The sequence below is a fragment of the Sceloporus occidentalis genome, unplaced genomic scaffold (assembly GCF_023333645.1).
Source record: "Sceloporus occidentalis isolate IW3139 unplaced genomic scaffold, rSceOcc1.0.p SCAF_54, whole genome shotgun sequence".
NCBI lineage: Eukaryota > Metazoa > Chordata > Lepidosauria > Squamata > Phrynosomatidae > Sceloporus > Sceloporus occidentalis.
The window spans coordinates 5,656,656-5,728,744 of NW_028317034.1; the positions used below are offsets into that span (position 1 = coordinate 5,656,656).

Consider the following 72,089-nt stretch of genomic DNA (forward strand, 5'->3'; position numbering starts at 1 on the left):
GGTCGCTCGTACAGACTTTTAGGCTCCTGGTGCACTTGTTGCACCTTAAGGGGTTAAAGGGCCGTGCGAGTGGGCCTATTGGTCGCTTGCACGGCCCTTTAACCTATGGATTTCCGCTCCCGTTATCTAACACAGCATCGAAGGGGTTAAAGGGAGCAGAAATCCATAGGTTCGCTGTCAGGGGTTACAAAGGCCGTGCGAGTGAGCACAGCCTATTGGCCCTGTAGGCGACCAATAGGCTCATTCGCACTGCCCTGTAACCAGTGACGGCGAACCTGCAGATTTCCACTTCCGTGACCTGCCGCGATGTTAGAAGGAGAAGGAGGGGAGATTGGTAGACGAAGACGATCACGAAGATCTTTGTGGTGTGTGTCTTCGTCTTCGCCTACGTTTTACCGCCAATGTCTTCTCTTCGGCGTGTCTTCGAAACGAACACGAAAACACACTCTTCTTGTTCGTTTTCGTGTTCGCCCGAAGACGAATGCACAAGTCTAGTAAATATCCCCAAATGTACCAAGAGACATTATGATTTGTTTTCATTTGTCTAGCCTTAAGACCCAGATACTGCAAATTGAGGGGAAAATCCCTAAAGGACTCTGAGTATAAAGACATTAAGGTTTTCCCTGACCTTTCAATCCACACACGCAAAGCTCGCAAGGCCTTTTTTGAATATACAACAATCCTCAAGAAAAGGGGAATTAAATATTCATGGGGCTTCCCCACCAAAATCAATCTTACATATGAGGGAAAAAGAGAAGGGTTTCAGACCCCTCAGAATCTTTGCTCCCGGTTGCAGCAGAAAAATATTGCTTTAGGCTAGGTTTCCACTTGGGTATTTTTTTCCAAAAACGCCCATAATAACGCCAATTCAGCCACACGGAGTTTCATTAGTGAAAAAAACGCTGCGGCCAGATGTTGGCTGTTCTTCAATAGGAAATCGCATGATGCCATATCCACTTGGCGTTTTTCTGTTTGGAGTTTTTTCAGTCCTCTTTGGCGTTTTACTGTTTTTATGGGCTCTGTGGCAGTTTTTCAAAATCGCAACATGTTGACACTGGTGTTTTTTGCAAGGAAATCTTGGCGTTTTTCTCCAATAGAACTCTATGGGAGAGAAAAACGCCATGAAAACGCCTTTTTTTTCCAGTTACAAAAAAGGTGCAGGACCCAGGAAGAGGAAGAGCTGTGGTAAAACTTTTATCTGCTTGTACAGTGTGTGCTGTCTCTGTGTAATTTATTAGCAGCATGGCACCCATAATTGTCTTTGATGTGTCCAAGCTTATTCAACTAGTGAGTATCCCTTGCTGTGTATATATGTTTTATATTTATTTGTAGGGGGGGGCATCCAAATCAAAGTGGCACCTTCATTATTGTCTTTCTAGGGTATAATTTGGTTAACATTAGCACATTTGTTGTCACACCCAGGAGATTTGGCCAAGCAAAGCCCCAGAGGAGAGTACAATTCTGTACACTTGTTTTGTCTGTGTTTTATGTTACGTGCCTCAAATTATTAAACCCCCCTGCGATACTTATCAAAATATGTTGCACATAATGTAACCCAAAAGCCAAATCACTGATTTCAAACCACAATTGATATAGACTGTTACCCTACATCTGAATAATGGGGTTTGTTTTCCTTTGCGTAGCATCAGCAAATGTCGATTTATCTTTAAGAATGTGTCACAACCTAACGTTGTTGTCAAGGTGTTTTTCCGTTCACATTATTATTTGACTGTGGTTTTACTCATCAATTCCCTGCCTTCAAAATGATAGGTAGAAGCACGTCCTTTATTATGGGACCAGTCTCTGGAGGCAAATAAGGACCGCATGGCGAAGGAGGAGGCCTGGACGGAGATCTTCAGGTCCCTGTTTCTCAATTGGGATAGCAAGAATGCCCGGGAGCAGTGGACAATAGGTAATTTACGCTGTGTTTTCTCATGGTTTTTTTGTTAGATTTATATAAACCTGTGCAGAGGAAATGTTGCCCGGTTGACCATAGCAACCAATCAATTTACCTATTTCTTCTTTCCCAGGCCTCTTTATAAATTAAATAAGTGATCTTCTTGGTTGCTATGGGCAACTGTTCAATATGTCCTACACAGAGGTATTCATAAATCTCCCCCAAAGTGTTTTACATATAGTTTAGTCCCCATAGGGGAGTATTAAATGCAATCAGGAATCTTCTTACTGAATATAGGCATGATTTAGAAAACTGTGTGAGAGAAAAGGTGGAGGGATTTTCCCACAGAAACCAATCACAGCTCAGCTAACGAGCTCAAGTAAAGTGAAAGCTGAGCTGCCATTGGTTGATGTGGGAAAATCCCTCAACATTTCCTCTCACACAGTTTTATAAATCAGGGCCAAATATGTGTTTGGGGAAACAACTCATGTATTGTTTTAATATTTTACGTTTATATGTTACGAAACACTGGAGGTCACTGCGAGACAGGTTCAGCAAGGAACATTTGAAAAAGGGGGCAAGTGGGAGCACTGCTACTTCTAGCAAGAAGTATAAATACTTTGACCAGTTACTGTTTCCAGCACCAGGAAGACAACTGAGAAAGTATGTTTCTCCAACACTTTAATTTGGAATCCATGCTAACCAGATCTTTTTAATGGAAACGTTTGATGAATAAAAATGTTTCAGACAGCAAAAACTAATATGTTGACGCTAATTGTTGTTTTTCCTTTCATTTGTAGAACAGAGAGTAACCTTGACTTACCGTCAGATGAAGAGGGGTTGGAACCCACACAGCACACCCCAGAAGAACAAGCTACACAGACAACCACTGATGATGCATTGTTCAGTGGGGATGAAGAACCAGGTTTTGTTTATGGTCAGGTAGCTTCGGCTCCCCAACTATCTAGCAACATGGTGGAAGGTCCCAGGGCCAAGTGGCCTACAAGCCATGAGGTCAACTCCCACTCAGGGTAGAGGCATGTCGGCCTCAGCCAGGAGGCCATACTCAAGGCCATCAATCCGCCGCAGGTTGAGAATGGAGCAGGAAATAAACCAAGAAATTATTTCGCTGGTTCACAGGCAATCATATGACATTTATGCTGGTGTGCGTAGATTGTTTTGAGCCACCATTCCAGACACCTCCAGTACACACATTAATAGGGCATATCGTTGAACGCTGTACTCCATCAAATGCACCCACCAGTAGGGCTCCTGTTCCCCAAATGTTTGAGACCAGAACTCAAACAGAGTGGCAGCTGTTTGAGACCAGTCTTTATCAAACTAGTAGGCCCCCTACTTCTTATGGTCCTCAGCCCACACAATATGGGAGCAGAGATCTGTCTACGTTTTATGGCGCATATTCACATATGCATAACCAACCCCAGCATTATCATCCAAACCCTCCCATTGCTTCTCACCAGCCTCACACTGAAGTGTACTCAGATTTTACTGCTTCCCTCTGTTCCCCCCCACATTGATTTCTTATGTGTATGTTGTCTTAATGTTATTTATGTAAAGTTATGTTGTGTGTGAATATAACACACTTAATGTTCTGTTTGTGGTTTATGTTAGTTTTACTAATGACCACAACAATGGCTTTTGGTATTGTTGCTTAACAATTTATTGTGGAATATTGTTCATTATGGGCATTCGTTTCTTTGTGCAAACATTGAAAAACATACAACTGTCCAGTATTTATTCAACTGTCTACGCGAATCGGGTAGAGCTCTACACGCTGCCCAGACAAAGCACCGGGGACTCAGATGCACCGGTAAGTTGGGGGGGGGGAATAACACAGGAGGATCCAGGTCCCCTGCATCGCTGCAGGGGATCTGGATCTTAGTCTCATAGTCAGACCTATTTGAGGTCTGATTATAAGACGAGGGGTATTTTTCAGAGCATTTGCTCTGGAAAAAACCTTGTCTTATAATCGTGCAAATACAGTAAAAGCTGGATATACAGTCTCAAAGTCCGGTACCAAAGTGAATAAGTGCCTTGCTGAGCCAATACGCCAATGCAGAGGATGGACCCAGTATCTGTGTGTCGTACAAGAAATAGGCTGGAAACAAACAGTTTCACACAAAACAAAGTTCATATTGAATTTTACACCATTTGGAACAAACATGCCATTACAAACATACGCAACGCATCAACTGGATCCTGCGTGCCAAAAGCAAATTTGCACCATCTTTTGGGGCCAATCTTCCTAGAGGAGCAGACATTCGGAATAAAGCATGCCTTACAAACCACAGAAAAGAGAAAAAAGGGTCCGCCGGGGCGTGTTTAAGTAGAACTCTACCAAGGAAATGACATCAGGAGAGGGCAGATACTTGCCATTTATCCTAATCCCTTTTAGCTGGGTGAAAATTCTAACTTGTAAAGGCTAGAAAAACCGCCTATGCTTAAAAAAGCAATTTCCACAGCTAAAACGCCAGAAAAAACGCCAGAAAAAAAACGCCAAAACGCAGGAAAATGCAGTGGCAGTTTTTCCGGCGTTTTTCATCAAGAAAATAACACAGGAAAAAACCCATGTGGAAACCTAGCCTAAGAAGTAAAGGAATTGTATAAGGTTTTCTTTTTTTATCCTCATGGGGTCATGACATTACTATTTATACACTATTTATTTGGGTACACAAAAGAAGTTGACCTTGGATAGGTCGACTCAATGTATTTTAAATGTTTGCATAAAGGGGTATAAAGGGTAATTAATTACTTAGTTGTCTGAAGATTGAAGGGGAGGGAAATAGATTCTAATAAGGAACACGGAAACTAAAACAGGGCAATTTTGATTGCATCAAAGACCTAAAACACATAAGGATGGTTAAAATAAAGGGAAAAATTAATGGAAATTATGGAAATTGGATAAGAATGTGAATTAATAGAGTCACGGTATATTAGCATTGAGATATTGTGTATATGGGCTAGGAGGAGATGGTAAATTGAGTGAATTTAAATAATCACTAGAGAATTTTTTTTTTTCTCTTTTTCCTGGATCTCTTATGGGGTCATGATGTTAATATTTAAATATTATTTATATTAAACCAACCTTGGAATGGTCAACTCACTGTATTATAATTGTTTGTTTAAATTTGTGTCACAAAGGATAACTAATTTTGGTTGATTAATAAGAAGCTATAAATCGCCCTCCTTACCCGAAGGAGAAGGGAATAGTCTGAAATGAGAAATACAGAGATTAAATCAGGATAATTTGGATGGCATAACAATGCCCAGAATTTTAAGGGTAGATAACACAAAAGAATAACATTTTAGAGTTTTATGAAATATAATTATGGAATTATGGAAATAATTATGGAAACTGGCACAGTTTACTAATACTGAGTTATGGTCTATATGGGTTAGGAGAAGGTAAATTAAGTGGATTTAAATAATATATATATTTTACTAGGGGGTTATGAGAATAATATTTAAATATTATGTATCTGGGTATATATATATATATATATTAAGCCAACCTTGGAATGTTTTGGTTTTTTTCCTGCTCTCTTTTATAATGTTATAATGGACTCACATGGGGTTATGACGTTAATATTTAACATTGTCCTTTCTTTCTGTGTGAGGATTGAAAAAGTAGGGAGCAGATTGAAAGGAAGAAATAGGGATTAAGATAGGGCAAACCAGATGGCATCACAGTGCTTGATATACATGAGGTTGGTTAAAATAAAAGCTTAGAGTTTAACTGAATACAATTAGGAAACTTGATAAGAATGAGAGCTAACAGAGGTAGTGTTCATTAATACCGAGATATTGTGTATATGGATAAAGAGAAGGAAAACTAAGCGGATATAAATAATTAATAATCACAAGAGGATAACATTTTTATTATATATATATATATATATATATATATATATATATATATACTTATATATTCATTTCATTATTTGTATTTATTTATTTGTTTCTCCCTTTCCGCACCGTGATACGATTGACTGAAATAATTGAGATAAATAGTAAAGGCGCTCCCGGGATACTAGCACAGAGCCTGCAATAGTGGGGACTCAAAAGAGGTTGAAAGTTTATTGCTGAACTCTATCAACCTTCCTGGAGATGGGAAGATTTCTCCCCACCCAGGAGTTTAGGGATAGGTATTTATTTTTTCTTTTTCGGCGTTTCTGCGGGAGGATATATTCGTTTATTAAAGTATTTTTAAGATAGCTACGATAAACGCTCGGTTGGTTTATAACTTTTTAAAAGAGGAAAAAATTTAAATCTGTGCCATTCAAGAGACTCACTGGAAACCTGGAGATGATCAACAGATGATCTCCAGAGATTTCCTGAAGATTTTTAGCTCCAGTTTGGTAGAAAAAAAAAAGGGGGGCCCAACAGAATTTCTAAGAGCCAACATTATACCGATCCCAAAACAAAATAATGATCCCTCCATGGTTGCAAACTATTTAGCTATTTAGCAGTTAGATTGCAATAGATTATTAAAGATATTGTAGATGCTGACCAAATCGGCTTTGTTTCCGATCGAAGTACGGTAAATAATTTAAGAAGGATAATTGATGTATTAGACTTGGCAAGGAGAGTTTATTTTTCAAGGAGAGAAAAATGTTAATTACTTTGACATTAGACGCTGAAAAAGCTTTCGACTGAGTAAACTGGCAATTTATGTTTGCAACACTGGAGGCGTTTGGTTTTAACAGGTTTTATTTAAATGCTATATAGTAATCCGACGGCGAGAACAGTTGGGCTAAACATACGCACAGATGAATTTAAATTAAATAATGGAACCAGACAAGGATGCCCTTTACCATTATTATATATAATTACTATAGATTAATTCATATTCAGACCTTCAAAATTGTTCCATTCTAGATGCGCTATGGAGCAGGAGTCAGAAGTCAGGGACTTCGCAAAATTGGCCTTTCGATCCCCATTAGTTAAAGAGGATGATCTCCTCCTCAGGAACCATATTGGAAATCCAGATATTCAAGCATTGATGGTTCCAGAAGTGGATCCTGCACTGCTTTCTAATACTGGGAGCAATGTATCTGCGGATACCATGGATCAGACACTTCACAATATTCAGTTTAAGATTACTAATGCTGTTGGACCCTTGTTACCTATGTTGGATAAGGCAGAGGGAGAGAGGGTTCTTCTCATCGACCCACTGCATCAACTCAAAGATGGTACTTTTTAAAGCTTCCAGCAGAGAAGTGCTGATAATAGGTCAATCATTTAATTATATATCTAACATTCCAAAACCCGATGGCTTCACGCTGTAAGGATGTCTGATTTAGCTCCCAAATCTCATGAGTTTCCTCACCTAGAGGACTCTTTTTGTTCCGTCCTTTATACAAGAGGTGAAAGGCATATAATAAGGCTAGGAGATCTTTCTCTGAGCTTAACAAGGCTTTACCAGGACACAGGAAACCCTTTAGGGCAAAGGGCTGTTCTAACAGGGCTTCTGGATCGTCCTGAGACGTTTATCATCAAGCCCACTTTCGTCATCAAAAAAGTTCATCTGGGAAAAGGAGAGCGGTCAATACAGTACTTAGATCCCTCACTTTCCCTAGACTTAGCTCAAAGGAAATGTCAGGACTCGGGTGAGCAGGTCAGGTAGGAGCCCAGTCGCAGGGGATACCAGAGGCTCAGTTTGTACCCCACAATGCATTATAACTAGAAGGATGATACAAACAGGTGAATTGAAACACACCACAGGCTGAATAGTACGATATGGTCTGTATTGGAGAAGCTGGACGACAGGCAAGTACAGGCTGTAAGTCTTTTGACAGGGAACCGACACACGGCAAGGCACTGGAGACACGGCAAGGAGCCCTCTGGCAGGGCACGCAGCTTGGAAGCCCTGCTGGCAGGACTCGGGTAATCAGGTCGGGTAGGAACCCATGTGCAGGGGATACTCAGGGTTCGGTCTGTAACCCACGATGCATGATTATACAAACAAAGACACCACAAGCAGAAATCTAGGTAATGCAATGTATTGTATGTATATGACAGGACAAGCAAATAAAGGTAAAACAGCCTGTATGCAAGAAGCCAGACGTATGGCAGGATAAATAAATACCTGTAATAAGTCTTTTGGCAGGGAGCCCACTGGGAAAGGCACGAAATGCAGGGAGCCCACTTGGAAGGGCACGAAAGGCAGAGATCCCACTTGGAAGGGCACGAAAGACAGAGAGCCCACTTGGAAGGGCACGAAAGGCACACAGCCCACTTGGAAGGGCACAGCCTTTGCTGGAGATTTGTCAGCTGCACATTCATGATGCAAATCTCCCGTTCCACCACATCCCAAAGGTGCTCTATTGGATTGAGATCTGGTGACTGTGGAGGCCATTGGAGTACAGTGAACTCATTGTCATGTTCAAGAAACCAGTTTGAGATGATGTGAGCTTTGTGACATGGTGCATTATCCTGCTGGAAGTAGCCATCAGAAGATGGGTACACTGTGGTCATAAAGGGATGGGCATGGTCAGCAGCAATACTCAAGTAGGCTGTCGCATTTAAAGGATGCTCAAAAGGTACTTAGGGGCCCAAAGTGTGCCAAGAAAATGGCCCCCACACCATTACACCACCACCAGCCTGAACTGTTGATACAAGGCAGAATGGACCCATGCTTTCATGTTGTTTACGCAAAAGTCTGACCCTGTCATCTGAATGTCGCAGCTGGAATCGAGACTCATCAGACCAAAGTTCTTCCAGTCTTCTATTGTCCAATTTTGGTGAGCCTGTGCAAAATGTAGCCTCAGTTTCCTGTTCTTAGCTGACAGGAGTGGCACCTGGTGTGGTCTTCTGCTGCTGAAGCCCATCTGCTTCAAGGTTTGACGTGTTGTCCATTCAGAGGTGGTATTCTGCATACCTTGGTTGTAAAAAGTGGTTATTTGAGTTACTGTTGCCTTCCTGTCATCTCGAACCACTCTGCCCATTCTCCTCTGACATTAAAAACACATTTTCGTCCACACAACTGCTGCTCATTGGATTTGCAACCATACACACTACAAATCTCAGCCACTGATCAATTTAAGCCACTGACATATGCCACACAACGCTGTTAACCAAACTGGTCATACCACTCTACATTCAAATACAAAGTCACATAGATCACACTCTACCACATGGTCCACTGTCAACCTCAACCACCATTTTCAGCCACATAAATCATGTTAAGTCACAAACACCACTCCCAGTCACATTGATCACATTTAAGTAAGGTATTGTCGTGTATAAAAAGGGGCATTAATTTGCGAGATAAAAATATAATTTTGCCTCTGTATAAATCAATGGTAAGGCCATACCTCGAACATGCTGTGCAATTTTGGGCACCTATTCTAAAGAAGGATATCATAGCACTAGAAAGGGTGCAGAGGCGGGCTACAAAATTAATAAAAGGAATGGAGCACTATAGTTATGAAGAAAGGTTAACTAATTTAAATCTGTTTAGTTTAGAAAAATGTCGCCTCAGAGGGGATATGATAACATTATATAAATATATTCGGGGCCAATACAAACCATTGTGTGGAAATCTGTTCATAAACAGGACTATGCATAGGACACGTGGTCACGCGTTTAGACTGGAAGAAAGGAGATTTAGACTAAAGCAGAGGAAAGGGTTTTTTACAGTAAGGACAATAAGGATGTGGAATTCTCTGCCTGCAGAGGTAGTTTTATCTGAGTCTGTACAGAGGTTTAAACAGCAACCGGGTGGATACTTGGGAAAACATAATATTCAGGGATATAATCTTTTATTATGGGGAAACAGCTTATTGATCCAAGGAGAAATCTGACTGCCATTTTGGGGTCAATAAGGAATTTTTTTCCCTGGTTAGTGCAAAATTGGAAAGAGCCAAAATGGCTTTTTTTGCCTTCTTTTGGATCAACAGCAACAAATTAACAGATATAGGAAAGGCTGAACTTGATGGACGGATGTCTTTTTTCAGCCTATATAACTATGTAAGTGCACACATCAGAGTACCACATGCACCACATTCCTTGATCACGCTCTCATCCTAATCTTTACTGATGAGTATTATCATTGTGCTCGTCTCTCATCTGTGGCCATCACTGGAACTATAATTACAAGACTTTTGCAACAATTACACCAATTTTAGTTCATGGCCACAGAAAAAACAAATTGACAAAAGCACATTTAATCTTTTATTCACAAAAACGGCAGTAAAGTGAGTTGAAAAGGTGCTCCAACAACAATATCAACTTGACTCATCAGAAGAAGCAAGTTAACCCCAACATATTTAAAATTGGCTTAGAGGAACATATTTACAAATGCAAAATGTGCCCTTCAAAGAAATATAGCCATCCTAATATATCTTACTCGCCATCGTTGTGACTATATAGTCCATGCTCTGCATGCCAAAGTAATTTTTTACTCAAAGCATGTTGTAGATTCATGTCATAATGCTTACATATATGAATTAAATAATATGACATAAATGAAATATGTTTTTTTGCTGTTATCCTCCTTTTATTAGCATCACATGATGCAGTTTCACACTAGAGCCATAAAGCATATGAGTACAAATGTCCCCTGCCTGGCTACATCTCACAGAGATGCACGCCAATCGAGGTTTAAAAAAAAAAGTAATAATTTGCATTTTCTTTTGCCGCGAAAAGAAAAAAAATAATTTTGGCAGCGTGAACTCTGTTCTGTATACGTCTAATATTAAGAGATAAGGCCCACGGCGTCTCTTTCATATACCTCATTTCTATAGCTAAGTGCCCGACGCTTTACTCACAACATGTACTAAAAAAAAAACCGGTGACTCTTATTCTACGCGACGGTGTTCCCGGGCAATGGTAAATGACATCACCAGTGGGCGGGCATGTAAGGTCTATCGTCTTCACACTGTGATTACCAGTTTAACGAGAAACGAAACAAGTCTGACCAAGACGGTGACAGGGAAGCAAAGCGAGGGTGTCGGCGAAATATCTTATCTGTTTTAGGTGGGTTTTCATTCATAATTCGAGGGACCGGTTTTTTTTCTGTCTCGTAGCGAAATTACTGTGTTCGTTTGTACAGTTAATTTATCTTTAGGACTGATCAGTCACACCGTTTTACCCTAGCAAAGTTACCTTTTGTATACTTGTATGTGATTTATGAATAAAATGACGTTTATGAATGAAAATCAATACTTGTGTTAAATATCAGGAACGTTTCATATCTTCTTTTGAATGGTTGCTATGGTTACCACTTTGAAAGTTACACCCAAAGTATTTTCAATACATAATCTCCAATATTTTAAATATTTGTTGTTCATACTGTCTTCTCAAACTGCTACATTCAAAAGTAAAATAATTTTATAATATTGTGTTTGAAATTAATAATTGAGTAACTAATGTTTTGATCTGTATTCCTTCCTCAGGGAACTGTTGGACTGTGTGCGCATTTGATTTTTGGAGGTATCCTTGAAATATTGAGAGCTGGTTTTAGCATAAGCTTATTTTTTGTCCATGCTCTTCTTGTTAGATCAGCAGCATGCTGATTTGTGACATCTGTACTCAGGAAGTCTCCTCAGAGGATGACATGAAGAGCCATATGGCGCTAACCCATATGGACCAGGAATTCAGCTGCCCTCTTTGCACAGTCGCAAGGCTCACTTATGATGAACTCAGCTTCCATATTCACGCTGCCCACAATGACATGCTAGAAGCTTGGATTGATCTTGAAAACCAGTGTGAAGTTGTCAGTCATGTTGCTGATGCCATGGACAGTCCATCGGCCATGGACAGTCCATCGGCCATGGACAGTCCATCGGCCATGGACAGTCCATCGGCCATGGACAGTCCATCGGCCATGGACAGTCCATCGGCCATGGACAGTCCATCAAGGATCCATACAACTGATCCTGTAGGTGATAAAAGGTTGCCTAACTACACCAAATCAAGAGGAAACAGCCTTCAAGACAGCTCAGGAGCAGGACATGTCCAATCAGAGACACTTTTCTGTGAAGCTCCCTGTACTAACTCATCAAAGCCCTCTACTTCAGTTGCTAATGCTAAAACAGTGTGTTCATCACCGGTCGTATGCATAGCTGGTTCTGATTCAGAGACAGAAATGAGTGAGGTAAACAGCGTTGAAGGTGATTTAGTTGCTTCAGCTGCTCTTGCCAAATGTGACATGGATGTTCCACCAGCGTGTCCATTCTGCTTTGAAGTGAAAACTACAGTTGATGAGCTTGAATTCCACGTAAGGACAGAACATGCTGATCTCCTAGATACACCTACTAAAGGTGTGTTACCTGGATTGGCTAAAAATCTTCTGTTGATGAGTTAAAAATGTGTTGTTGTTTGGTTTTTTTGGTGGGTTTTTTTTTACATAAGTACTTTGTTATTTTGAACATAGCATATTGTAATTTCACTTTATATGTGCATTCCTATTATTGAATTGTTAGAATTGCAATACTAGTTGTTTACTGTTGGCAATATTAAACTTGCCATATAATAAGCTAAAAAAACAGGATTCAAAAACTAAATATTTCAAAGATGCCAAGTGAATATTTAAATTTTAAAAAATGTACTATAATTTAACAATCCTAAAATTCTTACAAGACTCTCAAATGAAGACTGCATATTAAAGTGCATTTGATAGCTGGAGTGCCCCTTCACTAGGCGACCTGCTCTAACATGTTTCAATGCACATCTTTGTTGTGTTATGTTTCTGTATCTTATAGATGATTGCCAACGATATGAATGTCCAATGTGTTCCCTGGTTTGCGCTAGCTCTGTTATCCTTGAAGAACATGTAAACCTTCATTTGGAAGAGGATGGCATTCATGAAGGTAGAATTGATGTTTATCATAATATTATTTCACGTATTTCACGTTTGCCAATTCACTTACAACAAATAACTAGGGTACATTCAGATACCAAAATTTCATCTTATAGTCATGGTTATAATTTTGAGTAAAAATAAATAAATAAATAGAAACATGCTGTTTAACTTGTTTTAATATTGATAGTTGACAGAATATGTTGCTTAAAGATGCTGTTCCACATAGAGGAGCCTCTTAAAATATCCCTATATAGGTGCTGCATCGTGTAGAGAGAAGTAAGACAAACCTGTTTATTTTACTTTTCCTCTTAATGATCCGTGTCACTTAAAAACTGCATTTAACAGTTTGTTGAAATACAGAAGTTGCCTAGTTGAACAGTCCTGCCATTCCTCAAATCCCCCCCCCCATGAATTAGATCATAGCAAGCTGATCTTATAGCAAGCTGAAAACAGTTACCCAGAAGGAGCTATGGAACCAACTTCACCTTTGACATGTATGCATTAAAACACACACACAGCAGCACACCTTATCCCAAATGCATTACATAAACACATATTTTAAGAAAGTAATAAAAATATATTTGTGCACACCTGATCACAAGCACAGCAATAACATGAACATACAGACATTAAATGCACATTTTATGTCAAATAAAAAAAAAAAAAATGCCCACATCCTAAACACAAGCACAGCACCACACTCCATCGCAAGCACATTACATACACATTTTATGTAAGTAAAAGCATGTAGTTACACACCTGATCACAAGCACATTGCATACACATTAGATGTTTGTAAAAAATGTTGATTTCAGGCACAGCAGCACACCTGTTCACAAGCAAAACAGTGCATCAGACATAACGCCCTCAGTCTGATGTGGGAGTCGTGTCTGGTAATGAAAGAGTCAGAGTCTGCTAAACTAATTCAACACTGTGTGTGTATTTGTGCATATAATATATATATCTTTTTTTTTTTTTTTTTTTCAGGGGCTGCAGCAAAAGTATCTAGTGATTTACAATTGGCAAGGCAACTCCAGGATGAGGAAGACCAACATCGAAGAGCTAAAGAGATGGAAGAATTCAAGAAGCTGCAGGTTATTGCACAACTAAGCTTTCTCTATTTGGATATTTCTACACAGCACTTTAAAATTAAATAATAAGGATGTTTACATTTCCTTACAAAAGTATCCTGTCCATCCTTAAATTTTCTATTAGGATTGAGTAATATGTAGAACAAAGTTTCCACGTGTATGTGGCATAATGATTATATACAGCATAGGTGTATAGGGAAAGGGGGGAACAATATTCAAAAATGGGAGAGATGTTGAAAAGGAGGAGAGATGGTTACAAAGGAGGGAGATATGAGAAATTAGGAGAAGGGATAGAGATGGTGAGAAAATATGCGATAATGAGAAAAGGGGAGAGACAGGGAGAAAATTGAGAGATAAAGAGAGGAGAGTTTAGATTAAAAGAAAAGAGAGACAACTTGAAATAGCAGAGATGAGCTACAGAAAAACAGAAGAGATAATGAAAAAGGAGGTTAAAGAAAATGGGGAGAGATACAAGAGGAGGGGTAGGGAGAAAAAGAGAGATAATGAGAAATAGGACAGAATCAAAGAGAAAGGGGAGAGATAAAAGGGTGTAATGTGTTTATGGGTAGCCATTAGTAAAACTAGTGTATATGTGTAATCTGACAGTCTGTCCATTACTGTCACTGTTTAGGGTCTAAAGGGTTTACAATAAATTAAGAGTGCTCCTGAGCTACACTGAGACGGCCTGACTGAGAGTAGACCTCTGAGATGAGACCAGTGTGGGTGCAATCTGGGTTCTGGCCATATCCGATGTGTGCAGTCTGAGTGTCAGGCCTGGCCTCTGGGCTGTGCTACCCTTAATCAATGCCTGTGGTTTAGGGTTTCCATGCATTATTTATTTAATCAATACCAGTGGTGGGTTTGCTTGTGATTTTCATTTGATCTATACCTGCAATGGTAGGTTTGTATGTGGTCTTTATTTGATCTATACCTCAACTGTATGGCGTGGTGTAGCACAGTGAAAGAAAGGACAAAGGGTGCTGTCAATGTGGTGGTCTGTGTGGTCATATGTATGATGAGCTCGCATGACTCTGCCTCCAAGGGCATCGCACAAAGGGGGCAGGATGCAATGGGCGGTACCAAGGGGACCGCAAAATGAGGTTCTGCCTAAGGTGTCAAAACTCCTTGCACCAGCCCTGGGTATATGGACTACTGAAGTTTTTTTTCTTGTAAAATGTTGAGAATAATACAATTTGACTTCTAAAGGTTGGAGGTATTTATATTATGGTGTGCCCTGGGTGTGTTACCTCTTTACTACCACTAGGTGGAGAAGAGACACCAGCATCCTGCTTCATGCAACATTATCAGCTTCTGGAATATCCAACAGAGAACTACTCTCTCCTCTGATAACAGGAAATCACACTAGCACATCAGGGCAAAGTCTGTTGCCTGCACATTAACACAGTTATCAACAGCAGCATGGATTTGGCCAGCATCATTATTCTGTCATTATTAAAAATGTAGCACTATGTATCACACAGCCAACTATTTTTTACGGACCGTAACGTTGACCTTAAAATGTACTGTACAAGCTGAAAGACAAGGCAGTCAGCCAACACCCAATGTGAGAACTCTGTGGTTATCAACAATGTCAACAAAATACATTAAGCTATTTATGATGAAGCACACTTATCCTTTGACCCAAGTGGAGATCTTCTCCATGTTTAGCTATGAAATTTCGGGCTGCACCACATTTCCAGTCACTTAACCCTTTTATTTTTGTCACTACCATAAAGCTATTTGACTGACTTCCCGTATCCTCGGACAACGCTTTATTTCCTCTCTCCATTTTTGTTCCTTCAAATTAGTAACAATATAATAACACAAATATTGCTTGTTGGATTTTTGCACAACTCTAGTTTTTACATCATGCTTATCATATAGCCTTGTGGTAGGCAATAGACTGGCTCGGTCCAGACACTCTTACTAATGAAACTCTATAGAGGACACTGTTTCAAGGTAAGCAAGACTTCATAAGCATTGCCATAATTGTTTGTTTTTGAGTTGGGAAAGTCATCTAAAATACCACATGAAGACCTCTAATGGCAACCTTCAGGTCTGCAGGTATAGGAAGTATTTGAAAATCAACCGTTTTGTTCACTGTTAAACTACACTATTCAGCACAGTATTTAAGTATTAAAAAAAAGTATTTTTCAATGTGACTTTCCTTGTACTTCTTTTCATTTTTCATTCTCAACTTGGAAATGATCACATTCAGTCTTTCATGTGTGTGGAATGCATTGGCAAAAATAGTCAAGAAAAAAAAAGTGGTCAAGAGTGCAGTAGTGATACATTTACACCCAGTTGTGCACTTCTAGCATTTGATGCTTTTTGCACAAGAAAGAATAGCAATTATAGAATACCAAAGGGAGGTAAAGGCTCATGCTTGGAGCTCAGGATGCAGTCAGGTTTTCCAATGCATTTATTATTAATAAATAATTGTTGTTCCCTATCCCAGACACACTGAGAATGATCCGATTATTGTTTGAAATTAAAATCCATGAGACAATTTGGTGCGTTCGCTTGAATTTTTTTTTTTTTTTTTATTTATGAGAAGATGTGCATGCCCTCATCAGCCTTGGTCACAGTAACCTCCATTACTGCTTTGTGCATAGAGAATGCCAGGATATGTAATCTCAAGGCTGCAGAAAACATCATAGTTTTCAAAGTTGATCTGTGTGTTCCTAGATATTTTTTAGTGGCTTATTTTTTTTTTTTTCTTTTATTGCGACATCTGAAAACAAATACAATCTATTGGAATATTCTTCACAGAGAAAACAATTGTAGGTCGTTGCTACCTGCTATTCATAACACTATTGAAAGTATTCACTAAACTGTGAATATGCAGATGCGAACGTTCTTACTCGTATCACTCGTAATGCATTTTAAAGGGCCAACCACAGTGAGCTTCTGCAAGAAAGGCTGAGGGGATCCTGCATAATGCATAGTTTAAATCGGTGAAGCTAATTTTTAGGAATCTCCTACATAGCATTATGCGAGGCCTATTCAGTCCTTCTTGCAAGAGAAGCTCACTGACCATTCATGATACACACTTAGGGAGTTTTCAGGAGCTCCTTTCTCTGCATTACCCTTCTTAAACTATCTTGCTTTTTTACTCTTCATACTTTTTTAAAATTATTATTTATTAACAGTATCCCTTATTCCTCCAGAGACAATTTGGCATGGACAACTCTGGAGGATATAGAGAGCAATCGCTGCAAAATCTAGAAAAAGCTGTTGCAAGAGGAAGAATGCAACCCATGGATTTTCACCTACACAAAACGCAGATGATGGAAACTTTAGCTACGGGCATAGATGATGGTAGAACAAAGACTTCAGGTTGGTGTTTTCTTTATGTTAAGTGTTCTTATTTTATTTATTTTTTTTGTTAGATAAATAACAAAAAAATCACAATGTTTTTAGGAGTCATATGCTGTAAACCATGAACACTAACACATGGTCCCCAGAATCACAGATTTTGAGGTTGAAAGAGCCTTATTCTTTACATACCTTATATGTTATGTTTCCAAATGAAATGTGTGTGCTCATTACCAGTACTTTATTCCATACACCGAAAATTTAATTTCTGTTCTGTTCTCTTTTTTTTTTTTTTTTTTATTTATTCAGGGGTTTTAGAAGTGCTACACAGGTATTATCACAGCTCAGCACCTGAAGTGAACAGGGTCTGGCTTTGTTCACATTTGGACCATTTCAGCAACTCTCTAGGAGACAAGGGATGGGGTTGCGGCTTTCGGAATTTCCAAATGCTCCTTTCTTCTCTGATGACAACTGACTCTTACAAAACCCATTTACAAGGTATGAAAATATGTAACTGGTGCAATCTCTAATTACAGGGAGAAATAAAAGTATATTTAATTAGCACTCAAAAATAGTCAGATATAGTATAAGTGTTTGTTGCTGATGTTTTAAATTTTTTAGACCTAATTATGCTGTCTTCGTAAAGCAAACTTTTCACCAGGTTATAGGTCAATACCTTGTATCCCAAGGATTCAACTTATGATTGAAGACTCCTGGAAGGAAGGCTTTGATCCTCATGGTGCCTCACATTTTAATGGCAAATTGCATGGCACCAAAGCTTGGATTGGTGCATGTGAAATTTACTGCGTGCTGACATCACTTCGACTAAAGTAAGAAATCAAGAACTACTTAGCTGACTCTGAGCCAGTAAGAATCCCTATGAGTTCCAGAGTGTTTGTGATTGATAAACACTTTGTTTTTTGTCCTGCAAATGTCCTGTAAACTGATAAGCCATTACCTTCATAAGTTATAAATTAATATAAACACTGGATTGATTGCCAGTAAACAATTTAATGTTTAACATAATGTCCCCGTTCAGTGTTAATGTAGGTTGTTACAATTCCCCACTGCTTTGGTTTTGTTTGTATGCCTTAAGAACAATTTAACATTTACAATAATGTCTCACATTATATTATTTATATTAAAACTAATGAATAAAAGCATCAGCAAATACAATGGCTGGATAATATAAAAAGAAAAAAATGAAGCAGGTACCCCCTGATTAGTAACCTAGAAAACATGAAATCTGAACAAAACTCTCTCGATACTCTGATTCTGTCCGGATAACTAAACTGTTTATCAAAAACTGGGCGGCCTCTGAGTTACCAAACATTTATAAGCCAGCTGAAACGGTTTGGGTTTATATAGGTAAAAACTATACTTGTACATTCTGATTTTACATTTTAACAAATTTGCCTAACTGGTTAATTCATACAAATCTCTAGAAATGAGGTGGGACCCTCAATGAAACAAGTGAAGAGGAGAGCTCTGAATATTTGTATACAATTAATTTAGTGAATTCATAATTAAAATAATGAGTTGTGTGGTTTTTAGTTTCTTAAGGAGAAGTTGCAGCCCCCAGTCTCCTTTGCAGCACTGGTTGGCTACTTGCTCCTATTCAAGTAAATCGCAATATCCTACCTGGCTGAGGGCTGAGGTAAGGGGCAAATGCAAGGCGACACAATGAAAATATAAAAGGACCTTTCATTTTAACATAGTTTTCCTAAGCAGCTTACGTTTATGGCCCCTTTACAGTCATGCCTGTGTAAATATTATTTTCTTATGGATAAAACTCAGGTAGCTAGGTAGCTTTATACCATTTCCAACCTACTGTTTAGTCTTAATGTGCCAAACCTGTGATCCAGGAAGAGATACATGGTTGTCCTTGCTGGTTCCTTCATGTATGGAGTATAGAGTATGTATCTACTACCGCTTTTGTGACTCCCAATAAGACAGTCCCACATTTCTTGTGCCAACATGAAAAGTATAGTCTGACCTCTACCAGTGCTATAATTTGCATTTTAAGGTAATTTCAGCTTATTTTCTTGAACCAATGTTACTTTCATTAAACATGGTGGCTTGTCACTATTTTGGAAGGGCACCAGGTTTTAGCAAGCACACTTTGTGCCTGTTTCTTTTGTTAAATACAGGGTCTTGGGGGGGAAAGAACATTTAAAAATAGTTAATAACACAAATAGTTTTCTGCACAAAATCATTTTCTAAAGATTGTAGGTAGGGGTCTTCTAATGAGGATGACAAGCACAATAGATACAATTTATTATTATTGTTGTGCTCATTTACAGTGGGAAATGTGATATGACTTTTTTTTTTTTTAGCCCTAAGTGTTTTATGCAGTGGTAGGCAGAAAATCCACATCTACCAAATAACACTTTTTCTTGCAAAACCTGCACGAGATTAGTTATGTCCCTCGCCTTATTATAGTCATCAGTTCCATATACATTGTTTTGCTTTTTTCTCTAATATCCCATAGGTGTCGAATTATTGACTTCCATAAGCCAAGTAGTCCATCCGGAACACATCCTCTTTTGTTCGACTGGGTTCTGAACTACTATTCTTCTAATGCCCCAAATAGTGATCGAGTGGTTTGTACCTCAAAGCCTGCCATTTATCTTCAGCATCAAGGTATGACACACTTTTTTTTGTTCCTGTGTTTCAACCAAGTGCTTATTTAATGATTTCTATTTTTATTTTGTTCCATGTCTTGGGTAAAATGCACCTCAAAAGCCAGACAGACTGATATGAAAGTAGATCTGTCATTTTTTCCAAACCTTACATTTACCTGTTTAGTTCAGTTGTAGTTCTGTATGATGTTATTTATGCAGATTTGAGGGTGCTAAGAAGGAAGTGTTTGGAATATATTATATGGGTGGGAAGATGTTTAAAATGATGTCTGTTAATACTACCAGTTACTTGTTAGAATCTTCAAAAAATGTGCAAAAGTTAAATACATAATTTAACAGAAATCAATAACTAAACTTTATGAGTTTATAACTTAAACTTTAAGAGAAACTGTGTTTTTAACTTTGCATCGCTTTTTTTCCCAGGTCATAGTCGTACCATAGTTGGAATAGAAGAGAGAAAAAATAAGAGCTATTGCCTGTTACTATTTGATCCTGGTTGTCCTCATGAAAATATGTGCAAGCTTTTGAAGCACAATATGGATAGTGCAGCTCTTAAAACACTTCGGAAATTTCCAGGGAGCTTGAAACATAAGCAATACCAGATAGTGGCCGTCGAAGGAGTTCTGTCTACAGAAGAAAAAGCTGTAAGTGTTATGATCACAAAATCAATAAACCAAGCATTCGCTACTAACGGAACATCACATTTGTGTAACGGTCGGGATCCTTTTGTAGATGTTGGTAAATATTGTTTTATTATCTGAAGCTGACTTGTGTACGTATAGAAAAATTTGTTTTTCAAAAGCAAACATTTCCCATTGCACAGATCATATATATTTTTTTTAAACTAACAGTTGGTCAGGAGTGATCTGATCATCATCAGCCAACTTACTAAACTCACAGCATTTGACCTGGAAGCACCCTGGACTTTCAGGTCAGTGCTGTTTTTTGTTTTATTTTTTTAACGCTTTCAATGCTGATGTTCCATTGGAGCACAGCATTGACCGATATTGAGTCCCCACAAGCTTGTGGGGGACAAATGTTAACCCATGCAATGCCATGAATGTGTCATACACAATTGTGGAATTGAAGGGGTTTACGCTGCACTGTCGCTCTCAGGGAGTGATCAGGCAGCAGGGGGGTGTTGGGGCTGGTCTCCACCCTCATGTGGAGACCAAAGAACCCTCTACCCCTGTCCCTAAAGCTGCCTCTGGCAGCTGAGACGCAATTGCTGGTCTATAGACCAGCCATTGCAGGGGGGAGTCTCTGATGACTGCTGTAGGCTTCCATGCCTACAGGAGTCATCAAAGGGCTTGTGGGGGATCGTTTTTGCTGTTGCTGGCCTGTCTGGGCTTCCAGGCAGACCACCAGCAGCAGAGCCCGTACAAAACGGGAATTAACCCCTAAAATGCCGCGATCGCGGCATTGAAGGGGTTAATGGTGCACTTTCGCTCTCATGGAGCGATCAGGCAGCAGGGGGGTGTTGTGTCAGGTCCACAATCAACACTCAACCACCTTTCCTGAAGCTGCCTGTGGCGGTTTTCAGCCTACAGAATTACTCCGTAGGAGTGATCACAGGCTCGGGGGCGGGCTCTGAGTGGCTGTGCTGTCTGCCCAGACTCCTGGGCAGACAGCAGCAGCAGCGCCCCTGCGATCACAGGCTGACAAACACCTGGCGCCTGGGATTTGTCGAGCCCTGTAATAGTACATCCTATGGTTTTTGCATCGGCAGGGTGTCTGTGCTCTCCCATATCAGCAGGAGCTAACATCACTAGCTTCCTGCTCACTGATCCGACATAATGGCACTCGACCTGTGTGTCTGTTACACTGGAAAAAAAACGGGGATTGTCTTGACACCGCCGGAAACAATATTAAATGTAAAAAAGTTCCTCCTGAAACTTCCAATGAGGTACTGTGATAAGCAATGCAGGGAGAAACAGTGTAAAAATGTAAAACATTTAAAAAAAAGAAATGAAAAGAATGAAAATTTAAAAAATAATTAAGATTCCAGTTATGTCATCATGACATCATAAAGGGTACCCATTCCAGTTCGTAGTGAAATCGCTGAGGTCTGTAAAGACCTCAAAGGCTTGCATTTGGAATACAGGGTGGAGAGATGCTGTATTTACTCATTGCCGTTTGATGCTGTTGTATATTTAGGCTTATTTTTCAGGGTTTGAGAAAAATGCAGATATGCCAAACATTCTGTAAATGACAATGTTAACCTGTATTTATTTTTTCTATGTTAAGGTTTGTCTCCAGATGACGAAAACTTTCAAAGCAGAGAGAATTCCATAAAAGAAAAGTGTAACAACCTTATGTCGTGAAATTTTCTATAGCGCATCATCAAAATATTTTTAACAGCTTGACTGCTATTTTTATATTATGTATAAATAAAGATATTTTTAATATAAATTTTGGTGTCACTTGTTTACTTTAACACTGTACTTCAAATGGTCCTCTCAAGTTAATTATTATTATTTAGAAGGGTCAAAATATTCTATATCCTATGTCAGGGGGGTTCAACAGATGGCTGCTTTACATTGAGGTCTGGAGCAGTAACCACACTTCCAACCAGAGCCACACCTAAGTGAGTGAACCTCACCCGGGTGCTCTGAGTAACTGGGATGCATGGGGGGGAGTGCAGCACAAGGGTGCAGTTTGTACCAGGTGAGTCTCCCTAACTTCTTCCCTGACTGCTGCTACGTTCCTGCGATCTTCTTATTCTCCCGTCTTCTCTCTTTATCTGATTCATTAGTACCAGGGGACAGCCGTTCCTCCAAGAAGAAGACAGGAGAGCAACAAGATGTGGAGCTGCAGGGAAAGAGACGGGAACGGAGAAGTGTTCAGCCGGCACAAACTTCACCCCTCACGTTGCGCTCTCCACTCAATTCACTGCTGCTATTCAGAGCACCTCGGTGCAGTGCACTGTATCCAATCCAACTGCCTAGGTGTGGCTCTGGTTGGAAGTGCGATTGGTGAGAAGGTAGGAAGACATTGAGAGTGTGTGAGTAAGAGTGAATCAGTGAAAAAGCAATTCTGTATCACCATCCATGTCTGGATCACTATATAATAAGAGTCATGCTGTATATTTTCTCTCAATGAAAAATTAATGCAGCCCACACAGACACACACATGCATTTCTGATGAAGGGGCCCGCTGCAGAAAAAATGTGGACACCCCTGTCCTATTTAATCTAAACTGGTTACTATATGTTTTGACTGGATCCTAGATCAAAATCATTATCAAAGTATGAAGAATATTAAAGATAATTATTACTGAAAAATGAAAAGTATGTTGTTGCAACCAATAATGGAATAAATATATATATATATATATATATATATATATATAATGTAATATATAATGACTGATACACGTGACACACAGTTTAAGGTCCATTGACGTACTGAAACATTCGAATATAAAACCTACCTTTTGAGTTATGGGTCATTGCTGGGATTTGTTTCCTGAAATCTAAGTATGTAAACCAGTTGCTGGGGAAAAAACAGTGCTTATGTAACACATCATAATACAGACATTATTATACCTGTGTGTAGCTTAAACAAGCTGAAATGGTTTTACAAATCAAAGGAGCCATGGCTCATAAAACGTTTGCTGCTCAAAGGTAACCCTTAAACACTGGCTTTAAAAAAAAAAAAAAAAAGTATAAATTAAATCTAGGTTACCTGTGGACTACATACACTACGCTAATCAACATTGCTGGCACATATGAAATCTCCTCCGGCAAGTTAAAAAGTGTAAATCTAAGGTTAAACAGGTTATTGAATCACTAGCCATGCATTTTTTGCCTCCATACTACCACACTACAACAGATTGTACATCAGATGTGGCAGTTATGTAGCTATAACATTTCCTCTGTTTTGTCACCATTTTGTTTTGTTTATCATTTTAAACCTTAAAATTATTCACGGAACTTGTAGTTTGGTCACCTTTGGAGGAAAAAGTCAAGAGTTGATCGAGATTTGTTCTCTGTCACTAAATACATTATTATTTGCTTGTTCTTATCTCAACATTTTTTTTATTATTTTCATGTAATGTATACTTGGAGCCACTGAACCTTGTTTAGACAATTATATTAAAGGGAAACAAGCTTTATTAAAAGAGCAACCAATTATGGCCTTGGAGTCTAGCTGTCCAGTAAAATGTGTTATTTTATTTATTCCTGGTGATAATACATTTGTTTTTGGTAAATATTATTGAATCCAGACATTCACATAATTATTTTAAATGCTGTTCAAAGTGCAGAGTCCAAAATCTCCAAAATTTAGGCTGTTGCCTAATTTGTTTATTTTTCCTCAAAAATGGCTCTCGGCTTGCTTGATATGTACACAAATTATGCTACCGTACTTGGCTTCAGAAAGAGGAGGTTGTGTATTTATATATATATATATATATATATATATATATATATATATATATATATATATATATATACATGATTGTGACATCTCCATTTATCGGCACTTACGCATGATATAGCCCGACACATTAAATGGGGCAACAAACACATGAATTGTTTTCATGTGTAAACAGTGCGAATGTAAATGTTTATGTTTTGATGGTAGACCAGACCTGGGGGGGAGAAGGAGAGAGTAATTGTATTTAATAGAAATGACACTTAAATTAGCATCTATTAATTGCCAAGGATTACATTCTCCCTTTAAAAGGGGCTTTTTATATGATATGTTAACTCGAGAGCAAGTGGATATATGTTTAGTGCAAGAAACCCATTGGAAGAAGGGTGCTTCTCACTGTTGGAAATACAAGAGATTTCCCATTATTGCCCAAGCTAGCTTAAGTGGGACGAAAAAAAGAGGTGTTGCAATTTTGATAAATCAAAAAATTAAATTTGAACAGCTATATTTGGAATGTGATCAGGAGGCAAGATATATTATTCTTCTCTGCAAACTGAATGATGTGTTATATACACTTGTCAATTTATATGCACCCAATGTATTTACAGTAACATTTTTGGAAACATTTTTTGATAGAGTTCAAAATATTTCAAAAGGTTTTTTATTATTAGGTGGAGATATGAACTGTATTTCGGACGTTAAATTAGATAAAAGTTTTTCTTATGGCTCACATCCAAACTTAAAATTGAAATCTTTGGCTAGATCTCTCTTTGTTTTGCTCGCAACAAACTATATGATATTTGGAGGATACAAAATCCATCTGTGAAGGAGTATACTTATTATTCTGCTGTACACCACTCTTACTCTAGAATTGACATGTTTTTGTCAGATATTAAATCTATCGAATTTTGTAAATCGTCTAGCATAGGAAATCTGTCTTGGTCTGATCATGCACCTATTTTTATAATAATTAAAAATAATGAGGAATTCAATACAAGATCCAATTGGAGGTTAAATGAATCTCTTCTGTTCTCTCTCGATTTTAAAGAACAGCTTCGAAAGTTAGCCATAGACTTTATGGAGACGAACGATAACGGAATGGTTTCAGATGCAACTCTGTGGTGTGCCTTTAAAAGTACTATGAGGGGTCATCTTATAAAACGCGGTGCATATATTAAGAAACTGAAAGGGGCTACTCTTACTGACCTCTATATCAAATTAGCACAAATAGAGGCTGCCAATAAATTAAATCCCTCAATTCAAATTTATGATGATATTAAAGAAATTCAATTTAAGATTAAAGAAAGACTAACGGAGAAGATAAATAGAAATTTAACATCTTTGAAGCAAGAATGGTATTACAGTAGCAACAGAGCTAGTAAATATTTAACGAATAAAATGAAAAACAAAAATGTTAAAAATAGAATAAATAAGATTGTGTTAAATGGTAAAACATATTTAACTCCAAAATTAATTAGTGAGGCTTTTAGAGAGTACTATAGTACATTATATAACCTACCAGCAGTTGCGAAAGATAAAGTGCAAATGAATTGTTTTCTTAATACGCTAAATTAACCGAAAATCTCTGAGATAAAACTACAAGAACTAAATCTTCCGATTAAATTATCTGAGTTAAACACTACCATAAAAAATTTACCTCTGCATAAAGCTCCAGGCCCGGATGGATTTTCGTCTCCCTATTTTCAAAGTTTGGAACCGATTGTTTCTCCCTTATTATTAAGATTATTTAATGGAATATTTTTAGGGAATAATTTTCCATCTGAGATGTTACAGACCATAATAACTCCTATTCCGAAAAGTGGGAAAGATATAACTAAAGTTACAAACTATCGTCCGATATCACTAAAAAATCTAGATATCAAAATATTTTCTAAAATTTTAGCTGACAGACTTAGTTCCGCTATGGGTGAGTTAGTCCATTCAGATCAAACAGGATTTCTATTGGGTAGAAGCGGTGAAGACAATACACGCAGAATATTAAATTTAATTTATGAGTTACATTTAAGTAAAACGCCAGCTATCTTTCTTGCGCTCGACGCCGAAAAGGCATTTGACCGCGTGAGTTGGTCTTTTTTAGAACAAACCTTAATTGCTTTTGGGTTGACTGGACAATTTCTAACTTTCACTATGGCGTTATATAAGAATTTGCAAGCGAAAATTTTAGGGCCTAACTTAAATTCTACTAGCTTTCTTATCAACAATGGAACAAGACAAGGGTGCCCTTTAGCTCCCTTATTATATGTTCTTTCAATTGAGCCTCTTGCGACATCAATACGCCGGTCGAACAAAATTATTGGAATAAGTACTGGTCCGTATGAGCATAAGATTTCTTTATATGCTGACGATATCTTACTTACTTTAGCTTTCCCTGAAAATTCACTTCCGGAGGTTCTGGAATGTATTAATAAATATATTTTATATTCTAACTATAAATTAAATTTAGACCAATCACAAATTATCGATTTTAACATGGAACACTCTTGGTTTGAGCATATTAAGAATAAGTCTGCAATACATTGGAACCAAAAACACATTGACTATTTGGGAATTAAAATATATCAGAGTCTTACAACTATTATAACTAATAATTATTCGATCCTCTTAGATTCTTTTAAAAGTCAATTTACCCAATGGAAGAACTTGGAAATTTCTTGGATGGGCAGACTCAATACATTAAAGTCATATATTTTGCCAAAATTGATTTATTGATCTATTTAGAACTATACCTCTATCAGTTCCATTGAAAATTTTAAATCAATTTAAAAAAACATTCTCATCATATGTATGGATGGGCAAAAAATCTAGAATTTCACGTTCCATTCTTACTAGAAATCTCTCGAGATGTGGGCTTAATTTTCCTAGTTTGTGTACTTTACAACAAATTTGTTTATTTAACCATTTTCTAGCTTGGGACATAAAACGGAAATCGGAACTACCTTGGTATAACTATGAGAGGTGGAAATGTCAAAATTTAGACCCATTCCTTTTATATTGGTTTAATAAAAAAGATATAAATAGATTAAATATTCTTAACCCAATTGTTTCTAATGTATTAATATGATTATTTTTAAGAAAAAATTTGGTAATACGGAACTTTGTTCGCTATCCTCTCCATTGATAGCTGTACAACATATGATAAAGGACATTGATCTAAAATTCTGGCTTCTTCAGGGTATTGACACAATATCAGATATTTGTACTATTTCTGATTTGGTTCCATTTAATGAAATTCAAACTAAGTATAATCTTCCAAGTAAAGAACTATTTTCTTACCTAAGAATCAGAAATTTTATCAAAAGTAATTCACTAACTTTTCCGACCAACTTAGGTTTATAAATAGTCATCATAAAAAAAATCTAATTAGGCGATTAAGGAACATATTGGATCAAGAGAACATGTTAGATAAACCAAATACTATTTTGAAATGGGAAAGAGATTTGGGAGTTTCCTACTCTTTTGATATATGGTGTGAATCCTGGAATAAATTAAGGAAAGCGATACATTGTATAAATCTTCATGAACAGTATTATAAACTCCTTCACAGATGGTATTACGTTCCAACTTCATTGCATAAAATGTATAGTACTACCTCTAACAAGTGTTGGAGATGTAAATCAGAATTGGGGTCAATGATACACATTTGGTGGGAGTGTGATAAACTTTTAAACGTAAGATCTGATTTTTATTTGATATCGACATGGTATTGAATTCGCAAACCTTTCTTTTCCATATCGACCTGCCCTGGGAAAACAAATCGAAATTGTATTTGGCTATTAATATTTTGGCAGCAGCCAAAATATGTAAAGCTCGGTCTTGGAAAATGGAACAAGCTCCACTTTGGTCTCAAGTTATAGCTCAAATAAATTATCAGTATACAATGGAGAAGTATTTTTATCGAACGAATGATGCAATTTGGTCTCCATGGCAAAGATGGATTTCTGGAAATGGTTAAACATATCAAAATTATTATACAATCCTGGCAATTATTAAGTTAAATTATTATTTTAATACATAAACATTATCAATATCTCTCTCTTCTCTCCTCCCTAGACGATCTAGGATTAATTTGGTCTTGATACCGTCCTGTACTTGAATGCTATAAATTTAATTTGTCAATACTATTTTGTATATTATAAGAATGAAAGGTTTTATGTAAATGTTTTTTTTGTTACATAATAAAAACTAATAAATAAAAAAAGAAAGAGGAGGTCGTTGTCACGGAGCTGGTTAGTCCGATCGACTACCTCCGCTGACTTGTGCTCCCTTAGCCTGGGACAACACACTTTCCCCGATTCCCCAGTCACTAGCCGAGACTCAGTGTAGGGTATAACCAAAATGAAGGCTGATTTATTTTAGACACACAGGGCTGGATATATCCAGCAAAACACACATTAACATAAAACAAGATATTGGGATACAAACCGGCCCCTTAATTTGCCTCCCAGAGACAACAGGGGCAGTTAGAGGATTAACAATATAATGGGGGGGGCTGATTTATACAACATAATAATGCACCATGGGGTGGAGGGGTCTGATATAAAATTAAAACAATGGCGGTCACTCCCTGATTGCAGATCCTGGCTGTCTGATAGAGATAATCCCCTCAACCAGTGATGACATGATATACTGCTGGGGGTAGCCACAGAAGCCTTTACAAACCCAGGGCCCATAGTCAATAGGGAGGAGGCTGGCAGTCAGGCCTCTCCAGCGGTCCCAGTGATGGAGGGTTCTGTCACAGTCGTAAACTGGTGATCTCCTTAAAAATTGCAAAATAGTTTTGAACTACATGTTTAAGTATAATATTTGACCAACAAGGTGCTAGTGAAGCATTGCCTCATATGGAATTATAGTTTTTGCTGTCTATGAACAGTGGAGTATATATATATATATATATATATATATATATATATATATATATATATATATATATATATATATATAATGTATATATTTACACACCCATATACACTGATTAGACATAACATTATGACCACCTGCCTAATATTGTATAGGTCCCCTTTTTGCCGTCAAAACAGCCTTGACTCGTTGAGGCATGGACTCCACTAGACCTCTGGAGATGTTGGGAGGTGGGGCCTCCATGGATGCATTCTGGTGCCCATTGTTCCTGCTTCTAACGCATCAACTTTAAACAGGAATTGTTCACTTGCTGCATAATATATCCCACCCACTGACAGGTGCCATGATAACAAGATTATCAGTGTTATTCACTTCGCCTGTCAGTGGTCATAATGTTATGGCTGATCGGTGTATATAACCGTGTGTATTTATATGTGTGTAAATTATATATATATAATATATAATTATATATAAATAATCAATTACATATATATAATGTATTTTCTCATAGGTAAAGGACACCTAAAAGGTTTCAACCATATATCAAAGTAAAGAAGGTATCCTCTTGTTATAAAGTTTTAATAACAAAATAAACTAACCAAATAAAGATGTAATAAAAACAATGAACCTGCCTTTGTCACTCAGTTCGATGACTAAACTCTGCCTCTGTCCGTCTCCCATGTTTTGCTTGATTTTGCAGTGGTGGCTCTGAGCGAAACATATTTATTTTTCTTGTGTATTTGGAAACACATGATACATATATATATATTACTCATCTATTTATGAAACATATAAGGTAAATGCTTCAAGGTATATTTATAGTGTATAAATGTTTAAAAACGTTGGCATTTTGACATTTTTCACGCAGCAATTTTGCCACCGGTTTCCAACACGTCTTTCCGGGGAATACTCAGCTCAAAACCGGTGCCTGATTACAAACACACTACAGTTTCCATGATGTCTCACCTTTGAATAGCTCGTGAATACTGATACAAACCTATATATAAATAAGCTTTCAGGTTATCTATGTATACAGGAATCCAAAAGATATTTAGGTGTCATTTTATCATTTTTAAAAACCAACTGTAAACATCGGCAAATGAAGCACAATCAAAGAGTTGGAATTATTTTATTCTACCCTATCTTCCAGGAAAAGTTTATATTTACTTAATAAAGTAAACTGATGTTGTACAAAGTACACTTTTACTCCACAAAACAAAGTACTGTGAAGTGAATTTCAGGACACTACCTCAGGGCACCTCTGAGTGAGTTATAAGAATTCATCTTCTAAATGAGTTCTATGATGCGGTGCAGAGGATATTTCAGCAGTCAATTCTAAACTATTTCATAGCATGTAACATAACAGTCATTTGACAAACTACATTAATATTTGTTTTTAGCCCTTTGTCTTTTAATAATGTCCATATATTTGTGCATAGAAACTAATGGAAGTTGGCCAATCAGAAGGATCATTCTGCACAAAAATTACCTCCTAATATTTAGTGCAATGGCATTTTGTCATGTGCTGAGTATACAAATATACACTGTATTGTTGGCACTCATGGTCCTACAATGAAAAACTGGGTTACTTTCCATTCAGAAAGCGGCCTTTTCAATGTAGTAGCCAATAAGGTGAATTCACTAATGGGAGAGTTGTGTTTTTAACTCATTGGCTTAAGGTCCAACCAGGGGCGTACCTAGAGTATTTGGCACCCAGGGGGATCCTGTATGTGGCACATATGTGAAAAAATAATTAAGTAATTAAAATAAATACCGTATTTGCTCGATTATAAGACGACCCTGATAATAAGATGACCCCCCAAAATCTGAATATTAATTTTGGAAAAAAAGAAAAAGCCTGAATATAAGATGACCCTATAGGAAAAGGTTTTACCAGTAAATGTTAATTCATGTAAACTATGTAATTTTTTTAATAAAAGCTATGATTGAGAAAAATATTTTGTTTTTATTTCCTTTTATTTTCCAACCTGCCCCAGAAATGCCTTATACCCCCTATATGCCACTGTGCCCCATAAAATGCCTTTTAACCCTGAATATATGATGACCCCCCAAAATCTGAATATTAATTTAGGAAAAAAAGAAAAAGCCCGAATATAAGACGACCCTATAGGAAAAAAGTTTTACCAGTAAATGTTAATTCATGTAAACTATGTAATTTTTTTTAATAAAAGCTATGATTGAGAAAAATATTTTGTTTTTATTTTATTTCCAACCTGCCCCAGATATGCCTTATACCCCCTATATGCATCCATCGCGCATACACCTTCCGACTGTTAGAGATCAGAGTTCCCCGCACCGGTGCAGGGAACTCTGATGTGACAGCCAGGGAAGGTCTGCGCGATGGACGCAGACAACCCCCGCTGCTAACTGCACTTCCTTCCGGCTGCAGCGGAAGTTGTCTACGCGAATTGTCTACCTGCTGCCCGGACAACACACCGGGAGTCAGAAGCAGGGTAAGTTTTTTTGCGGGGGGGGGGGGTGTTAAATGGGGGGTATAAGGCATTTCTTATAATTTCTCCAATTATAAGATGAGCATTTGCTCTGGAAAAAACCTCGTCTTATAATCGAGCAAATATGATACGTTTTTAAATAAATAACATTTACTGACCAGATATGGTACAGCTTAACTCCCAACACTACATTGACAGTAGTGCGGCATAACCCCTATTACTAATCCATTAAGGGGGAAGGCCTCTGCCCCTTTACCGGCTTCCTGTGCCACTGTGGCCTTTAGAAGCCTGCCTGTGCCACCTCTACCCCTGAAACAGTCTGCCTGTGCCATCTCTGCCCCTGAACTAGCCTGCCTGTGCAACCTCTGCCACTGAAGCAGCCTGTCTGTGCCACCTCTACCACAAAGCAGCCTGCCTGTGCCACCTCTTCCCCTGGAACAGCCTGTCTGTGCCACCTCTGCCCCTGGAACAGCCTGCCTGTGCCAACTCTGTCCCTGGAACAGCCTGTCTGTGCCAACTCTGTCCCTGGAACAGCCTGCCTGTGCCAACTCTGTCCCTGGAACAGCCTGCCTGTGCCAACTCTGCCCCTGGAACAGTCTGCCTGTGCCCCCCCTCACCTGGAACAGCCTGCCCGTGCTACTTCTGCCCCTAATCAGCCTGCCTGTGCCACTTCTGTCCCTTTAGCAGCCTGCCTGTGCCACCGCTGCCTCTTTAGCAGCCTGCCTGTGCAACCTTTGCCCCTGAAACAGTCTGCCTCTGCCAATTCTGCTGTTGAAACAGCCTTTGTGCCACCACTGCCCCTGAAAAAGTCTGCCTGTGCCACCTCTGCTCCTGAAGCAGCCTTTATGTGCCATCTCTGCTCCTGAAGCAGCCTTTATGTGCCATCTCTGCTCCTGAAACAGCCTGCTTGTGCCACCTCTGCCCCTAAAGCAGCCTGCCTGTGCCACCTCTCCCCTGAAGCAGCCTTCCTGTGCCACCTCTGCCCCTGAAACAGCCTGTCTGTGCCACCTCTGCCCCTGAAACAGCCTGCCTGCGCCACCTCTGCCCCTGAAACAGCCTGTCTGCGCCACCTCTGCCCCTGAAACAGCCTGTCTGTGCCAACTCTGCCCTTGAAACAGTCTAAAATTAGAACTGTATCTTAAAATATCACCATTTGAAATACCAAGGGCGGTCTAGTTTTTAAAAACAATATGGTTTGATGGGGTAAATTGAATTAGCCGGCTTCTGTGCACAAGTCTATTATATACCATACATAACATCTATCTGCTTGTTACTTTGAGGGATGTGCCAGTTTAAAATGTGTGTATTTAAATGTTTTACAATTAAATGCTAACAGAAAATTATTTGTATTTTCAGGTTATCTATGTATACAGGAATCCAAAAGATGGTTTGGTGTAATTTTATCATTTCTATAAACTAATGGTGAAACAACACAATCAAAGAGTTGGGAGGAATTTTTTGAACGCTTTCTAGCAAGCAAAGGAAATTGTCATAGTAACCCACATGGCGGTGTGTTTGAGTTTGGGAGAGGGAGCACTGATAGATTCCTGGAGAGACTCCTTACCAGGGACAGGCTGAGCAATTGCCCTCCAGGCCGTTCTGGCTCTAAATTGAAGACGTGCTGCTCAGGGGTGCGGGCTCACACGGAACAGTTCCTCGTGACAAGGAGAAGAACACACCGGAGGAGAGCAGTCTGCGGGAAAGGAAGGCAGCAAAAAAGTGTTACGTTTAAAAAAAATAAAAAAATAAAATAGTAGCGGTGATAGGTAGAAGGGGACCCATATTCAAAGGGGACAACAATTAAATACAAAAAGGGGGTGGCTGGGGGGGGGCAGAGTGATTGGGGTATCACATAAATCAATACACAAAGGGGGGCAATAAATATAACATTAACTGGTACAAAAGGGGGCATCAATACACAAGGGAGAGGGGCTGGCTGGGGACATCACATAAAGCAATACACAAGGGTGTTGGGGCATAAATGCACAAAGGGGGCTGGCTGGGGACACAAATGCACATGGGGCAATACACAAGGGTGTTGGGGGGAAAATAATAAAACCAAAGGGGGGGGGCTGGCTGCGGCATCAATACACAAGGGGGGGAAACCAGCGTGGAAAGCATTTTTTATGCTTTGTGCAGATTAACCTGTACTGATGCAGAGCCTGTCCTGGTGTGTGTGTGTTTGGGGGTCAGAGCCTGTCCTGGTGTGTATTTGGTTATCTGTTTCCTGGCACTTTACTTTCTGTAGGAATAAATTGAACAAATTTAATTTTTACTTATCCAGAGATAAAACACACTCCTGAATTTGTAGTCACTTAAGAGGACTAAACTTTCTAGGCCTGGAAATCAGTGAGAGGAAAAGTAAAAGTTTTGTGTTATTTACTCTATTTCAATCTGCATATTTTATTAAAAAAGGTTAGTGGCAGTAAATTGTGGCTTCAGGCGTACTGATGGACTGTACTCCCAATACCATCACATTACATCAATATGCGTTTAAAACGGAAAGCATGGGCATGGATGATGGGCTGATTCTGTGGGACAATGGGCCACTTCACTAGACTCCCTTACAAAAAAATTACTGCAGTTTTTCTGAAGTAATACTGCAGTTTTTTGGACATGAAAAAACTGCAATACTGCACTTTTACTGCAGTATTACTGCACATTTACTGCAGTTTTACTGCATTTGTACTTCCGTACAAAAATAACTGCAGTAAAACTGCAGTACAGTGAAGTACAAATGCAGTAAAACTGCAGTAAATGTGCAGTAATACTGCAGTAAAAGTGCAGTATTGCAGTTTTTTCATGTCCAAAAAACTGCAGTATTACTTCAGAAAAACTGCAGTCATTTTTTCATAAGGGCTTGCCCCCAGGCCTTAGGCTGCCAGCTCTCCCCTGATTGAACTATACCTCAAATGTCTCTCAACATGTTGATATACATTTGTAGTTGAGCAGTAAATTACCATCAGCCTTTCAGGAAAACCAACAGTTAAGAGTTTATGTTGTAATTTAGGTTGAGTCACTAAATACTGAATTATTCGTTCCCATTCAAAAAAGCTTCTGATTGTACTGAATACATTTGTTTGTTGTTATCTTCTTAAGGTTCCTCTTTTATTTTCGTATAAATATACTTTATTCTTCAGTAACTCATACGTGGAACTGCTGACCCATTATGACAGTATGTACAGTTAATTCTCATGGATGGTTTCCATGAACTGAAAGCTTATCTTAATTTTTTATTTTTTCAATGGTGGCCGTAGAAAATATTAAATAAAACAAATAAAAGCTCTACAAAACCTTTATTTAATTTTAATATTTTTTCCATCTTTTGCAGTAATTATTAAGCTCTTAATATTTTCTCCGATAAATGTAATTCAATCCAAAGAGATAAATAACAAATCTGAATATTGCTCAATGTGCAGAGTCCAAATCCTGTAAGACTGCAACTCTAGGGCAGGGCTTGCATAATATTATTTATAAAAAGGCTCACCCCTTTCTTGCTATTCAAACTAAAAGTATACAGCTTGGATTTTAAAAATAAGAGAACTCTTAGTATAATTAACCAGATTAAGAAGGCACTTTTTATTTTTAAAACTGAAAAAATATTATTGCATATATTTTCTTTTACACTTTACAGGTGTGATAGAAAATGGCACAAGAAGATGGCTTTTATGATCCTTATATGTTTGAACATAAAGGAGTATATTTTAACTGTGACTTGACAACAGCGGAATACATTGATTCTTTGGAGCATTTTGCAATTAGAGACAATGATGTTTTTTTGGTTACCTACCCAAAATCAGGTAAACAATCGTTTGAAAAAGCATAACTTAATGACCTTAAATTATGATTTTCTGCAGGATGGTGTATTAAATTAATTGAGCAAAAAGGTCCTTTTGAAGGATAAGAATGATAATATAATGTATTTCTTCATAAGTTACTTGTTTACTGTGAATATTGGACCACAGCTGTGTGAGAATGTTTGATTGATCAGCCCTCATCATGCATCTTTTTGTGCTGTGTATGGAAAATAGCAATTAAAGAAACGGTTTGTGCTATGGCTAGGGGTTAAGCTTTAGAATTAAAGATACATCTTAAATAACTAACTTTGCACAGGATTATAATATTGAAAGTACGGGAATTCCATTTTCCGTTGCATGTTGAATGTATAACGCTAATATCGTCCACTAACAGCATACAATGTATTATCTTTTACAGGAACAGTTTGGACACAACAAATTCTAAGTCTAATTTTCAATGAAGGTCATCGGAATGGCACAGAGGAAATTAATAACATAACTAGAGTCCCCTGGCTAGAATATAATATATATAACATGGATTATGACAACCGTCCCTCTCCTCGCCTTTTTTCCTCCCACATGCCTTATTACCTAATGCCAACAGATCTGAGGAACCGGAGGGGTAAAGTAAGTACATCATTGTTTACAGGATTTTTGCCATTGTAACAGATTTGTTTAAAATAGTTGATGAAATGAGAGAGTGTAAGATATGCAGTGTAGAATATATCTAATGGTAAGAAAAAGTAAATGAATCCTCTGGATTTACCTGTTTTTCTGCTTTCATTGTCCAGAAAATGTGATCTGATCTTCATCTACCACATCTTGTATAGACAAACACAATGAACTTAAGCTAATACCACACAAACAATGATAATCTTTCATGTCTTTATTGAAAAAACCCATTAAACATCCACAGTGCTGGTGGAAAAAGTAAGTGATCGTTTTTTGGCAGCAATAACCTTCAACAAGCGCTTCCGATAGCTGTGGATCAGACCTGTACAACATTCAGGAGGGGTTTTAGACTGTTCTTCTTTATGGAATTGCTTAAGCTCAGCTATATCCCTAGGATTTCTGGTGTAAATGGCTCAACGGCATCTCTAATGGTTTAGGGTCTGCACTCTCACTGGGCCGCTCAAAAAGGCAGATTTTCATTTTTTTAAAAGCCATTCTGTACTAGATTTATTTTGATATTTAGGATCATTATTTTGCTACATTGTTCTGGCTACATTGTTCTGGCGGACATTATCCTGTATGATTCCTTGATAAACTTGGTAAACATGTTGTCTAACTATGGACTGATGAACATGTAAACTCTTTTTTTTGAGGGAGGGTCAAAGTAGCTCTAAGACACACAGTGGCGGCTGGTAGGTAATTCCAGTGGGGGTTCACAATATATAAATTTTGAAAATGAAATGTACATTTACGACGTAATGTACAGGTTAAAATAAATTTCACTAAATGAACCCTAAAGACCCCATCAACCATACCTGCCCCTAAATTAACCCTAAACACCCCATCAACCATAACTGTCCCTAAATTAACCCTAAACACCCCATCAACCATAACTGCCCCTAAATTAACCCTAAACACTCTATCAACCACAACTGCCCGTAAATTAACCCTAAACACCCCATCAACCATAACTGCCTCTAAATTAACCCTAAAGACCCCATCAACCATACCTGCCCCTAAATTAACCCTAAACACCCCATCAACCATAACTGCCCCTAAATTAACCCCCTCCTCCCCTAACTTACTGTTAGATGAGTTGCTGAGCGGTGTGGATGCTCTAAGGAAAGGGGCGGGGCCTTCATCTGCAGGAAGGGACTGGGAAGCAGAAAGTTGTTAGCCCCGCCTCCCCGCTTGCATCAGTCACTGGGGAGGGAGGGGAGACTCCAAGCTGGGAAGCAAGTGTGTTGGCTGGGAGCAGATGGCTAGGAGCTCCTCCAGCAAAGGCTGTGCGAACGGGGTTCAAATGGGCGGCTCAGCAACCGCGGCAGCAATTGAGCCAAATGCATAGGCATAGGCAGGCTACATCAGGGGACAGGAGGCTTCATGGCACGTGAACCCCAAAGCGCAAAAGGAAAACAAAATTAGATTAAAATGTATTTTTTTTTCCCTTTTGCCCTTGGGGGTTCATGTGCGCAGGGCCGGCCCGACAATGGAGCCAAGTGGGGCAACCGCTCCAGGCGGAACTTTTGAAGGGGCGGCACTTTGCTGCCCCAAGCCCTTTTTTTGTTTAAAAAAGCAAAAGAGAGAAAGGGGCGCCGAGTGGTTTTCGCTTACCAAGCTGTCAGTACCCGCTCGGCGCCCCTCTCTCTCTCCTCTGCGGCGAGTCTCCTTGCTCGGTCTCGGTGCCAGCTTGTAATGCTGAGTGCCGGAAGATTTCCGGCACTCAGCATTACAAGCCGGCACCGAGACCGAACAGGGAGACTCGCCGCAGGACTGCTGAAAGGTAAGTACAAGGGGGGGGGCGGAGGGAGAGGAAGGGTAGATAATGGGGGGGGGCGGCAGGGACGGAGGGAGAGGAAGGGTAGATAAGGGGGGGCGGCATTTTAAAATTTGCCCCAGGCGGCATTTTGCCTTGGGCCGGCCCTGCATGTGCGCATGTGCTCCTATGGAGGAGCCTCCACTGAAGACACACCTCTAATCAGTTTCATTGATTTGACTCCAGGTTTGTTAACTTCTGACTCCAATTAGCTTTTGTTCAAGTGATGTCTCTCTCCTACTTCTTCCACTGGGTATGTGAAACTGCAGTATACTTCATATGAAATGTTAATGTATCAGATGTGGTCCTTGTGCATTGCAGTTTCCAAATGTTGCAGCAATTAATTTTCAGGTTCAATGCCCCATCTGGTAGATAGATTTAGAGTGGTGGGGAGTTGGAGGGAGCACCTGACTATACTTGCTCTCTGGGCAAAAATGTTTTGGCCCTCCTATGAGTTTGAGGGTATTTAAATGTTTTGCAATTAAGTATTAACAGAACATTATTTGTATTTCCAGGTTATCTATGTATACAGGAATCCAAAAGATGGTTTGGTGTCATTTTATCATTTCTATAAACTGATGGTGAAAGCAACAAAATCAAAGAGCTGGGAGGAATTTTTTGAACGCTTTCTAGCAGGCAAAGGTCATTTTTAATTAATAGGGTGAATTGTATGTTGTGTTTTGCATATGAAAAGGATATTTTCTTTGCATGTTTGTGATGTTTTATGCATCTTATATATTACTTATAAACCACTACTCAGTGATGTTTTCATGGGATCACTGCCCTAGGTATGGTGCAGGGCAGCTCCCTCAGTTGACCCCCAGGGCCTTTCACCACCCTGAGCATCCTCTCCTCGTGCCCTGAGCACTGAATCTAATAATCTATGGAAAAGACATCATATTTTCTAAAATGGGTACCCAAAATGTTACGTATCTTTTTAAAGTTTTATGTTTAGAAAAAGCTAAAAAGTATAGTTTTAAATGTAATACATATAAATGTAATACAATACTGTTAATTAACACCTGGGTTGTCTACCTTCACATACAGTATGTCTTTGTTTTGCATTTTTGTCATGGAAATGGGTGACACTAACAAATAGCGGACTCATAAGGCAGACAATGTAGTTAAAGTTACAGAAACATAGTAACAGGCAGATAGATGAGAGAGTGTCTGGTAGTGAGAAGAAGTATGGCTCATAAAGCCTATAAAAATGATTTATAGGAATTCATCCTCTAGATAGTGGGTTCTGACTGTTGGAGAGACATTAAGGTTATATTTCAGTAGTCATTTTTAACTATTTCATAGAGTGTAAGCAGTAATTTAGATTTCTGCCTGATAATGAGATACTGATAAAGGTTTGTTGTTCTAACAATACAAATATGTACATTTCCATAAAGCCAAGTCGAAGGGGAGCTGCAGTGAGAACAAGAATTTGGATACTACACAATAATTTGTGATTATTATCTCTAATTATAGGGAGTATATGAATGTGTGAACCTCTAAAATACTTATGTAACCAGATGTGGAAGAGGATTTACACACACTGGGGGCCACCAGTGTCTAAAAGTGACCCTCATTAGTTATTTATAAAAAGTGGTTTTATCACCTAGCAACCAATTACCGTATTTGCTCTTATAAGACAACCCCCCAAAATCTGAATATTAATTTAGGAAAAAAAGAAAAAGCCTGAATATAAGACGACCCTATAGGAAAAAAGTTTTACCAGTAAATGTTAATTCATGTAAACTATGTAAACTATTTTTTTAATACAGTGGGGCAAAAAAGTATTTAGTCAGCCACCAATTGTGCAAGTTCTCCCACTTACAAAGATGAGAGACGCCTGTAATTTTCACCATAGGTACACTTCAACTATGATAGACAAATTGAGACAACAAAGTCCATAAATCACTAGACTTGTGCATTCGTCTTCGGGCGAACATAAAAACGAACACGATGAGTGCGTTTTCGTGTTCGTTCCGAAGACACGCCGAAGAGAAGACGGCGGCGGTAAAACGTAGGCAAAGACGAAGACACACACCACGAAGATCTTCGTGATCGTCTTCGTCCCCCCTCTTCTAACTTACCTTGTCTTCGCGGCATCGCGCCAGTTCCCGGAAGTGGAAATCCGCAGGTTCGCCGTCACGGGTTACAGGGCAGTGCGAATGAGCCTATTGGTCGCCTACAGGGACCTCCTCTGAGATCAGCCAATTGGTTGATGCCAGAGGAAGACCCTGCAGGTGACCAATAGGCTCACTCGCACGGTCTTTGTAAGTTAACCCCTGGCAGCGAACCTATGGATTTCCAGTGGCATCTGCAGGGTAAGTTGCGGCATTGGGGTTTTAAAACCCCAATGCTGCAACTTACCCGGCACATCCCACTGGTCTCCCTCCCTGTTCAATTAGTTAAATGTCCGTACGGGCGACTTTATTGGTCGCTCGTACGGACATTTAACCCGGCACAGACTAACTAATTGAACAGGGAGGGAGACCAGTGGGATGTGCCGGCTAAGTTGCAGCATTGAGGTTTTAAAACCCCAATGCTGCAACTTACCCTGCAGATGCCACTGGTCTCCCTCCCTGTTCAATTAGTTAAATGTCCGTACGAGCGACTTTATTGGTCGCTCGTACGGACATTTAACTAATTGAACAGGGAGGGAGACCAGTGGGATGTGCCAATGGCAGACGAGCCCCCTGCTGACGACCAATTGAGTTGCTCATACGTGCATTTAAACTCCTGGCGCCAGAGCTGCGTTAACCCCGTATTAACCCCTTAACCGGGAAAACGAAGAAAAACCGAACACGAAGAATGTCCACGAATATTCGCCCGAAGAGAAGACAGGAACAGGCGAATATTCACGGAATACGAAGATTTTTCCCCCCCCGAAGACGAACACGAAGAGCCCCCTGGTGCCCAAGTCTATAAATCACATTGTCTGATTTTTAAAGAATTTATTTGCAAATTATGGTGGAAAATAAGTATTTGGTCAATAACAAAGGTTCATATCAATACTTTGTTATATACCCTTTGTTCACAATGACAGAGGTCAAACGTTTTCTGTAAGTCTTCACAAGGTTTTCACACACTGTTGCTGGTATTTTGGACCATTCCTCCATGCAGATCTCCTCTAGAGCAGTGATGTTTTGGGGCTGTCGCTGGGCAACACGGACTTTCAACTCCCTCCAAAGGTTTTCTATGGGGTTGAGATCTGGAGACTGGATAGGCCACTCCAGGACCTTGAAATACTTCTTACGAAGCCACTCCTTCGTTTCCCGGGCGGTGTGCTTGGGATCATTGTCATGCTGAAAGACCCAACCACGTTTCATCTTCAATGCCCTTGAATTATACATGGCCCCATTCATTCTTTCCTTTACACGGATCAGTCGTCCTGGTCCCTTCGCAGAAAAACAGCCCCAAAGCATGATGTTTCCACTCCCATGCTTCACCGTAGGTATGGTGTTCTTTGGATGCACTCTTTCTCCTCCAAACACGACGAGTTGAGTTTCTACCAAAAAGTTCTACCTTGGTTTCATCTGACCATATGACATTTGCCCAATCCTCTTCTGGATCATCCAAATGCTCTCTAGCAAACTTCAGACGGGCCCAGACATGTACTGGCTTAAGCAGGGGGACACGCCTGGCACTGCATGATTTGAGTCCCTGGCGGCGTAGTGTGTTACTGATGGTAGCCTTTGTTACTTTGGTCCCAGCTCTCTGCAGGTCATTCACTAGGTCCCCTCGTGTGGTTCTGGGATTTTTGCTCACCGTTCTTGTGATCATTTTGACACCACGGGGTGAGATCTTGCGTGGAGCCCCTGATCGAGGGAGATTATCAGTGGTCCTGTATGTCTTCCATTTTCGAATAATTGCTCCCACAGTTGATTTCTTCACACCAAACTGCTTGCCTATTGCAGATTCAGTCTTCCCACCCTGGTGCAGGTCTACAATTTTGTTTCTGGTGTCCTTCGACAGCTCTTTGGTCTTGGCCATAGTGGGGTTTGGAGTGTGACTGTTTGAGGTTGTGGACAGGTGTCTTTTATACTGATAACAAGTTCAAACAGGTGCCATTAATACAGGTAACGAGTGGAGGACAGAGGAAACTTTTAAAGAAGATGTTACAGGTCTGTGAGAGCCAGATATCTTGCTTGTTTGTAGGTGACCAAATACTTATTTTACCGAGGTATTTACCAATGAATTCATTAGAAATCCTACAATGTGATTTCCTCTATTATTTCCCCCCATTCTGTCACTCATAGTTGAAGTGTACCTATGGTGAAAATGACAGGCCTCTCTCATCTTTTTAAGTGGGAGAACTTGCACAATTGGTGGCTGACTAAATACTTTTTTTGCCCCACTGTAGAAGCTATGATTGATAAAAGTATTTTGTTTTTAATTCCTTTTATTTTCCAACCTGCCCCCCAGTTATGCACATCTGCCCCCAGGCTTGTCACTCTGCCCCATAAATGCCTTAAACCCTCTATATGCCACTGTGCCCCATGATATGCATTTTAACCCTCTAAATGCCACTGTGCTCTATGAAATGCCTTTTAACCCTCTATATGCCACTCTGCCTCATGAAATGCCTTATACCCCTATATGCCACTCTGGCACTTAGGGGGTTAGACGGCATATTATGGGGCAGAGTGGCATATAGGGAGGTATAAGGCATTTCAGGAGGCAGAGTGGCATATAGAGGGTTAAAAGGCATTTCATAGAGCACTCTGCCTACAGAAATGCCTTATGCCTCCCATTTAACACCCCCCCCCAAAAAAAAAAAATTCTTACCGGTGCTTCTGACTCCCTGGTGTGTTGTCCGGGCAGCGTGTATACGTCTACGCGATTCACGTAGGCAACTTCCGCTGCAGCCGGAAGGGTGTGCGGTTAGCAGCGGGAGTTGTCTGCGTCCATCGCGCAGACCTTCCCCGGCTGTCAGAGAGAATTCCCCAGTGAGGGGAACTCTGATCTCTGACAGCCGAGGAAGGTCTGTGCGATGGACGCAGACAACCCCCGCTGCTAACCGCACCCCCTTCCGCTTGCAGCGGAAGTTGCCTACGTGAATTGGCTCATTCCCTAGTTAGAAGGTTTGCAATACACATTTATCTTAATTAGGAAGAAAAGCTAGAGAGTTGCAAGAAAAAAGTATACATGAAAATCTGGTATAAAAACTTGGGCATCAGCGTCACTTTTACACATAACCTCATAACTATGTCCTTGTAAACAAAAGACAGAAAAAAGTGACTATTTTCATTAAAATATTCATTAAAATAGATGTTTACTATGCAGTTTATTTCCCTTTATGTCTTCAAGTGTTAGGTGGTTCGTGGTTCGATCATGTTAGAGGCTGGCACACCAACAAGGATGATTTTAATATTCTTTTTATGACTTATGAAGAAATGAAAAAGGTAAGTGACTGTTCACCATCCCAGACTGAATCCGTCCACATTGTATATATTTTTTATGGGACAAGTAGGGCTTTCTTTGAAATTATACTCATTGACTTATGAAAGAAAATAACAAATAGGATTTAAAAAACACATTTATTCACAGTTTATGTGTGTATAAATTAACCACAGCTAGCATTATTTTACTTTTCTAAATTTTTTCTTTTCTTTTTTATTTCATTTTTAACCCCTATGTAACCCTATAAAAATTCCCAACTACCCTATGTACTTTAAAATGACTAATACATTTTTTTTTTTTACCAGACCCTAAAAGTTTAATTATTATTATGTCATTTTTCACCCCTTAAGGACCAAGGATGTATTATTGCATCACAGAGTCTCTGTCCCTTAAGCACCAAGGACATAATATTACAACCACTGCAATCTTTATGAATCGCAGTAAATGCTCAATAAGGGAGGGGGTTTCTTCTGTCCAAATATAACATTTAGGAAAAGGCAGTAAGATGCAGTCAAGTTTTTGATTGGCTTGAACTAATGAATTGTAGTATCCTTCTATATACAGCCACAATAGACTTCTCGAGTAACACATATCTGTGTCTAGGGTTTTTAAACAGCAGGGTCATTTTTGTGATAGATGTTTATATTTACTCTTTAGGATATTTATGCAGGCTGTCAAATGTGTTAGAGATAGGGGCAGGGCACAGGGCACCATGGCAGCAGGGGCGCCTGCCCGGGACTTAAATTAAAACATTGGTTGTTTTTATTTGTTTGGGTTATTTTAAACTTTATTTAATGTTAAATAAAGTTTTAAAAAAAACCTGATGCTTTGATTAAAGTCCCGGGCAGGGGTGCCGAGCGGTTGCCCGTGAAGTTTTCAGCAACCGCTTGGCGCCCCTCACTCTCCATGACTCCGCCGCGGTGCGGGCATTTGATGAGTGCCGTTATATGACATCATATTCCGCTACTCAACATGAAATGCCGGCAGAGCGGGAAGCCGGACGCCTCTCGCCCCCACCGCAGGACTCTGGCAACAAGGTAAGTGAGGATAATGAGAACAAGGGAGAGGGAGTAGATAGTTAGAAGGGGCAGGGGGGGGAGGTAATGAGAAGGGGCAGAGGGGGAGAGGTAGTGAGAAGGGGCGCGGGGTAGTGAGAAGGGGGCGCCAGAGGAGTAGTCCGCACAGGGTGCCAGAACACTTAAGGCCGGCTCTGGATAGGGGCATTAGGCACAGTTGTATTTTTGTGCTAGATATACAGTTGCATGAAAAATGTGCATCCCCTGAATTCTATAGTTTTTCATATCAGGACATAATAATCTGTTCCACAGTAGGTCTACAAATTAGCTAAATAGAACCTCAGATGAACAACAACGCGTTACATATGACACACTGTGTAATAATTTATTCCACAAAAATAAAGCCATGTGTGTGTAACTAAGTACACCCTTAGTACTTCCATAGGAATTAAGATGCTAAGTAGCAGGCAGGTGCTGCTAATCAAATGCCCTTGATTCATTGATCATCAACAAGTGCCACCTCTATAAAAGCCAAAGTTTTAGATGTTTGCTGGTCTGAAGCATTCAGGTGTGTATTAACACAATGTTAAAGAGGAAAGACATCAGCAATGATCTTAGAGAAGCAATTGTTGCTGTCTATTAATTTGGGAAGGGTTATAGGGTAATTTCCAAACACTTTAAAGTCCATCAACTTTAAAGTCCAGAGTTACATCTTAGACTCTCTTTGGAAGGGCTGCCATTATTTCTCTCTAAATATAACATGGCAGTATGTTGCATCTGAACAAACCACACTTCTGGAACAATGTCCTTTGGACAGAAAAGACCAAACTGCAGATGTTTGGCCATGATGCACAGCGATATGTTTGGCAAAAACCCAAAAAGAGCATATCAGCACAAACACCTCATACAAACTGTCAAGCACCGTGGTAGAAGGGTGATGATTTGGCATTATTTTGCAGCCACAGGACCTGGGAACCTTGCAGTCATTGAGTTGGCCATGAACTCCTCTGTATACCAAAGTATTCTAGCGTCAAATGTGAGTCCATCTGTCTCACAGCTAAAGCTTGGCTAAAATTGGATCATTCAACAGGACCATGATGCCAAGCACACCAGCAAACCTACAATAAAATGGCTGAAAAAGAAAAGAATAAAGGTGTTGCAATGGCCCAGTCAAAGTCCTGATCTCAACCTGATTGAAATGCTGTAGGCGGAACTTAAAGAGAGCTGTGCATAAATAAATGCCCGCAAACCTCAATGAACCGAAGCAACATTTTAAAGAAAAGTGAGCCACGGTGTGAGAGGCTGATAAAGTCATACAGAAAACAATTACTTCCAAGTTATTGCTGCTAAAGTTGGTTCTACAAGCTACTGAATCATAAGATGTAGTTAGTTTTTCACACATGGCTTCTCCATTTTGGCTTTATTTTTGTTGAATAAATCATGACACAGTGTAATACGTCATGTGTTGTTGTACATTTCAGGTTGTAATTACCTAATTTCTAGGCCTCCTAAGGAACAGATGTCCTGATTTGTAAAGCCATAGAATTTAAAGAGAGTGTACAGTAGTGGCCAAAAGTCTTGAGAATGACACAAGTATTGGTTTTCACAAAGTTTGCTGCTTCAGTGTTCTTAGATATTTTTGGCAGACTATGGTACACTGAAATATAATTACAAGCATTTTGTAAGTGCCAAAGACTTTTATTGACAATTACATTGTTTAACCCCTTGTTGACAATTGAAGGTCTGGGCACGTCACATGAAAACAAACTGTTAACGATAATTGATGCACCAGGAAAGTCATCTACGTTCGCTTTCGCCACCCAAATGGTGTTGCTGTAATGCCTTGATGTCGAGGCATGTCTGGCCCCTACCCGGGGCGTCAATATCAGCCATACACTGTATGGCAGCGGACGGCTGTTTTAAAACAATCGACGATCGCCTCTCAAACTTCAATGGTGTCGCTAAAATGCCTCGATAGCGAGTCATTCAGCGACACCAACACCCATCCCAGGACGCGCTGTGACCTCTCCTGAGAGTGGTCACAACCGCCACTGCGAGTTTTTGCCACGTGCAAGATGGCAGCGCGTCCTTTAAAAAAATAAAGGAGTTGAAAAGAGTTCTCAGGAGGGTCTCTCCAGACCCTCCTGAGAACTCTGGCTCCACTTGCAAGTTGAATACAGGTACTGCATTCAACCATGCAAGTCAATGGAGCCCAGCTTTCTAATGACAATGTGATTAGTAAAAAAAAATAAAAATAAAAAAAATAAAAATGGTAACATGTAAAAATAATTTCCCACTGATGTCACCATCAGGAAAATCTTCCAGTTCCAAAAAATGTTTTAGAAAAAGGCCAAAAACATAAATTATATATATATATATATATATATATATATATGAGCCCTAAGTCCTAAAATTAGTGCTTAATTTTCTCACATGGAAAGAGTTAAAATACTGGCATGTTAAATGCCCATAGGGTGTCTACTTTTAAAAAATGAATGATTTGATGGGCTAAATTGAAGTGGCCGGGTTCAACAATGTCCCAATTAACACACGGGGAAGGATGACCATATGTCTAATTTCCAATTTGAAAATGCACACGTCCCAAATGTGGCTTTTTAGCCCCCAAACAGCCCAACAAACCTATGCATGTGGGGTATCACTGTACTCATGTATGTTGCACCCTATTATAGGCCGCACCCTAAAAGTTAGGTGCTTTTTTAAAGAAAAATTTAGATTTTTTTAACACATTAGTGGAATAGTAAAACAGTATTCTAACTAACAGACTGTAGTATTTTAACATTTTTGGTATCTATTATGCAGTTAGTCAACATATATTACACACAAACAGAAAAACAATAGCCATTTTAATGCACCTTGCTTATATAAATATATACTCCTTTGGCCCCAGATATGCCACTCTGCCCCCAGATATGCCTCTCTGCTCCACCAGATATGCCACTCTGCCCCCCAGATATGCTGCCACCCTGCCCCCTCCAGATATGCTGCCACCCTGCCCCCTCCAGATATGCTGCCACGCTGCCCCAGATATGCTGCCACGCTGCCCCCCAGATATGATGCCACTCTGCCCACTCCAGATATGTTGCCCCCCGAGATATGCTGCCACTCTGCCCCCTCCAGATATGCTGCCACTCTGCCCCCTCCAGATATGCTGCCACTCTGCCCCATCCAGATATGCTGCCACTTTGCCCCATCCAGATATGCTGCCACTCTGCTCCCTAGATATTGACCCCCTAGACTTACCAATGCAGACTCCCGGGTGTCCAGCGCGTAGACAACTTCTGGTACCGGCACTTCTGCTGTGGGAAGTGCCAGCAAGGGAGATTGTTAAAGCACATCGAGCAGACGTGCCGGCAGCGGAGGTTGTTTACGTGCATCGCCGCAGCCGGTGAACATCTGTGCGATGCGCTTAGACAACTTTCCGTGCCGGCACTCCCCCCGTGGAAAGTGCTTGCAGGGGAGGCTATCTCAGCGCATCGCTTAGATGCCCACGGCTGCCGGAGAGTAGGATCCAGGTCCCCTGCAGCGCCGCGGTGGATCTGGATCCTAACCCTGCTGCCTACCCAGCTCCCAGAACTGCATGTTCTGGCCATCGGGCGATCCGAATCACGCATTCCTGCGCTAAACCCGAAATATAGGCCGCACCCCCACTTTAAAAACTTGAAGGGGGGGAGTGTGGCCTATATTCGGGCAAATACGTTATATAGGATTTCTCTATTAATGTGTCATTTGGCTGAGTTTGCTTATTTTTTACTAAATGGCACCAGGCTGGCCCAAGTCAAACCCGTGCTTTTTTAACAATTTTGGACTGGCCTGGGGAGACATGAACACAGCAGGGTCACGTAACCCAAAGTTATGTGATCACAAAGTAAAATGAAGCTGCTCGCACAGTGAGGTAAGTCTGTTTAAGTGTTGCCCCCGGGCCAGAAGGTGGCCACCCTGTCTACACCCTTCAGTGGACTTAAAGCAGAAAATAATACAGCACTGTCATCTGTGTACAGATTAGATATTAAGTGAAAAAATGTAGCTAAATATAGTATTTTTTGTGTTTTGTTTATATATTAAGGCAACAACTTAGATGTTATTGATAACACAGTACATACCTTGGAACGTACTCACCTATACAATAAATGTTTTTTGTTCTAGGATTTGCGATCTGCTGTACTTAAAATTTCTGCATTTGTCGAAAAAGAACTTGACGATGAAGACGTGAACACCATTGTGGAAAAAGCAACATTTAAGAACATGAAGCATGACCCACTAGCAAACTATACATTTCTTGGAGAAGACCTTATAGGCAAAAGCGAAGGAGGATTTCTCCGCAAAGGTACCATACAAATCTTATAAGTGCTAATATATGCCAAGTTAAGTATGTAACTTTTGGGAACCACGGTGTAGCCCACTTTCACTTTATATTTTCCTAGCTTTGCGTATGAAAATGTGGATTTTATTAAAGGCAGGAGGCGAATATTATGCATTAAACCCTTCTTTACTACTCCCACCAGCAAATAGTGCAATCAAGGTGAACTCAGATAACCAATCAATAAACAGCAGGTAGTGTAAGAGCAAGGTCGCCCCATATATCATCCTCTTTCACGCTGCGAACTGGAAAAAATCTTGTAACCGGAACCGAATGGCGATGAACAGGAGATTGCTAGCTGTGCTTTAGTTTTTATGCTATAACGGTATAAAAAACAGGGTTGGGTTAATAGGGTGGGATAATATTCGCCTCCTGTCTTTAATAAAATCCACATTTTCATACGCAAAGCTAGGAAAATATAACATTTTAAAACAGACAGGAGGCTTCATATTATGCATGTTCAACGCTATGATCTAGCCAATTATGCCACAAAATTACAGTTGAAACATGGACCTCAGGCTTAAAATAAAAAGTTCTGAAAATGGAGTCTGAAGACCAATCAGGGGCCTTAATGATGTCAGCTAAGGATCCCCCGGCTCGGAAAACCTTAAAATAAATCACACCCCTAGTGGAATAAGCCCCAAATAGAGAGACATGGATGCTCGCCATCTCCATTGTAGTTCTAACCCATCTAGCTAGGGTCGTCGTAGAGACAGGGAGAAAAGGTTTGCGAAAAGAGATAAGAAGTTGAGGAAGAGTAGGATTACGAAGGGAAGAAGTTGCGGTCTCATATGTTCTAAGGCAGTGAACTACACACAGGTCAGGGTGGTCAGGAAAAGACGGGTAAAATACAGATGAGGTATGTCTGAGAATTGAAAAGGAAACTCCAGATGGAGAGAAGTTTTGGGAGGTCTAATGCCTTCACATCAGAAACTCGTTTCAAGGAAATCAGGCAAAGGAGCATGGTGGGCTTAAAGGACAGTAGTCTTAGAGAAAGAGAGTCATTAGGTCCCCAGGATTTCAAAAGTTGCAGTACAATATTAACATCCCATGTGCTGGTGTATTTAAGTTGAGGGGGCGTTTGAACCAAATACCTTGCATAAGTTTACAAATCAGTCAATCGGGGTGTGTTTGGCAGAAATGGCTGATCGATATACATGTATATGCATATACATGTACATGTGTGCGATATGCCTTACCCATATCAAATTGGAAAGAAAAGGAAATTAAGTATGTGGGCTATAGTGGCATGTGTGGGGTCCACGCGTCTCTCCAAACACCAATGAAACCCAGTTTCCAGGCTGATCCGTAATCCGAGACGTCTGAGAGGATGTTCTTAGTCGAGTCCGAAAGGCCTCGATTAGATGAGATTGACCTGAAATCAAATATGCCATCAGATGTAAATGGTTGGATAGAATCAGTGGATGGGGTCTCCTGCAAGGGTCTTGGAGGATGTGGTCGTGTGATGGGAGCAATCTGGGTACGTCTATCATCATGCAATCATTGTTGGTTGCATTGGCCAGAGAGGTACTATGATGGCTATGGTCGCTCTCTGGGATGTCGTGTGAAGGAGAACTCAGGGAAACAATGTGAATGGAGGGGGAGACATAATTGGTTCCCTCTGACCACGAGTGGAGGAAGGCATCTTGGCCCCTTGCCTCGGGATCTGACCGCCAGCTGAAAAAGATTTTGAGTTGGCGATTCAGTCTCGATGCAAAGAGATCTATGCTTCCCCACAGGGAAGATATGCGATGGAAAGTGTTTGGGTCAAACATCCAATCGCTGAGGTCCAAGAGGAAACAAGAGTTCCAGTCGGCAATGGTGTTTGATAAACTGGGTAGGTACTCGGCCCGAAGGACGATGTGTCTGTCTAAACAGAAATGGCAGAATTCTTTGGCAATATCCGCTAATGCTTTAGACTTGGTACCTCCCAATCGGTTTATGTACTAGATGTTGTCTAGTTTGAGAAGGACACAACAATGGGTCCTGTCCTTCACAAAGCTTTTGACGGAGACAAATCCGGCTAACAATTCCAAACAATTTATGTGAAGGAGAAGTTCGTGTGGGGACCATTTCCCTCCGGTAAATATGGCGCCACAATGGGCTCCCCATCCCAGTCGATGGTGTCTGATTCTATGACTAAATCTGGAAAAGAACTGAAAATTGCTTTCCTGTTCCATTTGCAGACGTGGTGAAGCTACCACGAGAGTTCTTCTCGTGTTTCTGTCCTCAGAGGGATCTTTTCAAACCAATCATTGAAAATTAACAAATCGCAGAGAAAATATTTTTTTTAAATGTTGGTATTTGACATAATTGTTTAGATGTTTTAAATTTATGACAGGTCTGTAGCCTGCATCCTTCTTTTTTACTAAGAGGATATTGCTCACAAAGCCTGGAGTGGCAAGAGGGACTTGAATAATGGCCTGTTTGGATGCCAGATCGGTAATCTCGTTGTGGAGTAATAATTGGTCGTTTTTTGGAGAAATGAATGGGACCAGGGGGTGTCACCTGAGTGGGTTCGGTTATGAATTCTATCAGGTAACCTTTGATGCTGTTTAAAACCCATGGACCATGTGTGATCTGTTCCCATATATGGAAAAGAATGACCCAGTCTGCCTCCCAAGTTTACTGGGGAAGAAAGGGGACATGTTATGGGACCTACTGGTCGATGTTTTGGATCGTGATGCCCCTCGGTATCCTCGGGACAGCCAAGGTCGGCTTCTTTGAGGAAAAAAGGGTGAGGTTTCAGAGGTCTCCTTGTACTGTTGGTAGGATGAGGATCGAGAGCCTCTGGAGCCGTATCTCAGAGGAACGGCTGAGAAAGTGGCCCCTGCCTTTCCCAGCCTTCCCCAAAACCTTTGGGTTAAATACTTTTTTAATAGAACTTTGGGCTTTATCGAGGGATGTGAAAATATTCACATATTTCTCGATATCTTTTTATGAAATATTCCCCAAATAGGAGACCTTCCGCAGAGGGACCCGGTTCATTTTCAGCCACATGTGTGAGTTGTTGGTCAATCTTCATGAAGATCGAGCATCTACGCTCGACTGATAGTGAGGAGTTTGCGTTGCCTAGGAAACAAATAGCCCTTTGGAGCTATCCTTTGATAATGCGGTTGTCAACAGATGTATCGGCCCTCTCTGCTTCCTCAACTAATTCAAACATTTTTGCCAGCGGGCCTGTCCTGCACCTTGTCCTGGCATAATTTAAAAGACCTGTCCAGGCCTTGGTAAGGATTCTTTCCTGATTTGGACAGGAAACGGACCATAGTAGGATCCAATTCAGGGGTCTGTGCGACTTTATTAGGTAAGGTAGGCCTGGGGCAATCAGCCCTTAATTTGTTACGTGTTGCCTTATCTAGAGGCTTTCTTAGCCAGGTCGAGAAATATTTGGAAATATGAGTGTTCGGAATCCACTCAGCTGAGCGAGGGTGAGCAATTAACTCTGGGTCAAACAATTGTTGCCCTTTTGAATCCAGTATCTTCCCCATTATGAGGGTCAGTCCCTTGAGCCTCCGAGTCTGATGAAGTGGGAGGCTTGTATTCCGAATCATCTGAATCTGAGTTAGAATCAGAGGAATCGGTAGATGAAGAGGTGAAATAGGAGTCAGGTTTGCTCCTTAAAGCAGCCTTACATGCCCGTTTGTCTTCCTCACAGGTAGAGGGTCGTGAAAGGTTGTTTGACACCTCTGGTAGATTTACGCTCGGGGCGTAAGGTCTGTTCGTCATCTTTAGAATCTTGTTAGATTCTGGGTGGCCTTCCCAGACCTCTTCATGCCAGTGTTTAGCTGGCGTACAGACTCCTCAGCTGACCAGAAATGGTCAGGGGGGTCCTGTGGTGTGAAGTATGTGAGGTACTAGGTGTACCTGCAGAGGAATGGGCAATGGCCAATGCCACAGATTGGGCAATGGCCAATGCCACAGATTGGGCAATGGAATCCTGCAAAGAGGCCATGGCAGAGGCAATTGCTAAAGAAACAGTTTTATTAACTATTGAGTCTAAAATCCTCTGGAAGTGTTCCTCATTTACAAAATCCCCTTCAGGGGAAGGAGAGGGGTTAATGTCCTTAGAAGGCATATTAGAGCAATCTTTGGACATGAGGGAAACAATATTATAGGGGTTACTAAATCACAGAATGGCAGAGTAGGGAGAAAGAATTACTAAATCCTGAGGTAATCCCAGGTAATCCAGCGGGAGAAAAACTGACAACCAGCTGGGGGGGGGGCTGGTCCGCAATGCTCGTGAGTACGAGGGGGCGGAACCAGGTGTGTTAAACTTGCAGTCGTGTAATGCAGTGAAACCAAAATACAGACGGCAAAGAGGTATAACAGTTGGGGGTCAGCCCGATCAGTGTGTGGAAGAGAAGGAAATGTGAATATGTATTGCACAAACTAGCAGATGTCACAGTAGGTGAAAATTATATATTTAGGAAATGCCAAAATAGTAATCTAGTAAATGTGCTGGATACTTATCTGTTCCAGGGAGCAGCAAAGAAAGAGGATGATATATGGGGGACCTTGCTCTTATGCTACCTGCTGTTTATTGATTGGTTACCTGTGTTCACCTTGATTGCACACCTGTGTTATAGATTTCTTGTTCAACCGTTTTTTCTCTGTTAACTATTTGCTACTGGGAGTAGTAAAGAAGGATTTAATTTCTAATATGAAGCCTCCTGTCTATTTTAAAATTGTTCCTTGTTGTACATTGCTTGACTAATTTAAGTCCCTTCACTGTAGTCCATTTACCTAATCTATGTTTCACATAATAAGTAAGGTTTGTCTTTTTAGCAGAATATTTTTGATAGTTTTAAAATCATAATTTAAAAAGTATTTCACAATATTTTTTAATGTGTTCCTGAACCAATTATATCATTTGACTTTATGGTACCTTTTCAGGTACTGTTGGGGACTGGAAAAATCTCATGACAGTGGCACAAAATGAAAGGTTTGATCAGTTATACAAGGATAAGATGAAAGATTTGCCAATCAAATTAATCTGGAATATTAACTGAGAAGATTGAATAATACATCGTGATACCTGTTTTACTGGATACAACTGATATAAATATGAATTAATGTTCAGATAATTTGAAAACATTTTTCTCTATAAAATGTATTAATTTGCAATGTATTAAACAGGTTCTAAGTGAGACACCTTCTAGCTGTCCTTTGATTGTTTAATACTTCTAATTTTTAATGTCTCAGTGGCACCTTATGCAGAGCTGGTCTTAGTCTGGGGCACCTTAACCAGGGGGAACGCTTGCTACTCGAGGAGGATGGTCAGCTTGGGAGATCACAATGATGATAACATCTGCCATGAACCATGTCTAGGCCTATCCCTAGTTAGAATAAGTGTGCATGGAGGTGACAGCGTATAAGTTAATGTGTATGGTGGTTGTGTATGTGAGGGGAGCATCAGTGCACAGTGCTACAATGAGTGTATGTGTGTTTAGTGTACAATGCAATACTGTGTAGAGTGCTAGAATAAGTATGTGTGGGCTGTCAGTGTACAGTGTTGAACTGTGTATGTATGTGTGTCAGTGTGCAGTGTTAAACTTTGTTGTGTGTTAGAGTAAGTGTATATCAGAGTACATCGTGGTGTGTTGGTGTATGGTGTTAGAGTGATTGTGTGTGGGGGTGTCAGTATACAGCATTAGACGGTCTATGAACAGTATCTTAGTGTATTGTTTGAGTGTCAGTGTATAGTGTTCGAATGTGTGTTAGATTGAGTGTGTAGTATAGTAGTAGAATGTATGAGGCAGGGAGGTGGTGCACATAGTGACATGCAGAGAGCAGAGCACTGTGGAACGAAGAAGCTGTATAGAGTAGGGGAGGAGCAATTATTTCCTGTGCCTGTATACAGAAAAGGGAGCACATAACCTCAATAAAAGCGTGAAATACATACATATTCAGATTCCTGTATTGCTGTTATAATAATAATGACCAATAAATACGCAAAACAAAGCCTCAGTGTCCTTTAAATTGCATGAAAGTCCCAATTGGGCTAAAATGCAGTGCAGTCCAACTAGTTCATCTCCTTGGTAAGCAATATAGCCATGGAAAATCAGATAGGACTAGCCAAACTTTGACATAGTGGCCTGGGGTGCCACTTGTTCTAAGACTGTCTCTTGTAGGGATGTTTAAGGTTTTTGCATAGGGGGACAGTTACTATTGTGAAAATTTGTAACTCTGTTTTCAGCATGTATACAAATCTGCTTCTCTTCATCTCTTCTGAACAGTAGAATACAACTTATTACTTATGTGTTCTGGAACTACTTAATATATTTGTGTGCTGGCAAGAGTTATGTGATGTGTGCATAAATCTGTTTATTTAAGAGTCTTATAGTATAAGTATAGTATGTGCTCCTCGTCACTTGTTCTTGCTTTAACCATATGGGAAAATATTGGTATAGGCATCTTTACAATAGATAAAACAATAATCACATTTAGACTTGTCCAAAAAGTAAAAGTATTATTTCACCAATAAACCTTTATGACTGAAGTTGGTACCAGAATAAACGTTTGGTGAAAAATTCCACTAAAGAATTCTACAAACCTACAATGTCTATACAAAGGTGCCTTTCTTTACAAACATGCATCTTTACAGTGTTTTATAGTCTCACAGGGCAGAGTTTGAAAATATAAAGGCTTTTAAATCAATAATAATTGTCCATATTGTTGCTTCCCCCCCACTCCCCCTGCTCCTAATGCATTCTGGTTAACCTGATTGCCTAGCTGTCTGACCCCCTGCAGACAGCACTCTATCCCAGACTATATTGTGTTTTGCATATGAAAATGATATTTTCTTTGCATGGGTGTGATGCTTTATGCATCTTAAATATTACTTATAAACCACTAATCAGTGATGTATTTATGGAATTGCTGCCCTAGGTATGGTGCAGGGCAGCCCCCTCAGTTGCATCTGAGATGAGACCACTGTGGGTGCAATCTGGGTTCTGGCCGTATACGATGTGTGCAGTCTGAGTGTCAGGCCTGGCCTCTGGAGTGTGCTACCCTTAATCTATGGATGCGGTTTAGGGTTTCCATGCATTATTTATTTAACCAATACCAGTGGTGAGTTTGCATGTGATTTTCATTTGATCTATACCTGCAAGGGAAGGTTTGGATGTGATGTTTATTTGATCTATACCTCAACTGCATGGTGGGGTGTAGCACAGTGAAGGAAAGGACAAAGGGTGCTGTCGATGTGGTGGTGTGTGTGGTCATATGTATGATGAGGTCGCATGACTCTGCCTCCAAGGGCATGGCACAGAGGGATGCAATGGGCGGTACCAAGGGGACCACAAAATGAGGTTCTGCCTAAGGTGTAAAAACTCATTGCACCACCCCTGGGTATTTGGACTACTGAAGTTTTTTATTCTTGGATTTAGCTTTGTATAATGCACATTTATAAATATGGTACATTGTAAAATGTTGAGAATAATACAATGTTTGACTTCTAAAGGTTGGAGGTATTTTACGGAGCAATATTGTGATGTGCCCTGGGTGTGTTACCTCTTTTCTACCACTAGGTGGAGCATCCTGCTTCATGCAACATTATCAGCTTCTGGAATATCCAACCTAGAACTACTCCTCTGATAACAGGAAATCACACTAGCACATCAGGGCAAAGTCTGTTGCCTACACATTAACACAGTTATCAACAGCAGCATGGATTTGGGCAGCATCATTATTCTGTCATTATTAAAAATGTAGCGCTATGTATCACACAGCCAACTATTTTTATGGAGTTTCAGATCTAACGTTGACCGTAAAATTGTACTGTATAAGCTTAAAGACAAGGCAGTCAGCCAACACCCAATGTGATAGCTCTGTGGCTATCAACAATGTCAACAAAATACATTAAGATACTTATGATGGAACATGCCTATCCTTTGACCCAAGTGGAAATCTTCTCCATGTCTTAGCTACGAAATATCGGGCTGCACCACATTTCCAGTCACTTACGCCTTTTATTTTGTCACCACCATAAAGCTATTTTCTTGGTGACTGACTTCTCGTATCTTCGGACAACACTTTATTTCATAAAATATTAAAATAAAATAAAAATATATAGATATATTAAAAAAAATAAAAAAATACTAAATTAGGGTTAGGGTTAGGGTTAGGGTTAGGGCCCCAGGGGGTTACTCATGGGCCCCAGGTACTAGACGGTCTTATCTCCAGGCATGGAAATCCTGGCATAGCTGGTGTCTGGAACGACATCTTGATCCCTCTACGGCGCCACTGGTGATGGTCTTGAACTTCCTGGCCCATCTTTTCTTCATAGGTAAGTCCTATCGTTCTATCAATGTGGTTCGCTCGGCCATTTCGGCAGCTCATGTTCCTGACGCTGGTGTGCCCATAGGTAAGGATCCCACGCTCTGCCGTCTTATGCACGGCATCCGGATGTCTCGTTCTCCATCTACGAGGTATTCCGCTTTCTGGGACGTGTCTACTGTTATTCGTTTTGTCGAATCCTGGCCCGATAATGATTCTCTGTCCCTTCCTCAACTTTCGGCTAAGCTGGCTCTCTTACTTTGATCTCTTTCCAGAGAGTTTCGGATGTTACTGCTTTTAATACGGAGTCTTTCTCTTTTTCACCCAAGGGCATGGCGGCCTCTTTTCTCATAGAACCAAATCCAAATCTTCATCCGTGTCCTACCGCTTTTTTCCCCAAACGTCCTCGCCTGTACGTCATCCGTTGTTGCCGTGCTTATCTTTCAGCCACGGCTGGTTTACGTTCTTCGGTCCGGGGTCCTTTGTTCATATCTTATGTCAGTCCTTTCCAACCGGTTTCAGTTCCTACGGTGGCCCGTTGGATTCGGTGGGTTCTTCAGGCTGCTGGCTTGAATAGTAGGTTAGGGGCGTTGCAGCTTCTGCGGCTTTAGACTGTGGTGGTTCCCTTGCAGATATCCGTTCTGTGGTGGACTCATCCAGGGAATCGACTTTTCGTACATTTTATTATCGGCCTCAGTCTCGCGTTGCTTCTGTTCTATTGCGTTAGCTTTAAAACTGCAAATATGAAGCCTCCTGTCTTGCCATAAAATTAGGGATTATTCTATCTTTAGTGTAGAGATAATCTAAATTTTATTAAAGACAGGGGGCGAATATTTCCCTCCCTGTTTCTTTTTCCCTTCCCTTGTGTTTGAGGGCATGGTCTTTTACGCTGTGTTATTTTACATTGTATTTATTGACCTTTTTATTTGGTGTAATATATGGCTCTGTTTGGATTACTGTTCCATGTACAGTTTACTTTCACAATGTCTTTTCTTTCTTTTAGTATGATCCTACTGGGATGTAGTCTGGATCCAGAGTGCCTTGGTCCTTTCCTGGGTTCTTTCTTTTCCGGTTTTTCTACACTGTTCATCGGTGTGCTACTGTTCGGTACATCAAAGAAGAGGAAGTGGTCTACTTTGTGGGCTTTCTTATGACCTCTGACTGTTTCTGATTGGTGTTTTGTTTCAATGTTATTAACCATTTCTTTGCTGCTGGAGGTTTTGAGTAAAGAAGTTGATGCAAATATTCGCCTCCTGTCTTTAATAAAATTTAGATTATCGCTACACTAAAACTAGAATAATCCCTAATTGTAGGTCGTTGCTACCTGCTATTCATAACACTATTGAAAGTATTCACTAAACTGTGAATATGCAGATGTGAACGTGAACTCGTATCACTATGCATTTTAAAGGGCCAACCACAGTGAGCTTCTGCAAGAAAGGCTGAGGGGATCCCGCATAATGCATAGTTTTAATCAATGAAGCAGATTTTTAGGAATCTCCTATGTTGCCTATGCATTATGTAGCTCATTGCTCTGTTTACTGAATTACCCTTCTTAAACTATCTTGCTTTTTTACTCTTCATACTTTTTTAAAATTATTATTTATTAACATTATCCCTAATTCCTCCAGAGACAATTTGGCATGGACAACTCTGGAGGATATAGAGAGCAATCGCTGCAAAATCTAGAAAAAGCTGTTGCAAGAGGAAGAATGCACAATTTTCACCTACACAAAGCGCAGATGATGGTAGAACAAAGACTTCAGGTGTTCTTATATTTTTTTTTGTTAGATAAATAAGGGATTTATGTTAAAATCACAATGTTTTTAGGAGTCATATGCTGTAAACCATGAACACTAACACATGGTCCCCAGAATCACAGATGTTGAGGTTGAAAGAGCCTTATTGTTTACATACCTTATATGTTATGTTTCCAAATGAAATGTGTGTGCTCTTTACCAGTACTTTATTCCATACACCGAAAATTTTATTTCTTTTCTCCCTTTCTTCTCTGATGAAAACTGACTCTTACAAAACCCATTTACAAGGTATGAAAATATGTAACTGGTGCAATCTCTAATTACAGGGAGAAATAAAAGTATATTTAATTAGCACTCAAAAATAGTCAGATATAGTATAAGTGTTTGTTGCTGATGTTTTACATTTTTAGACCTAATTATGCTGTCTTCTTAAAGCAAACTTTTCACCAGGTTATAGGTCAATACCTTGTATCCCAAGGATTCAACTTATGATTGAAGACTCCAGGAAGGAAGGCTTTGATCCTCATGGTGCCTCACATTTTAATGGAAAATTGCATGGCACCAAAGCTTGGATTGGTGCATGTAAAATTTACTGCGTGCTGACATCACTTCGACTAAAGTAAGAAATCAAGAACTACTTAGCCGACTCTGAGCCAGTAAGAATCCCTATGAGTTCCAGAGTGTTTGTGATTGATAAACACTTTGTTTTTTGTCCTGCAAATGTCCTGTAAACTGATAAGCCATTACCTTCATAAGTTATAAATTAATATAAACACTGGATTGATTGCCAAAAAACTATTTGATGTTTAACATAATGTCCCCGTTCAGTGTTAATGTAGGTTGTTACAATTCCCCACTATTTTGCTTTTGTTTCTATCCCTTAAGAACAATTTAACATTTACAATAATGTCTCACATTATATTATTTATATTAAAACTAATGACTAGTAATCTAGAAAACATGAAATCTGAGCAAAACAAAACTCTCCCGATATTCGAATTCTGTCTGGATAAGTAAACTATGTTTATCAAAAACTGGGTGGCCTCTGAGTTACCAAGCATTTATAATCCATCTGAAACGGTTTGTTGTTTTTTTTTTTTAGAGGTAAAAACATTCTTTACATTCTGATTTTACATTTTAACAAATTTGCCTAACTGGTTGATTCATACAAATCTCTAAAAATGAGGTGGGACCCTGTCGGAGAACTTCCGAGTACTTCTATTTCTTGGGGATCCAAAATGTATAAGTATCCTGATCGACCAGTTAGAGAGAAAATCAGACACACACACAAGAGTGTTTGTATAATAAGATTCCTGTTTATTATGATGCATTATGGATATATTTATATAATTACTTAACAGTAAAACTGGAAATAACACCCTATCCTAAACATAAAATAGTACTATGCCCTTATTAGGAAACATATTTATACAACTAATAGCAAAGAAGGTCAGGCTGATGTATCCAGACAAACCTTGTGCTTAGAATCCTAATGCTGTTATCAGTAGTTAGTGGAAATGTACTGTTCAGGAGAACAGAATATGGGACATAGGTCATCCTGTATTCTTCCACAGACCCTCAATGAAACAAGTGAAGAGGAGAGTCTGAATATTTGTATAAAATTAGTTTAGTGAATTAATAATTAAAAGTATAAAATGAGTTGTGTGGTTTTTAGTTAAGGAGAAGTTGCAGCCCCCAGTCTCCTTTGCAGCACTGGTTGGCTACTTGCTCCTATTCAAGTAAATCGCAATATCCTACCTGGCTGAGGGCTGAGGTAAGGGGCAAATGCAAGGCGACACAATGAAAATATAAAAGCACCTTTCGTTTTAACATTCATTTTAACATAGTTTTCCTAAGCAGCATACTGGTCCCTTTACAGTCATGCCTGTGAAATATTATTTTCTTATGGATGAAACTCATACATAGTTACATACATAGTTACATAGGCTGAAAAAAGACATGCGTCCATCAAGTTCAGCCTTTCCTATATCTGTTAATTTGTTGCTGTTGATCCAAAAGAAGGCAAAAAAAACCCCGGTTTCGCTCTTTCCAATTTTGCACTAACCAGGGGAAAACAATTCCTTCTTGACCCCAAAATGGCAGTCAGATTTCTCCTTGGATCAATAAGCTGTTTCCCCATAATTAAAGATTATATCCCTGAATATTATGTTTTTCCGGGTATCCATCCAGTTGCTGTTTAAACCTCTGTACAGACTCCGATAAAACTACCTCTGCAGGCAGAGAATTCCACATCCTTATTGTCCTTACTGTAAAAAACCCTTTCCTCTGCTTTAGTCTAAATCTCCTTTCTTCCAATCTGAACGCATGACCACGTGTCCTATGCATAGTCCTATTTATGAACAGATTTCCACACAATGGTTTGTATTGGCCCCAAATATATTTATATAATGTTATCATATCCCCTCTGAGGCGACATTTTTCTAAACTAACCAGATTTAAATTAGTTAACCTTTCTTCATAACTATAGTGCTCCATTACTTTTATTAATTTTGTAGCCCGCCTCTGCACCCTTTCTAGTGCTATGATATCCTTCTTTAGAATAGGTGTCCAAAATTGCACAGCATATTCAAGGTGCGGCCTTACCATTGATTTATACAGAGGCAAAATTATATCTTTATCCCGCGACTTGATGCCCCTTTTAATACACGACAATACCTTACTGGCCTTAGCAACCGCAGACTGACATTGCACATTGTTGCCGAGTTTGTTGTCTATAACAATTCCCAAATCCTTCTCATTTGTCGTTACCCCTAATTCACTACCGTTTAGGGTGTAAGTTGCTTGTGCATTCGCTACCCCGAAGTGCATAACTTTACATTTATCTACATTGAATTTCATCTGCCATTTGTGTGCCCAGTCCCCCAGTCTATCTAGATCCCTCTGCAGCACAGTAATATCCTGCTCGCCCTGTATAACTTTACCTAGTTTAGTGTCATCTGCAAAGACAGAAACATGACTTTCAACGCCTACTGCCCGGTCATTTATAAATATGTTAAATAAAATTGGTCCTAGAACAGAACCCTGAGGGACACCACTTACCATTTTTGACCAGAATGAAAATTTACCATTTATAACAACTCTGTTATCTATCTCTAAGCCAATGTTCTACCCAAGAACAAGAATTTGCATCTAGACCAATTTCCTTCAGTTTGAATACTAACCTATTGTGTGGAACCGTGTCAAACGCCTTGGCAAAATCCAAGTAGATTACATCCACTGCAACACCCTGATCGACACTTCTACTTAAATTAGTTTGACAGGACCTATGTTTCATAAAACCTTGCTGATTTTTGCTAATAATACTGTTCTTCCCCAGGAATTCTTGAATATTATCCCTTAACAGCCCTTCAAATACTTTCCCAGCCATGGAAGTTAAGCTCACAGGTCTATAATTTCCGGGCACAGAGTTTGAACCCTTTTTGAAAATAGGAACCACATCTGCCTTCCTCCAATCCTCTGGTACAATTCCTGAAAGAAAAGAATCCCGAAAGATTAGAAACAGAGGTTCACTTATTTCCTGACTCCGGAGCTTTGTTGACATTAACTTTCTTTAGTTTCTGCAGCACCTTGTCCTGAGCCATCCCCTCACAGTTTGACTGAAAATTTTTCTCAGTGGTCCTATGTATATCCATTGCCATAGGTTCCTCCTTAATATATACTGAGGAAAAATAGTCATTTAAAGTTTCTGCTTTTTCCTGGTCCTCCTTAACCAACACTTCCCTCTCTGTTATTAATGGACTTACGTTTTCATTTTTTTTTTTATTTTTTTTTAGAATTTATGTACTTAAAGAATTTTTTCGTTTTGCTCTCTTTGGCAATCACCCTCATTTTCTAGTTTAGCCCATCTAATCACCTTTTTGCATGCTTTATTGGCTTCCTTATATCTTATGTAGGATGCCTCTGATTCGTCTGATTTAAATGCTGTAAAAGCCATTCTCTTATTTTTAATTTTCTGCTTAATGTCCACACTAAGCCAATTTGTTTCAATTTGTTTCTTTTATATTTGTTTCCTAGTGGTACATACTGAGAAGTGTACCCTGTTAATATTTGTTTGAAAATACTAAATTGTTCCTCAGTATTTTTATCCCTGAAGAGTTTTTGCCGGTCAATAAGTTGTAAAGCTGCCCTTATCTTATTGAAATCAGCCTTCTTAAAATTATACGTTTTAGTATTCCCCATGGGCAATTTCTTTTTTGAGTTTATTTCAAAAGAGACCATATTGTGATCACTATTACCCAAGTGCTCCCCCGCTTGAATGTTAGACACAAGATCAACATTGTTTGTTATCACCAGATCCAAACAAGTATCCTTTCTAGTTGGTGCTTGTACCAGTTGTGACATGAATGTGTCATTTAACAGGTTCAAAAACCTGAATCCCCTTGCAGAACGACTAGTCCCTCTATCCCAATTTATGTCCGGGTAATTAAAATCTCCAATAATTAACGTGTTACCCAGATGTGTAGCTTTCTCAATTTGCTCTAACAGCTGCTCTTCCTCATCATTGTTAACATTAGGTGGTTTATAACATATCCCAACCAGTAGTTCTTTTCCTTTTTTTTTGCCCCAAGTTGATATCTACCCATAAAGCTTCCACAAATCCCTTGTCGCCTTCAAGATGCTTAATATTTGACTTTCGCTCGTTGTTAACATACAAGCATACTCCTTCTCCCTTCCTGCTTTTTCTGTCCTTCCTATATAACGTATAACCTTTTAAGTTAACTGCCCAGTCATGGGTCTTATCCCACCATGTTTCTGTTATGCCTATTATATCATATTGCTTAGTGTATGCTATTGCCTCTAGTTCTCCCATTCTGTTATTTAGGCTCCTTGCATTAGCAAGCATACATTTAATATTACCCTGAGTCTCTTGAATTTTATGAGAATTTTTATTAATACATACCTCCTCTGTTCTGATCTTGCCCCTCCCCCCATCTCCACCCCCTTGTTCTGATCTGAAGCCCCTCTCCTTTCTGCACTATCTCCATTTTCAAGATCTCTGTGTCCCTCCCCCCACCACTAGTTTAAAAACCCCTCCACCCTTCTAGCCATCCTCTCCCCTAGCACAGCAGACCCTCTTCCGTTTAGGTGCAATCCATCACCGCTATAAAGATTGTACCCAAGCGCAAAATCAGCCCAGTGCTCTAGAAAGCCAAAACCCTCCTTCCTACACCATGACTTTAGCCACGCATTTACCTCCCTGATCTCCTGCTGCCTTTCTACTGTTGCGCGAGGCACCGGTAATATTTCTGAAAATACTACCTTGAAGGTCCTTTTCTTCAGTTTATCTCCTAATTCCCTGAAATAATTCTTTAGGACCTTCCATTTTCCACTGACTTTGTCATTGGTACCAATATGGACCATGACAGCCGGGTCTTCCCCAGCCCCTCCCAATAACCCATTCACTCTGTCAGCAACATGCCGGACCTGAGCACCCAGGAGACATCAAACTGTCCGGTTGAGCCTATCTACTCTCTTAATAATAGAGTCCCCTACCACCACAACCTATCTAGCCTTTCTTATGCTCTCAACCTCACTCATACTAGAGGGGCTGTTCCCTCGGCTGTTAGAAGGAACAGCTTCCTCCAGTATAGCTACTCCTGAGCTGATGCACCCAACATCTTCACTCAATCGGGCAAATCTGTTAGGCTGTACAAGGTCAGGACTAGCTAAACCTTTCCTCTTTCCTCCCCTCTACCACCACGTGTAACTGTTACCCAGCTACATGCCTGTTCCCCAGCTGACTTATCTCCTCCCTCTTCACTACCTGCACCCACTAAACTCTGCTCAGTGAGCAGCAGACTCCTTTCAAGATTGTCTATCTCTCTCAAAGTTGCAATTTGCTTCTCCAGATCTCTAATATGAGCTTCCAGAGAAATCACTTGCTCACACCTGCCACAGAGGTATGGACCCTGGACGGATTCATCCAGGCATTCCTACATGAAGCAAGATGTGCATTGAGTCAGATCATCAATCTTGCTAACACCCATAACCATACTCACAATCAAGTATAAGAAAAAAAATAAAAATAAATGAGAATCTACAAAATAACAGTTAAACAAGAACACCCATCAAAAATAAACAGTTAAAAGTACAGAACTATAGTTCAACAAAAACAGTCCAATAAATATATAGCAGTATAAATACAGTACCTTGTGGAACCCCTTTTTCTCTTTCCAACTCCTGTTTCTTTTTAACTCCTACTTAAAATAATAGCCTACTTGGAAAGAGCCTATCTCAATGCAGAAGCCACTCAAGTGAGCAAGCTCTGTGAGTTACTTGGGGCTTTATATAGATAAATCTACACAGGTGAAACTAGGTAACCACGCCCCTCAATTAACCCCTTCAATCCCAGGGGTTTTTGGTACCTCAAAGCCCAGAGCAATTTTGCCATTTTTGGGGTATGTCGGTTTAGCGATGATTCTCTGTTCCTGTGAATAGTGTACCCATGTAAACTATATATTGTTTTTTCAAGGAGAGATAGAGCTTTCGTTTGATACCATAGTTGGGTGATTAGCTGAAAATTTAGAATGAGAAATTTAGTAAAAACTAGCGAAGATTAGAAAAATAAACTAATTTTTTTTACATTTTCCCTCTGAATCCTCACAAAATTAGGTAAAGTGATGGAAAATCCCCTCCAAGTTTATCAATTCAGGTGTCCTGATTTCAGAAATACCTAATTTATATAGATTTTCCAGACTTTCCCAGCACCAGGGAGCGTTCTATTAGGTGTACAATTTTGTATAATTTTTATGCCTATGGCTTAACGGGTTTGGGGGTTGTGAACGGGGGAAGGAGGGTTATACTGGCTAGATGTTATGCTAGGGCAATGGGAAGTAAGGTTTTTTAATAAGTTTTTTATTATCTTTTTTTATATATTTTTTTTTAATTTTTTTTTTATTTTAATTTTTTTACATTTTTTTTTATTTGTTATATATTATTTTTACACAGTAATGGTTAGAGGTCCTCCTAGGGACCTCCTGAACATGTAAGTGATGTCACAATGACATCACAGCCCACATTATAATTTTTTTTTGTATTATTTATATTAATATTTTAATGATTTATTTAATATTATTTTTAAATGAATAACGGGTTTTTTTTTTTCTGCTTTTCCCCTACAGGACGGGAGGGGGAGTGAGAGAGATGGTTTCTCACTCCCCTCCCCGTGATCCCCCTGCACCGATCACACTGTGATCTCTATGCAGGTCCTCACAGACCTGCATAGAGATCGCAGCGTCTCTGTGCCTCATCGGAGGGCAGGATATCCCCGCAGGGGATATCCTGTCCTCCGATGACCTTCCGGGTTACGTCAGCAGTGACGTAACCCGGAAGGGAATGCCCGATCGCGCAATTGCAACTGCTCGATCGCGCGATCGGGCAGTTTACCGGTAACAGCTTACCGGCTTTCATGCCGGAAGCTGTTACGGGCGATCGGACAGCAGAAAGCCGGCAAAGCCGGCTTCTGCTGTCAGTGGGGAGTCCAGGCTGTCAAACGACAGCCTGGTCTCCCGTGCAGCGGCAGGGATGTGTCCCTGACGCTGCACGAAGGGCTGGACGTACCGGGACGTCCATAGGGGTTTCTTTGTGGGCGTTTTTTGGACGTCCCGGTACGTCTATAGGGGATTGAAGGGGTTAACTGAGCTGCAGCACACAGAAGAAAAAAAACACACCAAAAATAAAGCACCCAAAACAGATGACTGAGTAATTAACCCCTTTAATCCCAGGGGGTTTTGGTACCTCAAAGCCCGGAGCAATTTTGCCATTTTTGGGTTATGTCGGTTTAGCAATTATTCTCCTTTCCTGTGAATAGTGTACCCATGTAAACTATATATTGTTTTTTCAAGGAGAGATAGAGCTTTCGTTTGATACCATAGTTGGATGATTAGCTGAGAATTTAGAATGAGAAATTTAGTAAAAACTAGCGAAGATTAGAAAAATAAACTAATTTCTTTTTACATTTTCCCTCTGAATCTTCACAAAATTAGGTAAAGTGATGGAAAATCCCCTCCAAGTTTATCAATTCAGGTGTCCTGATTTCAGAAATACCTAATTTATATAGATTTTCCAGACTTTCCCAGCACCAGGGAGCATACTACAAGGTGTACAATTTTGTATAATTTTTATGCCTATGGCTTAACGGGTTTGGGGGTTGTGCCTCGTATTATACATTTGTATTATTTGAGCCTGTGACTAGCTCAGCGCACCGACATTTTTTCTTTTCCCTGTTTGCACATATTTGAGGTTGTTGGCTCCTCATCAGTCTGGTTGCAGCTTGCTGTCCAGGGGTTAATAGGGAGGAGGTTTAATTGCACCTCCCCCAACACATTAATAAGGTTTTGGTAGCGGTATAAACTGCTTTGTGTGCCCACTATGTAGGAGGTGAGAGTAGGTTCTCACCCTATTGAGAGTGTGCCTTGATGTGGCGGGTGAGCTTAATGATGCTTTGGCCAATTCATATAACCAAAACCTCTCATTTATATTATGTTTATGTATTTGTTGCCAACTTTATTAGGGTAAGAAGCGCAGACAGTTTCTGTTTTTTGTATACATTGTACAGCCAATACACTGTTTTTGCAGCATGCTTACACCTGTTTGGTAGGCCTCGTACATTTGTATTTGAGCCCGTGACTAGCTCAGCGCAAGGTGAGCGAGTTTTATGGTTTCGAATTTAGGGGGGGCGGTGTTTACCGATTTTCAATTTTGCTACTCATTCCTTTTGGATAGGTGTAGCCAGGTGAGGGTTGCAGCAGGATGTCATTATGTGCATTAGAAGGAGTGAATCCACTAGGTTCCATTATGACCTATCTGCTTTAAATGTTGTTGGAGATGGGAGTGTCAGTTGGTTCCTGTAGTTACTTATCTGTTATAGGTTCAGGCAAGATCCTGTCTGGATCCTGGGGTGCTCGTTTGTGTATTGGGCAGCCACACAGGCAGCAATTCGTCCCACCAGCAGGCAGCAAGGTTTTGATCTGAATAGAATGGTGTTTATGTATTTTGGCTTGGTTTTTTAGAGGTATCAGGTGGGACACGGTGGACAGTTATCTGTCTTGCCATGCCTTGGTCCACAGGTTTCCCAAGGTCCTGCCTCTTCATGCGGGGTGCAATAATTTGGGTCATATTTCCATTCAGGCCCTAATTGCAATCAAGAAGTCAGATTTCCAACAATGTTGGGCCATATATCCTTAGACGTTGTTTGTCTGGTCCCCAGTTGTAGTGGCGTGGAGCCAATTCACATGTGGGTATTGAGCCTGGTTGGACCTCCTTTGGGAACGCTCCTCGAATGTCATTCTGAATTAAAAAAGGCCCCTGAATTTTGTCCGAAACAAACTAAATTTTTGTCCAAAACGAATTTGCTTGCTGTGCCCAAGTCTGCTATATACCATACATAACATCTATCTCCTTGTTACTTTGAGGGATGTGCCAGTTTAAAATGTGTGTATTTAAATGTTTTACAACTAAGGGCTAACAGAAAATTATTTGTATTTTCAGGAATCCAAAAGATGGTTTGGTGTAATTTTATCATTTCTATACACTAATGGTGAAAACAACACAATCAAAGAGTTGGGAGGAACTTTCTAGCAAGCAAAGGAAATTGTCACAGTAACCTACTGAGACAGAGGACTCATGGCAGTATGTTTGAGTTTGGGAGGGGGGGCACTGATGGATTCCTGGGGAGACTCCTTACCAGGGGCGGGCTTGGCAATTGCCCCCCAGGCCGCCCTGAATCTAAATTGAAGACGTGCTGTTCAAGGGGGTGGGCTCACACAGAACAGTTCCTCGTGACAAGGAGAAGAACACACCGGAGGAGAGCAGTCTGCGGGAAAGAAAGGCAGCAAAAAAAGTAAGTATTAAAAAAAATAGTTGGGGTGATAGGTAAAGGGGGGACTGCCTTGGGACAACAATTAAATACAAAAAGGGGGTGGCTGGGGGGTATAAGTACACAGAGAGATTGGGGCATCACATAAATCAATACACAAAGGGGGCAATACAATATGAGTACATTAACCAGTACAAAAGGGGGCATCAAGATACAAGGGAGAGGGGCTGGCTGGGGACATCACATAAAGCAATACATAAGGGTGTTGGGCCATAAATGCACAAAGGGGGCTGGCTGGGGGCACAAATGCACATAGGGCAATACACAAGGGTGTTGGGAAAAACAATAAAACCAAAGTGGGGGGCTTGATTCTGTAGGAATGAATTGAATAAGTTAATTTTTTACTTATCCAGAGTTAAAACACACTCCTGAATTTGTGGTCACTTCGGAGGACTTTCTAGGCCCAGAAATCAGTGAGAGGAAAAGTAAAGGTAGTGTTATTTACTCTATTTCAATCTGCATATTTTATTAAAAATGATTAGTGGCAGTAAATTGTGGCTTCAGGCGTCCTGTGTATGATTACTTTTTTTTTTTTTTTTTTTTTTTTTTTTTTTTTTTAAGAGTACTGATATACTCCCAATCCCATCACATTACATCAATATGCGTTATAAAATCAGCAAAAGATGGGCATAGATAATGGGCTGATTCTGTGGCGCAACGGGCCACTCTACTAGACTTCCCCCCCAGGCCTTAAGCTGCCAGCCCTCCCCTGATTGACCTATACCTCAAATGTCTCTCAGTCAACATGTTGATATACATTTGTAGCAGTAAAATACTGCCACCCTTTCATGAAAACCAACAGTTAAGAGTCTATATTGTAATTTAGGTTGAGTCACTAAATACTGAATTATTTGTTCCCATTCAAAAAAGCTTCTGATTGTACTGAATACATTTGCTTGTTGTTATGTTCTTAAGGTTCCTCTTTTATTTTCGTATAAATAGACTTCATTCTTCAGTAACTCATACTTGGAACTGCTGACCCATTATGACAGTATGTACAGCTAATTCTCATGGATGATTTCCATGAACTGAAAGTTTATCTTCATTTTTTATTTTTTAAATGGTTGGGGTGATAGATAGAAGGGGACCCATATTTAAAGGGGGGACTGCCTTGGAACAACAATTAAATACAAAAAGGGATGGCTGGGGGTATAAGTATACAGCAGGGTGGTTGGGACACCACATAAATCAATACACAAAGGTGAGGTGGCTGGGGGCGATATACATGGGTACATTGACCAGTACAAAGGGGGCATCAATACTCAAGAGAGGGGGGCTGGCTGGGGACATCACATAAAGCAATACAAGGGTGTTGGGGCATAATGCACAAAGGGCAATACAAAAGGGTGTGGGCAGAATACATTATAACCAAAGGGGGGCCTGGCTGCGGCATCAATACACAAAGGGGAAACACACAAACAACGTTTTTTATGCTTTTTGTAGATTAACCCGTACTGATGCAAACCTGTCCTGGTGTATGTATGTTTGGTGTGTCGGTGTGGCAGAGCTTGTTCTGGTGTGTATATTTGGGTGTCAGTGTGGCAGAGCCTGTCCTGGTGTCAGGGTCCGCAACTCCGGGTCCGCCGAAGCGACTCACGCGGGTACCAGATCCCGCGGCGCGTCTCCAGCTTCCTCCTCCTCTGCCAGCATGTCTGCCGCTATGCGCGCGCGCCCTCAACAGACTTTATGCGTCCCCGAATGGAGACGCCGGGGTACGCGCACGGATGACGTCACGTCCCCCAGATGGCAAGTTTAAAAATTGAGCACTGAGATTAGCTCAGTGATTGTTCTTCCTATTGAGCTCTAGTGCATTTTTGCTTTATCCTGACGATTTCTGTGTACCAAACCTGGCTTGCCCTCGACTCTGCTGCTCTCTATATCCCGACCCTTGGCTACTTAATGGCCTTCCTGATATTTTTGGTTTCCTGACTCTGGCTTTGGATTTTGACCTCGCAGCTCGCTATTTCCCTGACCAAGGCTTCGTTCCTGACTTCGGCTTATTCTCGCCTGCCCTATCTGCTCATTCCTGGGGTTACATACCTGCATACCGGACTCCACCATTGTACCTTCCTCGCAGCCTCACACCTGGTGTGTGTTTGTGTATCAGTGTGGCAGAGCCTGTCTTGGTGTGTGTGTTTGGGTGTTGGTGTGGCAGAGCCTGTCTTGGTGTGTGTGTTTGGGTATCAGTGTGGCAGAGCTTATCCTGGTGTGTGTGTTGGGTTTCGGTGTGGCAGAGCCTGTTCTGGTGTGTGTGTTTGGGTGTCGTTGTGGCAGAGCCTGTCCTGGTGTGTGTGTTGGGTTTCGGTGTGGCAGAGCATGTCCTGGTGTGTGTGTTTGGGTGTCGGTGTGTCTCTCAACATGTTGATATACATTTGTAGTTAAGCAGTAAATTACCGTCACCCTTTCAGGAAAACCAACAGTTAAGAGTTTATATTGTAATTTAGGTTCAGTCACTAAATACTGAATAATTTGTTCTCATTCAAAAAAGTTTCTGATTGTACTGAATAGATTTGCTTGTTATCTTCTTAAGGTTCCTCCTTTTATTTTCGAACAAATAGACTTCATTCTTCAGTAACTTGGAACTGCTGACCCATAATGACAGTATATACAGTTATTCTCATGGATGGTTTCCAAGAACTGAAAGCTTATCTTAATTTTCAATTTTTTTTAAATGGTGGCCCTAGAAAATATAAAAAAAAAAAAACTCTAGAAAACCTTTTTTTTTTTTAATAATTGCAGTAATTATTAAGATCTTAATATTTTCTCCAATAAATGTAATTCAATCCAAAGAGATAAATAACAACAAATCTGAATATTCAAAGATATGAATGTGCAGAGTCCAAATCCTGTAAAACTGCAACTTTAGGGCAGGGCTTGCATAATATTCTTTATAAAAAGGCTCACCCCTTTCTTGCTATTCAGACTAAAAGTATACAGCTTGGATTTGAAAAATAAGAGAACTCAGTATGATTAACCAGATTAAGAACTGAAAATATTATTGCATATATTTTCTTTTACACTTTACAGGTGTGATAGAAAATGGCACAAGAAGATGGCTTTTATGATCCTTATATGTTTGAACATAAAGGAGTATATTTTAACTGTGACTTGACAACAGTGGAATACATTGATTCTTTGGAGAATTTTGCAATTAGAGACAGTGATGTTTTTTTGGTTACCTACCCAAAATCAGGTAAATAATCATTTGAAAAAGCATAAGTGAATAACCTCAAATTATGATTAAATTATTTGAGCAAAAAGGTCCTTTTGAAGGATAAGAATGATAATATAATGTATTCCTTCATAAATTACTTGTTTACTGTGAATATTGGACCACAGCTGTGTGAGAATGTTTGATTGATCAGCCCTCATCATGCATCATTTTGTGCTGTGTATGGAAAATAGCAATTAAAGAAATGGTTTGTGCTATGGCTAGGGGTTAAGCTTTAGAATTAAAGATACATCTTAAATAATTAACTTTGCACAGGATTATAATATTGAAGGTACGGGAATTTCATTTTCCGTTGAATGTATAACGCTAATATAATCCACTAACAGCATACAATGTATTATC

At 39.9% G+C, this 72,089-nt stretch overlaps 3 protein-coding genes across 3 annotated transcripts in view; all 3 read left to right on the forward strand.

The window, feature by feature from the left end:
* The first annotated feature begins 12,071 nt into the window (after window positions 1-12,071).
* ZUP1 (zinc finger containing ubiquitin peptidase 1) lies at window positions 12,072-22,071 on the forward strand. The gene is made up of 9 exons (XM_089492219.1): window positions 12,072-12,183; window positions 12,625-12,732; window positions 13,713-13,819; window positions 16,987-17,155; window positions 17,444-17,632; window positions 17,796-17,964; window positions 19,626-19,777; window positions 20,200-20,420; window positions 22,024-22,071. Exons 1-9 carry the CDS (start codon window positions 12,072-12,074, stop codon window positions 22,069-22,071), a joined length of 1,275 nt encoding a protein of 424 aa, XP_089348345.1.
* A 13,076-nt stretch (window positions 22,072-35,147) lies between these two features.
* On the forward strand, window positions 35,148-53,589 carry LOC149288063 (amine sulfotransferase-like). Its single transcript, XM_089492189.1, has 6 exons — window positions 35,148-35,301; window positions 35,717-35,925; window positions 38,302-38,428; window positions 43,091-43,185; window positions 48,364-48,544; window positions 53,474-53,589. Exons 1-6 carry the CDS (start codon window positions 35,148-35,150, stop codon window positions 53,587-53,589), a joined length of 882 nt encoding a protein of 293 aa, XP_089348315.1.
* A 17,965-nt stretch (window positions 53,590-71,554) lies between these two features.
* Window positions 71,555-72,089, forward strand: part of LOC149288064 (amine sulfotransferase-like) — a 5,656-nt gene continuing 5,121 nt past the window's right edge. Inside the window, exon 1 of the mRNA XM_089492190.1 lies at window positions 71,555-71,708. Coding sequence (XP_089348316.1) covers window positions 71,555-71,708 — 154 coding nt within the window. The remainder of the gene's footprint in view (window positions 71,709-72,089) is intronic.

Excerpts from the sequence above, each read along its gene's own strand:
- ZUP1 (XM_089492219.1), top strand. The coding sequence starts at position 12,072 with ATGGATGTTCCACCAGCGTGTCCATTCTGCTTTGAAGTGAAAACTACA. Across the intron at positions 12,184-12,624 it reads CCTAGATACACCTACTAAAG|ATGATTGCCAACGATATGAA; the intron begins GTGTGTTACCTG and ends TGTATCTTATAG. Across the intron at positions 17,965-19,625 it reads CTGACATCACTTCGACTAAA|GTGTCGAATTATTGACTTCC; the intron begins GTAAGAAATCAA and ends AATATCCCATAG.
- LOC149288063 (XM_089492189.1), top strand. The coding sequence starts at position 35,148 with ATGGCACAAGAAGATGGCTTTTATGATCCTTATATGTTTGAACATAAA. Across the intron at positions 35,302-35,716 it reads GGTTACCTACCCAAAATCAG|GAACAGTTTGGACACAACAA; the intron begins GTAAACAATCGT and ends TATCTTTTACAG. Across the intron at positions 35,926-38,301 it reads TGAGGAACCGGAGGGGTAAA|GTTATCTATGTATACAGGAA; the intron begins GTAAGTACATCA and ends TTGTATTTCCAG.